General features: G+C 49.0%; 24 protein-coding genes across 24 annotated transcripts; 14 read left to right on the top strand and 10 right to left on the bottom strand.

Annotated features, from left to right (window-relative positions):
* Positions 1 to 2,822: 2,822 nt before the first annotated feature.
* Positions 2,823 to 5,292, bottom strand: COCCADRAFT_28788 (uncharacterized protein; the record flags this gene model as incomplete). Its single annotated transcript, XM_007717199.1, has 5 exons — positions 2,823 to 3,620; positions 3,673 to 3,930; positions 3,985 to 4,851; positions 5,008 to 5,036; positions 5,193 to 5,292. The coding sequence occupies 5 exons, from the start codon at positions 5,290 to 5,292 to the stop codon at positions 2,823 to 2,825; spliced, it is 2,052 nt and encodes a 683-aa protein (XP_007715389.1).
* Positions 5,293 to 6,975: 1,683 nt separating this feature from the next.
* Positions 6,976 to 8,879, top strand: COCCADRAFT_7640 (uncharacterized protein; the record flags this gene model as incomplete). The annotated part of the gene is made up of 2 exons (XM_007717196.1): positions 6,976 to 7,265; positions 7,325 to 8,879. 2 exons carry the CDS (start codon positions 6,976 to 6,978, stop codon positions 8,877 to 8,879), a joined length of 1,845 nt encoding a protein of 614 aa, XP_007715386.1.
* A 337-nt stretch (positions 8,880 to 9,216) lies between these two features.
* On the bottom strand, positions 9,217 to 10,364 carry COCCADRAFT_7639 (carbohydrate esterase family 5 protein; the record flags this gene model as incomplete). Its single annotated transcript, XM_007717195.1, has 2 exons — positions 9,217 to 9,776; positions 9,851 to 10,364. The coding sequence occupies 2 exons, from the start codon at positions 10,362 to 10,364 to the stop codon at positions 9,217 to 9,219; spliced, it is 1,074 nt and encodes a 357-aa protein (XP_007715385.1).
* A 2,965-nt stretch (positions 10,365 to 13,329) lies between these two features.
* Positions 13,330 to 13,512, bottom strand: COCCADRAFT_104259 (uncharacterized protein; the record flags this gene model as incomplete). The annotated part of the gene is made up of 1 exon (XM_007717215.1): positions 13,330 to 13,512. A coding segment is annotated over one exon (183 nt), but the record flags the coding sequence as incomplete, so codon positions are not given.
* A 41-nt stretch (positions 13,513 to 13,553) lies between these two features.
* On the bottom strand, positions 13,554 to 13,784 carry COCCADRAFT_104240 (uncharacterized protein; the record flags this gene model as incomplete). Its single annotated transcript, XM_007717214.1, has 1 exon — positions 13,554 to 13,784. A coding segment is annotated over one exon (231 nt), but the record flags the coding sequence as incomplete, so codon positions are not given.
* Positions 13,785 to 14,604: 820 nt separating this feature from the next.
* On the top strand, positions 14,605 to 16,684 carry COCCADRAFT_7638 (uncharacterized protein; the record flags this gene model as incomplete). The annotated part of the gene is made up of 2 exons (XM_007717194.1): positions 14,605 to 14,703; positions 14,756 to 16,684. 2 exons carry the CDS (start codon positions 14,605 to 14,607, stop codon positions 16,682 to 16,684), a joined length of 2,028 nt encoding a protein of 675 aa, XP_007715384.1.
* Positions 16,685 to 17,563: 879 nt separating this feature from the next.
* COCCADRAFT_104268 (uncharacterized protein) lies at positions 17,564 to 17,722 on the top strand (the record flags this gene model as incomplete). Its single annotated transcript, XM_007717213.1, has 1 exon — positions 17,564 to 17,722. One exon carries the CDS (start codon positions 17,564 to 17,566, stop codon positions 17,720 to 17,722), a length of 159 nt encoding a protein of 52 aa, XP_007715403.1.
* Positions 17,723 to 17,905: 183 nt separating this feature from the next.
* Positions 17,906 to 18,567, bottom strand: COCCADRAFT_39456 (uncharacterized protein; the record flags this gene model as incomplete). The annotated part of the gene is made up of 2 exons (XM_007717212.1): positions 17,906 to 18,427; positions 18,514 to 18,567. 2 exons carry the CDS (start codon positions 18,565 to 18,567, stop codon positions 17,906 to 17,908), a joined length of 576 nt encoding a protein of 191 aa, XP_007715402.1.
* Positions 18,568 to 19,092: 525 nt separating this feature from the next.
* On the top strand, positions 19,093 to 21,126 carry COCCADRAFT_104288 (uncharacterized protein; the record flags this gene model as incomplete). The annotated part of the gene is made up of 1 exon (XM_007717211.1): positions 19,093 to 21,126. One exon carries the CDS (start codon positions 19,093 to 19,095, stop codon positions 21,124 to 21,126), a length of 2,034 nt encoding a protein of 677 aa, XP_007715401.1.
* A 450-nt stretch (positions 21,127 to 21,576) lies between these two features.
* On the top strand, positions 21,577 to 23,178 carry COCCADRAFT_39454 (uncharacterized protein; the record flags this gene model as incomplete). Its single annotated transcript, XM_007717210.1, has 5 exons — positions 21,577 to 21,735; positions 21,790 to 21,900; positions 21,947 to 22,564; positions 22,615 to 22,931; positions 22,992 to 23,178. The coding sequence occupies 5 exons, from the start codon at positions 21,577 to 21,579 to the stop codon at positions 23,176 to 23,178; spliced, it is 1,392 nt and encodes a 463-aa protein (XP_007715400.1).
* An 854-nt stretch (positions 23,179 to 24,032) lies between these two features.
* COCCADRAFT_104248 (uncharacterized protein) lies at positions 24,033 to 24,385 on the top strand (the record flags this gene model as incomplete). The annotated part of the gene is made up of 2 exons (XM_007717209.1): positions 24,033 to 24,098; positions 24,161 to 24,385. 2 exons carry the CDS (start codon positions 24,033 to 24,035, stop codon positions 24,383 to 24,385), a joined length of 291 nt encoding a protein of 96 aa, XP_007715399.1.
* Positions 24,386 to 25,083: 698 nt separating this feature from the next.
* Positions 25,084 to 29,747, bottom strand: COCCADRAFT_104267 (carbohydrate-binding module family 35 protein; the record flags this gene model as incomplete). Its single annotated transcript, XM_007717208.1, has 5 exons — positions 25,084 to 27,680; positions 27,746 to 27,848; positions 28,038 to 28,902; positions 28,948 to 29,256; positions 29,308 to 29,747. 5 exons carry the CDS (start codon positions 29,745 to 29,747, stop codon positions 25,084 to 25,086), a joined length of 4,314 nt encoding a protein of 1,437 aa, XP_007715398.1.
* A 703-nt stretch (positions 29,748 to 30,450) lies between these two features.
* COCCADRAFT_104262 (glycoside hydrolase family 3 protein) lies at positions 30,451 to 32,790 on the bottom strand (the record flags this gene model as incomplete). Its single annotated transcript, XM_007717207.1, has 2 exons — positions 30,451 to 32,548; positions 32,597 to 32,790. 2 exons carry the CDS (start codon positions 32,788 to 32,790, stop codon positions 30,451 to 30,453), a joined length of 2,292 nt encoding a protein of 763 aa, XP_007715397.1.
* A 3,206-nt stretch (positions 32,791 to 35,996) lies between these two features.
* Positions 35,997 to 37,186, bottom strand: COCCADRAFT_65833 (uncharacterized protein; the record flags this gene model as incomplete). The annotated part of the gene is made up of 3 exons (XM_007717206.1): positions 35,997 to 36,596; positions 36,653 to 36,982; positions 37,034 to 37,186. Coding segments are annotated over 3 exons (1,083 nt in total), but the record flags the coding sequence as incomplete, so codon positions are not given.
* A 1,918-nt stretch (positions 37,187 to 39,104) lies between these two features.
* Positions 39,105 to 39,263, top strand: COCCADRAFT_104253 (uncharacterized protein; the record flags this gene model as incomplete). The annotated part of the gene is made up of 1 exon (XM_007717205.1): positions 39,105 to 39,263. The coding sequence occupies one exon, from the start codon at positions 39,105 to 39,107 to the stop codon at positions 39,261 to 39,263; it is 159 nt and encodes a 52-aa protein (XP_007715395.1).
* A 1,832-nt stretch (positions 39,264 to 41,095) lies between these two features.
* On the top strand, positions 41,096 to 42,178 carry COCCADRAFT_28778 (uncharacterized protein; the record flags this gene model as incomplete). Its single annotated transcript, XM_007717198.1, has 1 exon — positions 41,096 to 42,178. The coding sequence occupies one exon, from the start codon at positions 41,096 to 41,098 to the stop codon at positions 42,176 to 42,178; it is 1,083 nt and encodes a 360-aa protein (XP_007715388.1).
* Positions 42,179 to 44,698: 2,520 nt separating this feature from the next.
* Positions 44,699 to 44,989, top strand: COCCADRAFT_104254 (uncharacterized protein; the record flags this gene model as incomplete). The annotated part of the gene is made up of 1 exon (XM_007717204.1): positions 44,699 to 44,989. A coding segment is annotated over one exon (291 nt), but the record flags the coding sequence as incomplete, so codon positions are not given.
* A 1,457-nt stretch (positions 44,990 to 46,446) lies between these two features.
* COCCADRAFT_7628 (uncharacterized protein) lies at positions 46,447 to 48,938 on the top strand (the record flags this gene model as incomplete). Its single annotated transcript, XM_007717193.1, has 5 exons — positions 46,447 to 46,868; positions 46,918 to 47,156; positions 48,171 to 48,299; positions 48,352 to 48,596; positions 48,645 to 48,938. 5 exons carry the CDS (start codon positions 46,447 to 46,449, stop codon positions 48,936 to 48,938), a joined length of 1,329 nt encoding a protein of 442 aa, XP_007715383.1.
* Positions 48,939 to 49,317: 379 nt separating this feature from the next.
* Positions 49,318 to 51,934, top strand: COCCADRAFT_104275 (glycoside hydrolase family 92 protein; the record flags this gene model as incomplete). The annotated part of the gene is made up of 4 exons (XM_007717203.1): positions 49,318 to 49,447; positions 49,502 to 49,761; positions 49,810 to 51,217; positions 51,270 to 51,934. The coding sequence occupies 4 exons, from the start codon at positions 49,318 to 49,320 to the stop codon at positions 51,932 to 51,934; spliced, it is 2,463 nt and encodes an 820-aa protein (XP_007715393.1).
* Positions 51,935 to 52,443: 509 nt separating this feature from the next.
* On the top strand, positions 52,444 to 53,555 carry COCCADRAFT_7626 (carbohydrate esterase family 1 protein; the record flags this gene model as incomplete). Its single annotated transcript, XM_007717192.1, has 3 exons — positions 52,444 to 52,883; positions 53,000 to 53,373; positions 53,446 to 53,555. The coding sequence occupies 3 exons, from the start codon at positions 52,444 to 52,446 to the stop codon at positions 53,553 to 53,555; spliced, it is 924 nt and encodes a 307-aa protein (XP_007715382.1).
* An 828-nt stretch (positions 53,556 to 54,383) lies between these two features.
* COCCADRAFT_28774 (uncharacterized protein) lies at positions 54,384 to 54,764 on the top strand (the record flags this gene model as incomplete). Its single annotated transcript, XM_007717197.1, has 2 exons — positions 54,384 to 54,414; positions 54,469 to 54,764. The coding sequence occupies 2 exons, from the start codon at positions 54,384 to 54,386 to the stop codon at positions 54,762 to 54,764; spliced, it is 327 nt and encodes a 108-aa protein (XP_007715387.1).
* Positions 54,765 to 54,887: 123 nt separating this feature from the next.
* COCCADRAFT_104264 (uncharacterized protein) lies at positions 54,888 to 55,685 on the bottom strand (the record flags this gene model as incomplete). Its single annotated transcript, XM_007717202.1, has 1 exon — positions 54,888 to 55,685. The coding sequence occupies one exon, from the start codon at positions 55,683 to 55,685 to the stop codon at positions 54,888 to 54,890; it is 798 nt and encodes a 265-aa protein (XP_007715392.1).
* A 1,276-nt stretch (positions 55,686 to 56,961) lies between these two features.
* On the top strand, positions 56,962 to 57,489 carry COCCADRAFT_39443 (uncharacterized protein; the record flags this gene model as incomplete). Its single annotated transcript, XM_007717201.1, has 1 exon — positions 56,962 to 57,489. The coding sequence occupies one exon, from the start codon at positions 56,962 to 56,964 to the stop codon at positions 57,487 to 57,489; it is 528 nt and encodes a 175-aa protein (XP_007715391.1).
* Positions 57,486 to 57,734, bottom strand: COCCADRAFT_104261 (uncharacterized protein; the record flags this gene model as incomplete). The annotated part of the gene is made up of 1 exon (XM_007717200.1): positions 57,486 to 57,734. The coding sequence occupies one exon, from the start codon at positions 57,732 to 57,734 to the stop codon at positions 57,486 to 57,488; it is 249 nt and encodes an 82-aa protein (XP_007715390.1).
* Positions 57,735 to 58,131: the final 397 nt, after the last annotated feature.

The following is a 58,131-nucleotide window of genomic DNA, read 5'->3' as shown; positions in this document are numbered from 1 at the left end:
AGGAGAGAGAGAGTGTGTGTGCGGTATGCATTGTAATGCCGGTTTCCGGGTATATATGTGAATATATGTGAATATATGTGAATATAGATTTTGGGGGCGGCGGCGGCTTAGACATGGGTTGTTGTGGATAAAATGGGTGTTGCATGTATGTGTGGTTGATGTACTATCGATTTTGTCTGGCGGAAAACTTCCTTTCTCTTCTCTTGGTATGAGGCGATACGGGAGAAAGGGAAAATGTGTTTATTTGTTACTCTTTTTGCGTGTTTCTTTCTTTTACCACGTACTGGGGTTCCCCGTAGGGAAGAATGGATGGATGGATGGGGGGGAGGCGGGGGGATAATTTTACACATGTACCGTAGAGCGAATGGGATGCGTATATTGTACACACGTGGAAACGATCGTACATTATGTACTGTATATCCAAATACCCATTAATCCTAGAGGCCCAACGACGCTTTTCCTCAACACACGTGTAAAAGAAAAAAGAAGACAGCATCTTGATCCTTCTCTCGTGTCTGACTCTTGTCTTTGTTCTGACTTCCACCCACCCACCCACCCACCTCCTCACCTTCCTTGAAAGGAAAACAGGTGCGCGCGTGGGGGTACAATTCTCATCGCGCATCGCTCATCTCGCCCATTTTTACACTGCTGACATCAGACGGGCGCGCCTCGCGCCCATCCGTCCGCTCCCTTTTCTTCGCGCGGCGGAAAGATAAAGTGTTCAAGGTCTGGTAAACGGTAAAGGGGCCTTTGCCCGCTGTGGGTACGTAGCTTAGCCTGCATGCGCACGTGTGCGTGTAATGCGTTGCTGGAAGGAAGGAGGAAAAATGATGCATGTAAGTATACACAAGTCTAGTATACTAACCACGTGACAACGCTTATGCGTATGCTTATGCTTCGTTGTGAATGGATAGATGCACACGTGAAGAACGCTTCTCCCGCATCTCCCTCCCTCTCTCTCCATTCCATTTTTTCCTAGTCGCTTTGGGAAGGGAACGCGATCGTGCTTGCTTATCAACCCGTGAAATGCACTATTTACGTTATACGCACCGTATCGTCTATTCTCCGATGCGGGTGATCGAGTATCACATACCGCGTATAATCCCTCTCGTATCCAATCCAACCAGCATATCTTAGCAAAACGTGGACGGATACGTACGGCATGTGGGGTGCAGCGCTGTCTGAAATGTGAATGTCACATGCACCCTCTTCATCCATATACCTTGCAAGAAAAAAAAAGATAAAAAAAAGGCCTGCGAGGATGGGGGTGTTGAGGTTTGTCAAGGAACGCGCTCCAGACTTGTCACCCCATAAAACGCCTATCTTTCGGGTTCCGAAGGGGGGTCTTGGGGTGGTGGAGCTAGGGGGGTTGGCGGTGGTTCATCCTGTAGTTCGGTACTTCTTTTGTGTCTGGGGGAGCATAGGACAGGGTAGGGTAAGAGGGTGTGGGGAGGGATGGGATACACGTGCGCGTGCGACGGGACGGGGATGGGATAGTATGTCACCTTGTTGATTTGTTAACTTGCCGGGAGTATCTTTTCTACCGAGGGCGTGTTTGTGATCTACCGGGGTGCGTGTTTTAGAAGCGGGAAGGGGGAAGGGAGGGTATACAACGTGTTTGGCAAGGATGAATGGGATGGATGGGTGGAAATGGTCACACGCGGAGTATTTTTTTCTCCGCCGTGAACATGTTCGATTCTGCGGTTTCTCACGATTTGCACGATCGATGGAGTTTGTTGGTGATGTGTAACCTGTTTTTGTCCTCGACGATTTTTGGTTTGCTTTTTTTGAGGAGCAGCTGATGCGGGATGTGTGTTTCTGGTTGATCGTGGATGGAGATGGAGAAGACGTCATTGTTTGGGGCGTTGACGAGAGCGGCGGGTCATGTGGTGTGGAGAGAGATGGGATCGAGATGGATGCGTTGTCTTGGTTCCGGGTACCAGGAAGAGTTGAGAACGTGTTTGGGTTGATGTGGTGGGGTAGAGTGGTTTGCGATGACGGAAGTGGGTTTTGGTTCCTTGTTGGCGCGATGGATTAGAAACAGGGAATGCGAAGAACTTCCTGTCAGCGACTGCAACAAAACTTTGTGACTAAGTTCGTTTATCATCACGCTCTATCATGTTCACACCATATCTGCCCTTTACCACATTTCACAAGGTCTATTCCAAGTTTCACTCAACCCACCATCCCATCTTCCCCCCTACCATCCTCGTGCACAAAGCTGTATCTCGAACTATACTCTCCACGCTCTTATCTAATGTCTTCTGACACAGAATCTGAGAGCGTCTTCTTACCTATCTCCCACTTTCAAAAAAACAAATTCATGTTAATTCCTTCGTGACAGTGAGTCTAGATTCAAAAATGAAGTCAGCTCATCCATCATCCTTTTCTCTTTCTTTTTTCTCTAGTCCAAGGGAAACCGGTGGTATTTAGAGTGAAGATTTGTGGATCCATACACCTTCTTGTAATGGTGAACTTTCCTTTTGTTCGGGAAGAGAGGATCTACATTCGAGGTATCAAAGACTATTCTGATGAGCCAAGATAGGTAAACAATCATCTTTACGACAACGCTTCGAAAATCTCACTCCAGCCACTGATAGAATCTCCAATCTTGTTATTACCGTTCTTCATTTCTAAAAAACACTTAGCCCACATAGCCAAGTGTTTGGGTATCTATACAAACAACGTGATACAAAATCCTCAAACCCCAGACACCAAAAACACCTCACTTTCAAAAGAAAGGACGCCCTTTTTTCTTGTCCACTCCCAGAAACACAATTTTTTACTCAACTCAACAACACCCCAGAAGTCTGGCCAATCTATCAAAGCCACAAAATACCATGACCGGCTTCACTTCCATTAGACGTGTGACCATTGCCAGCCGCAAAGTTCTTCCCACTACCAGTAGACTGCCCAAAAGATGGAGCAACCTGCGATGAGCGGATCCGAGGGCACGATGCTTTGTATGGGATCAAATCAGAAATGTTTGTAGGAACATCTTTACCCTCGATGACTCCTTCAATCACCGGCAGAATAGATTCGAAGTCGGTCAAGACACGCTTTGCATATGGCTGACTGTATGCGAGGTCATTGAGTAGAGCCACTACGTGCCGAAAAGAGTCGATATCAGTCTGGTTTCTCGGAGAACCATTGCGTCCCAGAAGCGAGCACAGAACCAAGAGAGCGTTGGACAACGATGTGATCATGGAGTGGCGAAGACTAAAGGGACTTCGTGCGTCTTGTGCAAAAGCAGTCATTCGACTAACAGTGCTTCCTGCCAAATGGGAAAAGTGAGCTGCATGATTCTCGTTGTATTGCAGGGATGTGATGACTGGACGGAAGCCCCAGAGGACCAAGTCTGTCTTCTTCTGGACCAGAAATGCTTTGATTGGCGACTCGACACCAGATCCTGTTTGCATGTAAGAAACGCGCAATTCGGGAAGGTCATGGTCGAGGAACTGGGTGATTTGCGCATCAATGGCTTCTTGAGCTTGACCATCGGAGCTGCGTCCCTCCATGGAACAGCCAACGTAACGGGCCCAGAGTATCATGTAATGCAGGTACTGATTCATGAATATTCGTGGGTCCTGTTCGAGATCGAGTTGCATGGTAAGCATTGCCTGAAGGAGGTTAGAATTCTGGGCCAGATTGATATGTAGTATTTGAACTCACTCGATTGAACAGCTCCATAGGTAGCTCGACCTGAATATCAGCTTCATGGATGCTGTATGGTCTTCCACATGCCAATGAAATGAAGCGGTCTGCAATGAAGACGTTCCAGAACACACATATGCGCTCATACGCTTGTTGCGTCGTGATATCGGCCCATGTAGACTGCTGGTGGAGAGAGTGTTGAAAGACGAGCCGGCCGGCGATTCCAATGCTGCTATAAGCAGGACCAGGCATGTCGATAAACGTATAGTACAAAGCCTGTTTAGGTTAGTTGACTTTTAGCATGGTGATTGAGAGGAATATCGGGCTTACTTGAAAAAGCACACACTGGATCAGCGTCAGGTCTCCATTACCGCTAACCAATGACTTCTTATCGAGGAGATCGTCAGCTATTTCTGACCACCGCCAGCCGGCAGGTTTACTAGCATCAAGCGGCGAAACATTCAGCAGTGCATCGCAGCAGGCAAAGACGATATAGTTGAGGGCAAGGAAGTGACGCTCTTCGGGTTGAATGGCAGCGTTGGCCAACATCTGTTCGCCGCGACTACGAAAGTCCGTCTCATCTATGCAGGGATGAGACAGATGTATATCTGTGAAAAAGGACATCAAATACTGTTGATATTCGGCCGGGCTGGGGAACGACATGGACCGTCCGCCCAGGTGGACGAGGTGAGGAGTTTCGACGATAAAGGAGGACTCGGGGCCAGATATGGTCGACGATGTCGGGTTCGAGGGCTCTTGGGAGAAGAGGGCTGACTGGCCCATGAAAGCGAGAGCTGGATTGATGGGATCCAGTGGCGGTATAGGAAATGCAGCAGCATCACCCCCTCGAAAGCCGTCGCTGGCACCATCATCTCGCTCAACGCTGCCCATGGGCGTCATGGTCAAGCCACGGTCGCGCATCAAAGCCTCCATCATGGCCTCGACGCGAGCCATGCGCGCCTCCATGGTCATACCACGGGCGCTGGCATCGCTCGTCCGCCGCGCTGTTTCATCATGCGGCAGTAGACTACGGCGTGAGTTACTGCTGCCATTGCCGCTGGTGGTCGACGACTGGGCCTGGAGGGAGGGAGTTGGGCGACTGAGATGCTGCAGGGCCTCGGCTGCTGTCTGGTCTTCGGAAAAGAAACACCGCTTGCCGTTATCGACACATCGCTGGCAAGGGTTTTCGCCGGAGCACTGGAGAAGAGTCAGATCATGTGTGGAGGAGCTGCTGCGGTAAAACCATCAGTCGCGGAAGAGGCCGTCTCGCGCCAGCCAAGCTTGTGAAGCATTCGGAAATGGAGCCGAAGATGCACAACCATAACAGAGACACGAGCAACAGCCAAGACGTACCTTGAGCTTCGACCGTCTGCACAATACACCTACACGTGACTGTTAGCTAACAATTCTCAACTCCCACCCGTGGTGTTGCTGCCATGCGCGTGCTGTGTCGAGCGGCTACGGAACCATCGGAATGCAGCATGTGAAGCTCCAAGGATGCCGGGAGAGGTCTGATAGAGGCTAAAGGCGCGACGTACAAGCTTTGGGCGCGTATTTTTGGCGGACCTTCTTGCGCTTGGGTGACGACGACCTCCGTTCCATGTCCATATGTTGTATTGGTGAAGGATGGCTGTTCATGGCGCGATGACGAGGTTGGAAGAAGGAATGCGCTCCCCGAAGCTATTTCGGAACGCAACCGGGATTGGCCTCGCTAGCGTCATTCTGCTTGTCTCGGATGCAGCCACTTCAGCTCAGCAGGAACGCCTCATCAAAGGCATTGTTGGTATCGGATGCAGTCGTAAATGGAAGACATGCTGGATGGCTTAGGGATGTGAAATTAAAATCCCCCATGTATGCAGAAGACGTCACCAAGCCGTCTACCGAACCAGAACCCTCGTCTGGACAGCACAGGCACATGATGTGGACAGGGTGCATATAAATACAGCTATTGTAGTTTACTCTACAATGCTCACTGGGCTTGCTTTGCCCAAATAATCCGAGTCGAACTCATCGGAATAGGTCTGGTTGCTGTTTGGTTTTGTTACTTCTGCTCGCCCTCACCCAAGTTATGGCGAACATACCAACAATCTATCCATATCTAAATAACACAACAGTACAGAGAGAAGGTTGAGAACACGAAGCCAGCTCCTGTATCTGGGAACGTCAAACTGCACTGTTGTCATACGGTCGTCAATGTCATGCGCTGCAAAGTATGGAGGTACAGTATGTATCCTCACATCAGACCGCCCGGCTTTTGACGTCAATCGTCGCTTAACCCCACACACTAATGAACATGCATGTATTCTGAATTTGTGCTGTATTACAGTGGTGGTGAACCGGGTGCATGCTACGAGGATCGGCTATCGAAGCCGCGTCATATAGCAGATGATTTAGCAACAAGCAGTTAAAGCCCCGACTTTGTTCATACACTATGTACGTAAGCTCAACCCTTGTATCGGGTCACAGTCTCGCAGCTGTTCCATCACTGGTAATAAACAAGAATGCAATGGTTCAACACGAAGTCTCCTGGTATTGGGTCGGAAGGATCGAGTCCAAGCTGCCGTTACTTACCCAACGCCTGCATGGACCCGCATGTCGAATGCGCCATATTCCTATCGCATGCAATCAGCCCACTCGCTCTACCATGTCGAGTCCGCCACCACAATACGAGGTGAATTGGGGGCAGATTTACTACATTGGTGTACAACCGTCGTGAAAAGCTGTACCGTGAGTGGAGTACCTAGTAACGAGAATTAACTTTGGCATCGGCAGCTCCGTGGCTGGTGAGTGCACACCACAGGCTACTCTATAACACCATGCTCTTCCCAGTCTTCATCTCCGCCACATTGACTGCCCCACATGGCAACCGGGTGAATGTCGCGGGTTTTCATCAGATAATGATTAGATGGAAAATTTTCATCTGATAACCCGCGCGTCCCCATGCGCGCCTCTCATTGGCTAGCCGCTCCGGTCGGTGCCGGGGGAGTGATCAAGATAAGATTTTGCTCACTGGCTGGGCCGGGCTTCGGTGAGCTTAAACCCGGACATTCACCTCCCAAGGGCAAGGTTAAGCTTCACTTGCGTGCCACTAACTGCTTGAATCCATGCTCACCCTCACACCAATTGCTCTTCCCGTGCGTGGCCTGAGGCTACACGTCCATGACCCGCCAATGTTACCCACCCAGAGGCAAGGTTCTTCAGTGGACCCCGTGGAGCGCTGCTGGCTATATGAGCATGCAGCTCAGGCGAATGCTTGTTTGACCAATCTCTCCTTCTCCTCAACTTTGCTCTAGGTGTGCATGTGCACCATCCATTGTCAAGATGGGATTCAATTTCAAGGGACTGACCAGCAGTGCTATCCTCTCTGCAAACACCTCCTCCAACACTGACAACAGGGATATCGCTGATGTCCCAGCTTCCGTTCAAGGCCATACCAGCATGGAGGCTACTCGTCCTGATGAGAAGCTGGGAACTCCAAGGGGATCTTCTCTCAGCCAGAATTCTGACGAGGAATTGAACAAGGTCGATACCACTGCTGAACAGGGTGTGCAGGCAGTTCAGGCTGCCACCCTCATTTGGAAGAGGAGGGACTTGATCCTCGCATACGTCTTGTACGTCTACATTGCTGATACCATGGCTATCAAGACCAGACCCCACTAACGTCCCTTAGCATGTGGTTCATCCAGTTCTTCACTGCCTATGTATCAAGCACCTCGAGCACCCTTTCGCCCTACGTCACTAGCAGCTTCAACCAACACTCGCTGACAGCCTTGACCACTGTCATTTCCTCCATTGTCAGCGGTATCTGGAAGCTCCCTTACGCCAAGATCCTCAACATCTGGGGCCGACCATTTGGTTTATCCCTTGGTGTCTTCATATACGTAATCGGTCTTATCCTCATGGCAAGCTGCAACAATGTAAAAGCCTACTGCGCTGCTCAGACCTTCTTCTACGTCGGCTCCAACAGTATCAACTTCTTCATCACCGTCTTCATCGCCGACACCTCCAAGCTGAAGAACCGAGGTCTCTTCATTGCCTATGCTTCCTCTCCATGGCTCATCACCACTTGGGTCTACGGATACGGTATCAACGGCATCACAGCTAAGGGTGGTATTGGATGGCGCTGGGCCTTTGGCATCTTTGCCATCCTCTCCCCTATCGTCGTGTCCCCTCTCATCGTCCTCTTCGTCGTCTACGAGGGAAAAGCACGTCGCCAAGGCCTCATCACTCCTCGCCCAAGCCGCGGAAACTTTATCCAAACTGTACACTACTACCTCCGCGAATTCGATGCCATCGGTCTCTTGATCCTAGCTGCTGGACTCTCACTCTTCCTCCTGGCCTTCAACATCTACTCATACCAGGCTGAAGGCTGGAAGTCGCCTTTGATCATCTGCTTCATCATCTTCGGAGCGCTGCTTGTCATTGCCTTTGGCATGTGGGAAAAGTACGGCGCTACAGTTACGTTTATCCCGTGGCCGCTGCTCAAGAACCGCACTGTCATCTTCACATACACAATGGCTGCCTCCCTGTACATCGGCTGGTACTGCTGGGACTCGTACTTTTACTCGCTACTCGTCGTTCTCTTCAACCAGACGGAAGTCCACGCCACCTGGATTGCGAACATCTACACAATGGGCAGCTGCTTTATCTGTATTCTGTACGGTGTGGCGCTGAGGTACTACGGCAAACTCAAGATTTACTCCATGTTCTTTGGTGTGCCCCTGACTATGTTGGGCGTCGGTCTGATGATCAAGTTCCGCCAACCTGACGAGAACATTGGGTACATTGTCATGTGCATGATTTTTATCGCCTTCGGTGGCGGTGTGTTGGTTATCTCGGAGCAGACGACGCTCATGGCTGTCTCCAAGCAACAGGATTTCCCGGCTCTCCTTGCCGTCGAGGCAATGATCATCGCTATTGGAAGCGCCATTGGATCTACCATCGCCGGCGCAATCTGGACCGGTGTCTTCCCTGTTCGTCTTCAGCACAATCTACCGGCAGATGCCATGAAGGACTTCAAGAACATCTACGGCGACATGAAAGTTCAGGCCAGTTACCCGGTTGGTAGCCCTGCTCGCGATGCTATCAACCTCAGCTACGGCCAGACACAACGGTACATGCTTATTGCTGCGGTGTGCGTCTACTGCATAACTTTGTTCAGCACTGCACTATGGGAGAATGTCGATGTGAGGAAGATGAAGCAGCGAACTGTTGGTCTGTTGTAAACAGTGTTCACTTTCAGTCTTGTATACATCTGGATGAAAACTGCATATTCTAGGTTCTAAAAGTATAAGAAATTAGAAATAATCGTACAGATCATATTTACAAAAATAATTTAATAAGTTTTCCAAGTCCTTCGAAGTAAAAAAAAAGTTCCGCAGTAGATAGTCAGAAAAATGCCGTTGCTTCGATACAGTTCTTTTCTCCCTCTTTCCTTGGATAAATGAGAAGGGAGGGGGGGAATGCAAGATGCGTATGTATATGCAGGGTATAAATGCAAAGGCAGAGAGACGTTGGCCAGGCTCCGTGTAAGAGAGAACGTGCAGTATAAGTGCAAGTTGATCAAACCAACACGACAGCCACAGCCCCCAACACGGTCAAATACCCCAGCACAACCCTCACCGTACCCGCCGCAGCATTCGCGACACCAGTCTGTTCAGCCGCAGCGGCTCCGTCAGTAATACTCGACAAAACCGCAGGCGCAAGCTCGACCGTCGATGTCGTCGTCGGCGCCCCCGTCTGAATCGGTTTCGCGGGGACAAGACTCTGCGTCGACGACTGTGCTGTCGACGAGGGCGCCGCCTGTACAACAACGGGCTTGCTGGGTCGAACACTCACATCACCGGTACTCGCCTTGGCCATGCCGGCAACCCACTTTGTCACTTCGGCGTTGTGCTTGACAAAGTAGTTGAGGTGCTCGGTTACGTCTTGCGGCTCGGAGCCTACCGCGCAGATGGGGTCGCCGTAGTGGCAGTAGTCGAGGAGGACATCGGCGTATTGCGTCAAGTTTGCGAGTTGCTCGGGGGTGCGCGCGCGGGTACCGTCAAAGTCCTTTCCGCCGCCCACGGTGAAGTTTTGGTTGCGAGAGCGGGCGACGGCGCCAAAAGTTACTGCTGCGACGACTAAGTTTTTCGTTGCGTTAGCTACATGTTTACATTTACTGTTTTTTTTGGGGGGGGGGAAGGGAGATCATTACCATTTGAACCAGGAGCAACACTAGCATCTAACCCCGGATTATCGCCTTGCTCGCACTCAAACGTCGGTCCGCCGCCTCCCCCCAGCATATCCTGCGCTACGGATCCGCCCTGCGAGAACCCCAGGACGATTAACTTGCTATCCGGGCATTTCTCGCTGTATGCGCGCATCTGCTGTTGTCCGTTCTTCGCGCCTTTGGTGGCGGAATCGCACCATGACGTCTTTGACCATGCGGAGCTCTTTGAGGGGTACTCGACGTCCTCGTATCCGCACTTAGCGGTGCCGCCAATCGCGCTGCAGACTTGCTGCGTTAGGTTACCCAGACGCCCGGGATACGGTTCGTCGGACCCGCGCACGACGAAGATGTGGAAGGGTTTGCAGGCGTCTGAATTGAAGGCGAGGATCGAGGTCGTGTTGCAGTAGACTTCGGGGTATGGTGCATCGCAGCGTTTTTGGGCGAGGACGAGGCTGCTGCCGCTGAGGGCGACGAGGGTCGAGGCAAGACCGAGTCTCATGATTGCCGATGGTTTGTCTGTAGGTATTATGGATTATGATGACAACGGGCTCTTTTTCTTCTTCTCTTTCTTTCTTTTCTTTCTGGTGACAGTAGAAGGGGAAAAACGAGTGACGATGGGCTTGCTTTACTGAGCAAACACACACAACCTTGGACTATAGCACCGTACAGCAAAACAAGGTCGAGATCGGAGATGCAGGGCGTACGAAATACCGAACCAATTCTTCTCTCTTTCAAAAGAATGCAGGGTAAAAGAAAAAGAAAAGAAAGTAGTGTCAAAAGAACGAACGAAGAACTAGTAGAGTCGGTCCTACGAGAGCAAAGGGAATCAAGTCCATGATGTATTCACTCCCCTTTGAAAACAAGGCACAGCACACAAAAAGCCATGCATGTGCTCCACTCCTTGATTCCCCCCGATTGCCTTTCCTCTCTAGCCCTTTGATTTCTATACCCACATGTTGGCATATTCAAGGCGACTGCCCCCAAATTGTTGGTTGGCGGTGTAATTATCTAGCCCGATTGGGTAAAGTGCGATGTCGCCAACACGGCATGACGGCACGCCGCCAAGCATGTACGCGCCACAAAAACAGCCACACTAGGACTTGTTCATGCACCGTGTCTTGTATCGGCTTGCGCGTTCGTCTCCATCTGATCGGCTTTTCTTTTTGGTGGGAGGATTATGGGGGAAAAGAAAAAGGGGGATTTTGTGAGAATGGTGCGGCGGTTGCTCTGTGAGCTGGAGACAATGGGACATGTTGAGTGAAAGTGCGAAAAGGGCGGGTGTGGCTTGGATATGGAGGCTTAACGCCACAGTTCCTTTTTTTCTCTCTTTCTTTGTGATCTTAGAGATTGCGAGAGGACGGTTATGCTGGAGGTGATCGGGAACGTGCAGTTCGTTCCGTACCGCGGATGTGCGAATACGAGAGATTTGCTTTCAACGGCTTTCCGCGTTGCCGCCCATGGGGCTGATGGATAGACGTGTACCTTGCAGATGCTACTACTAGTTTGGGGCCTTGTTTGTTCCAGACCTTTAGGAGACGCTGCATCTCCTTTTGCATCCACCTTTTGTTTGGTCTGCTCGGTATCGGGGTGCCGTCTTGGCGGGTCCTTTTTTAGATTGGAACTTTGATCTTGGAGAGAATCGGGTTGTTTGGTTCCGGGGCAGTGCTCGATGGGGGCCAGATAACCCCTGAGTATCCTGGGCTGAGATGGGTCTTGCTGCGCCTACTTGGGAAGGTCTGTTGATGCTGCCTGGTTAGCTTCACATGCTTCCTCTCGCTCTGCTACTGCCTGTTATCTTATCAATGGAATGCATTTGCACGACATTCTGGTCTTGATTACTCGCATATCTACCCGTTGATAATGCACACCGATTTTAGTTTTGGGAATCTGAGGTCTCTAGAGCCTTTTCTCGTATCGGACAATTGTAAGACTTCTGCTGCCTTAGGTTCTACACGCCCAGTGGTTTCCCTTGCTGTCCCATCTTCGTTACATCGCCAAATTTATGCACCGAATGCCACTTGTATGCTCATCACACCAGACGCGTAATACCAGATTAACATTACCATACATCGTCACCATTTTCAGCTACAGAATTTGGTCTTGGATTTGTCGTTCAGGTTTGATTCGCGTATAAGGCGGAAGCTTCTCATGCATTCAACATTATCTACGCATTGTGCAGTAAACTCACAGTCACTGCACTATGCATTCACCTATCTCCTTGTTGCACGCCAACACCAACAGTCCTAGAGTCGTAACAAAATCTGTTCCAGCGAGCCCCTCGCGTAACAAGAATACGCCATGCCAAAAGTGGGAATCTCTTCATTTAATATCCATCCCGTATTCCAGGGAAAGTCCTACAGCTAGAAAAAAATGAGGCACCTCGATTTCGAGCAAGTATTACCCTTTCCTTAAGGGGGAATTTTCGACAGCCAGCATTGCGCGGGCTACCTGAGTGAGAACCGGGTGGATCTATGGTAGTGTCGGTAGGAAACATGTCAGATAACCTTTGCGATTGATTCAATTCACTGTCTGGCAATTTGATTCAATCAACTGTTAGCAAGTCTACTTTACCAGCATATCGCAATACTTTGATAGTCGGAAGAGCGAAATCGATAGAAAGAAAGGAGAGCAGAATTCTGTTATTACAGATCTATCTCGTGTTCCGCTAAGTAGTTTCACTCTCTGTTTCATTCGTGGTGTGTGTCTACCATCAAGTGATACGAATACAAACACCGTAATCCATGATCATTTGCCCAACCACAACAAAGCCTCCTATTGCTGGCGCACCACACAAGACCAGAAGCCCAAGCCACATACAGAAGTCATTCTCGCGATGCTGGAACGGATGTACGTCTGCTAGATAATATTTGTTGTTAGACATATTCCTTTGCATTGATTCTAGCTTGACGGGCTTTATGAAGTCCCTGATAGACTCCACGAAGCCTTCTCGCATAATGCTTCATATTTTTTTCTAACGCGACCTCGTCCTCCATCTCTTCTATATCCTTGAGTAGGACATTCAAATTTCTAATCATGTCCTGCCGGTCGGAATCGTTTATTTCTAGTTCGTCAGCCCTTTGCACAGGCATTTCTTCAAGCTCTTTTACCAATTCCCTTGCCGGTCTAGGATTTCTTCCCTCTGGAACCTCCATGCGCGTGCAGTTGCTGACGATGATTCCCGAGTCAGCTCTTCGTGTGTTGCATCACCATCAGGCTTGGTGTCGGCGTTACATTTCTGCACTGCTGGCTCAGACCTCTCAATTATTTCTCTGAATAGGTGACACAACAAGGGTGATGTTCTACATCACTGGGGAGAAGCATAGAGAAAAAAGTATTTGTAGTGATTCCTGCTGTAAGAATGTGGTGGCGAGATATAGTAAAATCGACTTAGCTCGTAAGTGTGCGGAGAAGCTGTGCAGCACTGGAACTACTGACGATCCATAACGGGGGCTGATTCGAATTCATCACACGTAGTAACCAGAAGGGGATGTGTTGATTGCTATTGTCCTCTGCGATTGGATGCTGCAGGTAGCTAGATAAAGCAGCGAATAGCATCGCTGACAATTCATGCAAGAACACTTCACACACACATGTATCAGGCTACTCTCGCAAGAATGCTGGAGATCTCCGGCTCTAGTGCAATCGTATAACGAGTCCGTCACAATATGATTAGTGTTGAACGACAGCTCTAGAATACACGATTGGGTCCACAATCGGGAAACAGTCTGAGAGACATCCTGCTTACCAGTGCGACCAGTCGTAGAGTGGTTCTCGTCTGTTGCCGCTCTTCTTTCTTATCACCCTCTCCGTCCCAGAATTCGACGAATGGGAGTGGAGCCGCATCGTACGCTACACAGTATGAATACGACGCAGAAGATCGCGATCTCGAAGTCTCCACGGCGGGGGTTGCGAGGCCGCCATGGTAGTACAGTATCCCCGACAAACACTAGCATGAAGTAAGAAAGTACTACTACTGGCTCACGTATCCAATTTCGCTAAAGCCAGCATTTTTGAGCGTGTCACCGCCTGCCAAAGCGGATAAATCTGGTCACTACTCTTCTTTGGCGATACAGTCTTATGTTCCAACAGAAATGTAAGGCTGGTGCGGTGTTAATGCAGCTAGTAAGTAAGAAACAACCGATAGTATGAAATGTGTGCGTATCTTTCCTATTGCAAAATCGGATCCTAGAGATATTATCTTGAAGAATAATCTGTCTTGGACGATAGATATATGCACTGTGGAACTGAAGGAGTAAAAACCTAAATGCTGAATGACCTCCCACTCTTCGGGATTTTCTGTAGATAGGGGAATCACTGGGTATCAAGGCGACTTCCCGAACTATGATCAGCGATTCAATTGTTCAAACAAACCGCTTGCTTCGACAACACGCCTTCCAATTCACTCTCGATCATTCTAGCGAACTAACGATAACCTTTCATTGTGCTCCAAACAAGTTTCTTGTACACAAAGACGCGCTTTTGACTACTTCGACACTGTAAACCATCACTGCTAACTACTTTTCTATACTTTGTCAGATCTGAAATTACCCCCTTGAACTAATCTACGCCACCTCTATGCGAATAGCAATCTCAAGCAAGGTACTAGACTCAAAAATCACACTATCAACCCAATCTTTCACGTTTCGAAGTTTCATTCTCAAAAAAGCGTATGCATCTTCTTTTCACTCACTGCGTCACCATAGCGAACAAATCAATCATTTCGATCCCGAGCATCGATCATGGAGCAAATTCTGGAAGCCGTCCGTACGAACGCCGATCGCCTGACTGGTATGTTCAAACCCGAGGAGCAGGCAAAGCGTAGAAGCAGCATTATAGAAGTACGCAGTATCCTCCCCTAACGTTTTAGATCTTTGCTAACCACTTCTTTAGGCATTGTTCGCGCGGCATGCAGAAATATTCGCAAAAATGGACTTGGATGAAAATGGTATGCCCAGGCCTGATGCGACTACGCCTCCTGTAGCTAGGCGTGCTGTGCCCATCACTCATGTGACTACTGCTCCTGTTGTTGCTTCTGCTGTACCAACTTATCCTGCGGCTACCTCCGCTACGACCTACCCTACCGTAGCTGCCCCTACTAAGACGTTCCCTACAGTGGCTTTCCCTACTGTGGATTTTCCTTCTATGGCTTTCCCTTCTTTGGCTGTCCCTACTATGGATGTCCCTACTGTAGCCGTCCCTGTTGTAGCTACCGGAAACATCACGAATACGAACCATCCTCGAATAGCAAAACGACGGAATGATGAGGAGATCGTCGTCTCGGAGAGAGAAAGCAAGCTCAAGACAGCAAAGTGTCGAGCTTTACGACAGCAACAACGACACATGTTGGTAACCAAGAATCGTATAGAACATCATCGAGCACAGAGAGCTCAGGGGTTTCGCGTTCATGGACCAGAGGATGAGACCGAATCTTTGGATCCCCAATCAGCGGATTCGTTGGATGCCGATACGAAACCCTCTCAAGACATGTCCTTTTATGAAAACCAAACATATAAAGAGAGTCATGCCTATGTTAAGGAACGGCTTACGAATATCCTCGGTGCAGAGCGAATGAATTTCCAGCTGCTCCCTTCAGGCCACAATCCCATTGACCCTATCATCGCCGAATACAACCAGCGAACAATCACAAATAGTATACTTGACCAGTGGGAAGCCCACAAGGTTGAGATGCGTCGTCAGGAGGAGGAGCAAAAGCGCCAAGCCCATGAAGAAGAGGTTAGGAGATTCAAGATACAGACTCTCCTCGATCACTACCGCCAACTATACATTAATCGGTTGGAACAGCTAGCTATCTATGGTCGTGATCTTGAAATGGGTATTGGATACATCGAAGCTGCTCTAATGGCCGGTGGCCTTTGTGAGGCGGCCAACGTTATGCAAGACATGACGCATCAGGTCCTTCTTCCCATCCATACCCTGCTCCAGAAATGCGACAAAGAGATACCACTGGAAGAAGCTGGTGCTGGAAAGTTGAAAAGCATGTGGCCAATGGATGGTCTTATGGCAGTGTTCGAGTACCTGCAGGGCGAGCCTTACCTTCCGCCCCAAGCTATTGATATGATGCAGGGGATTCAGGTCATTTGCACAGCGCTCAACAATCCGACGCCTTTCCAGAACCCACTTGATCCCAGGCCGGTTTTAAACAATGCCCCCAAACCATCTTTCAACAATAACTCGAATTTTCAACATACTTCACACCAAATTATTCCTGCAGCAAAGCCTTCTCCTTCTAAAGGGCTTTCAGTCATCGGCGCTGCATCAGCACCTGCTGGCAGCGGATTCTCCAAGCTTCTTGCGGCGACTGCTCAGAGTGTCAAGCAGGAACAAAATAGAGAGCCAGGCTCTACAAGTAGTGGCTTCGCGAAACTCCTTGCTGCCACCGCCGAGAAGGCGAACAGCACCCAAGAAGCGAGTTCTGGCACTGCTCCGAACGTCTCTCAGAATACCACCCTCGAGACCGACCTATCACCAGCTCACGCAGCCCGAACGGCAGTACTACAGTACATCGCCACCGAAAATCTCTACTTCGCAAGCGAAGTCCAAGACCTCATTAGGAATAACACTGTCGTGGGCATCCACCGCCGCCAGGCCTCCGAATGCCTCAAGGAGCTTATTGGGCTAGCCAACGGCGAAGAAGGTTTCCTCGGAGAGATGGATGCCGGCAGCTATAGGATGCAAATCGAGAGGTGTGTTACCAAGATCAATACTCTACCGACCAACCCGCGACTCAACAGGGATACGCAGGCGCTCAAGAAGTTGTGCGGAATCGCTTTGAAGCTTTGGAGTGTGCATGCGAAGTAAAAGTGGGAGCGGGGTTTCTTGGTCTTCCAGTTAGGTACGTTTGCGAAGACGGATGAGGGAGTTCGAGCCGTTTTTGAGTAGTCAGGGTATGTCTAGGCGTTGGCTGGGTCTATCACTTTGCTTGGCGATCTTGATGACTCTTTTACCTTTTGGCTGGATCGTATTGGTATGTTGCCACTAGTTGGAAATGAATGAATCGTCACATATTGTTTTACATCATTCCTCAGTGATGTGTTAGTATCTCATGTTAGTGGATAAGTAATGTAGAGGATCGTTCTCGCATACTCTTGCGATGCTGCATCTTGTGTTGGCATATTGACACAAAAAGTTGTTCACCCCAATATTCACAGTGCCTTTGCATTGCAACCATGTCTTCCGGCCGGAGATGCCGGTATAGATTAAACTACCGCCAGAGGCTAGGCACCGGACCGGTCCCTTCACAACCACACTCGGTTTTCCTGAATCATGTTCTGAAGATAGATGAAAATGTAAGACCTAGTGCAATGTAAATGTGTCAGTGCAATATGGTAGTCTATCTCATCCTCGCCACAAAATACAAAGCAGGCCCTTTTTCAAACACTGGACGCGATTCATATCATGCTCACAGTATACACAACACGAGTCGAGCTCAACCATTTTTAGCCAACGTTACATTTTACTGACGACCCAGAAGCAAGTCATTGTGTAATGGCCAATCGGAAATCGCATAAATGATTCTAACAATGTCACATCGACCACTCCCTCGGACTACAGATGACCGAGAAGGAGGGCTACGTATCTTGGCTCCGTCGCCACAATGTGCGCAAAAGAGGTGAATTGACCGGTCCCAACAACGCCACTGTGGAGTTTATTTGACCCACGTGCCCCGCCCCCAGGGACATGGGAAACGCTAAGGGATCCGCCAAGCGAGCACATTTTGGGGAGGAGGGTAAAGTTCTAGTCCGGCCCTGTTCCCGGTCGTGCGTATATGCTTCGTACTTGGCACACTTTAGTGGACAGAAAAAGCCTAAAGCAACGTGGTTGGCAGGCCCATTTTGAGGTTTTTACACTTACGGTGAGCCAAAGTTCATCATGGGACATGTCTTGGGGCATGAATTCCAAGTTCTTGGGCCTGCGTGGTGCCAAAATTGTAAACTAGTTCATTTGCTATCCATCGCTATCATCAAAAAAGGGTATCTCTATCAATCACTCCACGGTCCACACTGCCCGGACCCCACATTTCTACGCACAGCAGCCCGTGGGTCCAGCCGCACTAATTGACGCATGCCTCTCCTCCTTCTGTTCTGGCGTGTTGTACGGTATCCTGACCACAAGCCAATCGCACAAGAACTTGCCCAATCCAGCGCCCAAAACAATCGAGATGAAAATGTAGCCATTGAAGTGCATAACCAACAACATGACAATGTAGGCCAGACCGAGCGTGACGCCGTGAATTATAGAACGAACGAGTTGTTGCAATGCGGTGGCACGGAAGGTCGCGTGTTGAAGTCCAAGAGTGGACGTGGGGCCGTCGCAGCAGTTGGCGGGCATGGCGGCCGCTAGCGCTGCCTGCTGGGCGTGGAGTTGTCGCTGGAATTGGCGCAGAAGAAAGGCATCGTATTCGTGGCTAACGCGGCGCAGGAATTCGAGACAGACGACGAGAAGAACGGCGCCCACGCAGCTGGCGGCCATCATGCCATTGTTCGTGATGTGCCATGAGGAGGAGAGAAAGCATGCGTCCTCGACGCGCCAGTTCCACAGCATCTTTGGCATGTTAGCATTTTGCACTTTTCTATCATCATCTTTTTTTTCTTCTCGAATTTGCGATTTTGAAGATGCATTTTACATACCTCAGTGACGCAAGTTTTGTTGCCGGCCATGCCGGACATTCCGTGGGACATCATGATAGGCGATGCGCAATGGATGTAGAATCTCGCACGGCGAAAGTTGAGATTGAAAAAACGTAAATTCACAAAGAAACTGTGCGAGGGAATCCCAAGGATTGAATAGAGGCTTTAGCAATTGGCCTTCGACGCTAATCCGCAGAGCCAGACCCAGCGGGTGATGCGATATTCATAGGGTCCTTGATCCAGCCATGTTCGATCCACAGGGTCGTCGTCTGGTCCCGTCTTGGGTCCAACCTTTGCAGATAGTCTCCCGAAACTGTGGGGTTATTTGCTCAAATGCTCTCGCACTAGCGACATACCCATGCCTTTAAGACGGCTCTAAACATCTTGTCTTCATCTAGAAGCTTGGCTTCGTGCTCGAATTACCGATGAAACATGCTCACTATCTACCGCCTCCGGTTCGCCACATTTATATAGATATAACGACTCCACCGATTCTCCGGAAGCCGCAAAGAGCCTCACACAATCTTTGCATCCGCTGTTTGTCTGTCGCCTTTCCTCGTCCCCAGCGCGCCAGCAAACATGGACGTCAACATGCTGGCTCCGCGCCATATCCAGAATATGAGCACAGCATCGTCCATAGAACACCATTGGGGGTATGCTGACCGCGCGGTTCCCTGCACTAACGTACCAGACGACTGTACCTATCTCGACCTCGTCTACCACGCCCACGACCTCTCCATGCTCTACAGCGGTATCATGTGGTCCGTCATTGGCGGTATCCTGGTGATCTGGGGTGTCGGACGACACTTTGCGCGTTCGCAACCCTCGGGTGTACAGCTCCCGGCCGAAGTGGGTGAAGGAGTACCACAAAAACGCAGCGCTCTCGAACGATTCCAAAAAGCAATTGCATCATACTCGCGACAATACCTCCTCCCAGATGCCGCCAGGCCGATATTTGGCCGAGTCACTCGCACTCAGGTCTTGACCCTTACTGTCCTGACCGGTTACCTCATCGTCTTCTCTTTCGTCGGCATGATCTACAACCACTGGAACACTCCTGCGAAAAAGTTTCCCGGCGTTACCAATCCTCCTGGTCTTACCCAAACTCGTAGTACTCTCGGCCCCTGGTCTGATCGCATTGGCGTTTTGGCGTATGCTCTCACGCCTTTGTCGGTTATGCTCGCGAGCCGCGAATCTATTTTGTCGCTTGTCACCGGCCTGCCATACCAAAGCTTCAACTTCCTCCATCGCTGGCTCGGATACATTATCTTCCTCCAGTCATCCCTTCACACCATCGCCTGGTGCATTGTCGAGATTCGTCTTTACCAGCCGCAGCCATATGTTGCCAAGACCTGGATTGTGCAGGAATACATGATTTGGGGTTTGGTTGCGATGATCATCTTGACACTGCTAGTCCTGCTCTCCACACCCTGGGGAATCAAACTCACTGGCTACGAATTCTTCCGCAAGGCCCACTATGTTCTGGCTATGATTTACATCGGAGCATGCTGGGGCCACTGGCAGCAGCTTAAGGTCTTCCTTTTGCCTGGATTGATTGTCTGGTTCATCGATCGTGGTATCAGACTTGTCAGGTCGGCTCTGTTACACTACAATTTCCTACCTTCCGGTCACATGGGTTTCCGCTCAGCTTCCTCGACTGTATCTCTCTTCAAGGACGAGGTCAATGGCGATATTGTGCGCTTGGACTTTGACCACCCTCAAGATGCTTGGTCTGTCGGTCAGCACTTCTACCTTACCTTCCCTGATAGCAGCATCTGGCAAAGTCATCCATTCACCCCAGTCAGTCTCCCGGTCTTTGGTGCCGATAGTCAGAGGCACTCGTACATTTTCCGCGCAAGGAAGGGTGAAACCAAGAAGATTGCCCAGCTAGCCATGAAGCGCATCGCTCACGTCAAAGACCACGAGGAGTCACACGAAGGACTGATGGCCGATGCCCGCATTTCGGTCGTCATGACTGGCCCATATGGCGAGCGTACGATGAGCAGCCTCGCCCCCAACTCCAACATTCTCTGCATCGCTGGTGGAACTGGCATCGCATACGTTATCCCGGTTCTTCTCGATCTCGCCTCCCAACAGCAACACCCCGATCGTCACATGTCCCTTGTATGGGCCATCCGCCGCAGAAGCGATATCGACTGGGTCGCACCCGAACTCGCCATCTTGAAGCGCAAGTGTCGCAACCTGCGCACCAGCATCCACATCTATGTTACGCGTGCCTCCGAGGAAGTAGACATCCCACCACCCGCCACATCAGAAAAGGTCGGCGAAACCGACTGCAGTAAGGAAATCAACCCCGCCTCGAGCTCAGATGGTTCTACCCAGGATGCTTCTTCCGCTCTTTCTGTCCACGGTGTGTCGAAATCGGATCTCGGCCTGAACCACGTCCAGGCACGACCCAACCTTGACGCAATCGTGCGCGAATTCGTCGCTGGAACAGTACGAGGAGGAACTGATGTCTTTGCTTCTGGTCCAGGAGGTATGATCAGTGACCTCAGGCGCATCATCGCTAGCACCAACAAAGGTGGCGATGTGTGGAAGGGAGATGACAGATATGATGTACGGCTGACATGCGATGACCGGTTGGAATGGTAATGTTTTTTGTATATTTAGATACCCCTAGTACAATCTTAGCGTTTTTCAGTTTGCATGATACTTGCGATTTGTATGCTCGTGATGAGGCCGTGTATGATGAATTCGATGAATTCGACGCGCTAGTGAAACCTGCTGATTAATTGTTATGCGAGTGGCCTTACTCACTCACACTGGCCACAACCTTACCATACACGAAAGTGCAGTTTTTTCTTATGTGACGCAGAAACATCGAATCCTTCCATTCAAATCAAATGCGCTTGACGCATGTCGTTGGCATACTCGTCGTTTCTGCGAAGGCGCCTACGTGCTATTTTTCCCCCGGCAATAACTCCGCTAACTCCGAATCCCACATCGTCACCATTCGTACATCCCGACCATCGATTTAGCTGACGATCCCCGTCGTTCTTACGCTCGGTTGTTACTCAAAGCCCTGGCACAATATCCGCAAAGATGAGAAAATTACTTGACTTGTGCTACGATGTTCTCCTCCAGATCCTTGAAGAAATCAATCCTGAAGATGTGGCGGCTTGTGCGCAGACGTCCAAGGCCTTCAATAGCTTCATCAGAGAAAATGGGCGGATATATAAGACTCTCTACCTCAAACATTTTGTATGAAGAAAACAGCGAGATTTCAGTGATTGTATGATGCTGACTATATGTTAGGATGATCCTCGCCGGAGAAGACCGACAGATCCAGAGCCTGCGTGGGTTGAAGAACTGCAACGGCTAGTCAGATGCCAGAAGATGCTATTATCAGCCGATAATGACCTCAAGGTAGGGTTCGCGCCTTTTCCATCACTTCGTCATTTAACGCTCGCAGCGGGAAGAGTTTACTTTCGTTGCATCGACAGTGGAAAGTCTTATCGCCACCATGTCATGCGACAACCTCGGCATTAGTCACAATAGGGCCTTGCTCAAAGACCTTTTCGAAAACATCTCCCAAAACCACGATGCTTTCATGTGTCGCTCATCGCATTTCAGTCGGGCTGGAACATCAACACAGAAACCAGCTGAGGATGAAGAAGGCCGTCAGCTGAGCGCAAAATTGCATAGCCTATTCGGCTTCCCCAATTCCAAGGGCTTCCCCCAATCTAAGGCTGGAGGGAAAAATGTACTTTTCACTCAACCGTATGCCCGATCACGCGTATACGATTTAAGAAACTACACCGATAAGAACAAATGGGGCCCTTTCCGCAAAGATGGAAGCATGCGCGTAGATTGGGAAATGATTGAAAGCATTATGATCGTACTTGGATACAACTCGTTCTTTTCCCTTCAAACGCTGAGCAACCGACTCCAGCTGCCATGGCTAGACTCCTTAGAAGGTATCATTCCGGATATGGGCATCGATCAATCAAATTACATAGCGCTGCTACAGGAACCGGAACTCCCGCTCGATATGAAAGACCCGTACAGAGTTCAAGGAATTTGGTCCCGAGTATGGCATCTACAAACTGATAGCATTGACAACTTACTGATAACTTTCAGGTTGTTTGCTTCCTGGATTACACTGATCTATACCACTACAACTTCGAAACGGATGCGAGAAGAGTTCCTGCTGATCAACCAAGAGCACCACTTCACGTAGACGAAGCCATTCGTCACATACTCATGTATTTGCGAATTAATGATGTTACCGCACCAGGCCCATCAGACAACCCCGCACTACCAGTGGTACATTTCAAAGGAAAGTCAAGATCTATAGACGTTCAATCGGATCCTAATGGGACCTCTGGCATCCGTGGCACTGTGAGCTTGACACCTGAGGGCGAAGTGAGGTGGCAGACGATTTCAATTTTCGAAGGGTAAGTTTGCGTTACTCTTGGTGCGCCGCTGAGCCGAGTATTTCTGACGTGTGAAAGCAGTGAGGAGAGATGGCGTAGCGATGGTATCCAAGTAGGCGGATTGCGCTGTCCACGAGGCGTTGTCGGATCATGGTTTGACAAAGATTTCGACGTGCACGGACCGGCTGGGCCGACTGCGTTCTGGAAGATCAGCGACAAGGTTCTGGATTCCGACGATGAAGAAGAGGGCTTTGGAGACGATATCTGAGATGTGTAGTTTTCAGGACGGTGCTAGATGGGTAAGTAAGTATGCTCAATACATAAAGTATGGGAGACTAATTAAGTCGAGATGTCACTGTGTTACATGTATATGCATAAAATGCAAATGTAGAAAGCTATTTGATTAAAGTTTTCTTGCTAGTTAATGTTATTCCATCGTGGTCGGTAAGTGAGCACTGAACACGACTGTAGCATAATACTATGGCCATAGCTCGCCAGAGGTGGCTCCTTGCAACACCGCCGGCTTAGTTACCTAAGGCTAGAGTCTTGAATTCACCACTATATTATGATATCCGAATCCGTCACTAATGGTCTCTCTGAAAGGTTCTGTAAGCACTAGCGAAGCTAGGCCTATTTATGAATTTGGGGCGGTGAAATGCCATTGCCGATCGCCTCCTTAGCGCCAGAGTAAGTAGGGAGAAGGACCGAGGTCGGAGATGAGAAGGAGAGAGTCCAAGGGCTCCAGGCTATAACAGACACCGTTCTTACAAACCGTACACCATGCCTACAAACGTATTGTGCCCTACTGATGATGAAAATGTAGTGAAAGAGCTCTATGCCAATCAAAACGCGTTCATAGCGTTGGTAAAGCCTTTTTTGGGTCAGTTTAGGCGGAAATCTTCAGAGATGTAGAAAGAGCCTGTGACCTTCTCGGCCATCCGTATTCTCGAGATTTATGGGTCTAGACAATACTAACTGGCCGGGCAAAATACGATTGCAGACATGCTGTATTTGCCTAATCTTTATCTAGACTAGTGCCCCTGATTGCACAAATTATATATATAGAACTCTTCCTTGCCGTCCAATTTCTTTGCTAAACCAATCTTATATTTCTCAGTCAATATGCGTTTTACTATCCTCGCTGCAATCGTTCCCTTGCTGTCTTTGACGGTTGCGCAAGGCAATTGGGTACTTCACAACAACCTATCTTTCCCTCCCTCCGTAACTGCGACTAACTAGTTACTTATTAGAACTGCAAGAACTCAGATGATCCTGATTACATGAAAATGGATCTACAACACCGTCAGGCTGCTCCTGATGGACTCTGCGTAAACGATGGTGGCCTCGGGCTGTTAGCCCACCGATGCACTGCTGTAAGGCGAAGCCTCGTTTCACATGTCTTAATGCTAATATTGGTTTTAGGGAAAGCCTTGCAAGCAAAACAACAATGGTATATAATCTTTCCTAAATCTTGAGTTAGTATCACTAATGATTTGACAGGCTGTATTCCAATCAATGATTTTGAAGCGAACTGTTCTAGTTGAGCTCCTCCCTAACTGGCTGAATTTCCTTTGATACGGCTCGTCGATGGGGATCTCGGTGCGCGACTACAAAATCTGAGTATAGGTCTCAGCATCCGGATTCTGCTTATCTGAACTGCACTCAGAGGCCACGCTCAGACTATTTGGGATTATCTTTTTGAGCGATGCTTAGACTGAAGTAAAAGTATTTCTTCGACCCATATGCAGGTATGAACGCTCTGGCAGATATTATATGTTCCGAATAAAATCATGTTACACCTGGCACTACATTTGATATGACACTCCTTAAGCCAACACCCTTACAATTGTCCGCTTGTTAGATATATATGATACAGGGTTAGGTTACAATCCTCCATTTTAATTCTGGATTAGGATAGAATAGACAGATGCAGCGGTTTATTATTTATAGGATAGATAGGTACATTTTCTGCGCCAGTGCACAAGGTTGCGAACAACCTTGGTCGAGAACAATAGTATGTACCATCAAGTTGAAGGTATATATACTAAGAGAATGAAAGCCGAGAAACAATTGTGTTATACTCAGCTGGACTTGAGAATACTTCAAATAGTGTATAAGTCTAGTGTAGAAAGTATTATATTGTACTATATGTTCAAGTATGCTTAGGACGATGTTACATATCAACATAACTCCATTCCAACTCATTAGCCGCGATACCATCTACTTGCACTTCGTGCGTCTCTCCTGGGATGACATCAAAGCCATTGTCGCTTAATTGTACGCCCTCTTTCTCGCTAAATACAAAGCCTTTTACTGGCTTTGAAGATGATACAAAAGCCACAGTCAAGTCTCCAGAATACTCCACCTTGATCCCCCGATCTTCAAAAGAGAGATATTTGATCGGCTCCGGCCAAGATACGTCCGTTGCAACACACTGGCCCTTTATGTGTAGCGTCGCCTCAATAACGAAAGGGTCGGTTGTCGTAAAGTCAAAATCATCCGGGTGCTTTGAGATGTCCACACTCATTATATGAGTCTTGATAACCTCGGTAGTCCCGTTGACCGCAATGCGAACATCTCGCTTCAATTCCTGGCCCTGTTTCGTCCCCGTCTTGATTGAGACATACCTAATCCTCACACTCCCCTCCACCTCTTTGACCGTGCTATTAGCAACCCAAACTTCATACTCGACCTCCTGCCGCAACTTGCGCATGTCAACATGTCCTGTATCTCGCTGCCACAGCTCATCCGCCGGCTGCATAGTCCAGCTCGTAACCTTGCGTTGAACACCAATAGCAACAGGCTTCATGGCACGCTTGATAGCATAATACGCCGGTTTAGGCACACGCTCGTAGTCGACAACAGCCCACGACATGGTCGGCCAGCAATCATTAAGTTGCCAAACCAGCACACCCCCACACTTGCGACTGCCATGCGATCCCCAATCACGACGCCAGGACTTGTACGCCCACGCCATAGCATCGGCCTGCATGACCTGCGTTAGATGCGCGAATCCCTTCAGATCATATCTGACGCGAAAGTTCTCAGCCACATAGCTCATCAAGCGTCGCTCATGTGCGATCGCTTTGTTGCGGAAGTCCATGGCCATGGAGCCCGGGTAGCGGTCTTCTGGCCGCGTAACCCATTTCTCGATCGTAGATATGTGCGGATAGGCTTCCATGCCGAATTCGGAGACGAAGCGGCCGCCTAGCTCGGGGAGGCGTTGGTATGGTTCCATTGTGCCGTTCCATACGTTCCATTGGTGGATGTCGCCGATTGTGGGATCGACTTTTAAGACGGTGGAGCGGCCGTTGCCGAAGGGAGAACTGGGGTGGTAAGGTGTGTTTGGCGATTCCTGGGATACTATCTTTGGGAGGAGATGCTCGTAGATGTAGCGTGCCGGGAAATTTGTTTTGAGCCAGGACTCGGGGTCTTTGTTGTCGGGGTCGTAGTCGAGTCCGTAGCGCTCTACAATTTGGTAGTCTTCGTTATTTCCTCCCCAGAGGATGATGCTCGGATGCCTCCGTACTTGTTGGACGTTTTGTCTGGCTTCAGTTTCCACACTCTCCAGATATTTTGTGTGACCTGGGTAGTTTGCACAGGCAAACATGAAGTCTTGCCATATTAACACACCCAGCTCGTCAGCTGCATCGTACAATGCATGGGCTTCATAGATGCCACCACCCCATATGCGAATCATTGTTTGGTTTCCATCGGCTGCGAGCTTTACCCACGCGTGATAGTCAGAAGGCGTGAGACGCGTCAAAAAGGAGTCTGCGGGTATCCAGCACGATCCACCACAGAAGATGTCAATGTTGTTGACGCGGAAGTAGAAAGATTGGCCGTCCTTATCCGGCTCTTGAATTAGTTCGGCACGACGAAAGCCAAAGTCTTTTGAGACAGAGTGAAGTCTCTGAGATTCGGACGTCTCAGACTGTACGTAAGCTTCCGCTTGGACGGTGTACATATTCTGATGGCCGTAGCCTCGCGGCCACCAGAGCTCGACATCTTCCATGATACCAGATGCACTTGCAGTTCCGCAGCGATCTCCAGACCGAAGATCTGTGGTATTGCTCCATTCGACAACACTGCTCCCTTTCTTCGTAACAGTAAAAGTCAACGAATCAATAAGGCCTTCCCATTCGACCCCAGCTACAATCGAAGCAGAATCCAAGTCATGTGAAAGATCGTAGTGGATGTCCAGATTTGATAACCGACTCATCCACGTCTTTAGCGATATCGGTTTCCAAATCCCACACGTCATTAGTATGGGGCCCCAATCCCACCCCCAATGATACTGCGCTTTACGAACCGGGCCACGCGAAATCTCGGTCTGGTGTACAATGTGCCGATGGCCTTTATGTTCCTCGACAAGTTCCAGACCCCTCTTTCGCGCAGAATGAAAGACGATTTCTAGTGCATTGTCTCGGTCTTTCAGCTTCCCTGTAACGTCAACCCAATGCGCCTCAAACATGTTATCTGATTGGAGGATCAAGACACCATTCAGATAGACGGAAGCAAATGTATCCAATCCTTCGAATTGAAGTTCGGAAGTCGCACCAGCTTTGCCATAATGTTCAGGTGCAGCGAAGGTGGTACAATATGTCCATGTCTCGTCTCCGACCCAGCGTACTGACAGCTCGTTGAAGTCAATGAAGGGATCCTTGATTTTTCCATTCTTAAGGAGGTCACGATGTATCTCGGTTGGAGCATCGTGCGCAGGTAGAAAGGGACTAGTGGAGGAGCGATCGCCTTGCTTTACCGCCCAACCTGTTGTGAGCGGCGTAGATATATGCGGTACTAGCTGCATACTTGATCTTGTCGTGCACGCGTACAAAGCGAAGGATGTACTTTTGTGCTCATGACAGATGGCAGATGTTCGGTGGCTTTTGACCCGCAGTGGCACCACCAGTTTCCCGGATGCGGGGTTCTCCACAGCTCTTTCAAGATGGGATCGGCGCTCACCGTTGTGCAGGGTATGATAAGAAAAATCCTGGTTCAAACTAGGGTAAATAGATATGTGATTAGGCTTAGAAATATTCCAGTTCAACAGAAAGCCTCAAGCTACGGTCTGAATTCCACCAGTCAACGAAGGCCGTTGAGCTACTCGAGGACCTTGAAGCCAACCAAGTCCGGTGCAAACCTGTCTCCGTAGCCTCTGAACTCTACGGTGTTTGCACTACCCTCAGTAAACCCATCAACTTCAATGTTCAGTCCAAAACTCTCTTGCCAGTTCCCACCGGAGAGTGGGAAAGCCCACCTCTTCGCCTTTTTACCGTTCACAGCTACTGTCATGTTTCGCGCATTGTCACCCCAATCCCATGCGGTAGTGAATGCGTATTCGTAGTTGACGAAGTCGACACTCAAGAGTTTCTTGCCGGCGGAAGCAGCACTGACATTGGAGAAAGTTACACCAGCGCTGCGATCGATGTATCCAACCTTTGATCCTGTTGGCAAGCAGGCGCCCTCTGCACAGGATATTACTTGTGCTGGCCCAGAGAGAGATGCGTCAGCAGCTGAATGGTATGCGCCAGAACCTAGCGGAGCAGCTGCCTCCACATCGGATAGCACCCATAGGCGTAATTCGTGACCGGCAAGATCGAGAGTCTGGGAACCAGAAACAGCACCCAGGTCCTTCGCAGCCCAGACGTCGCGTGCATTGGCTGATGCAATGCCAAGCGAGGCCAAGTTCAATTCGACATTCTGAGAGTTATTTCTCCAATTTGCAACACCCAGAACTTGTTTTGAGCCTGAAAGCTCACCTAGCCATACATCCCATTCGCTTTCGGTGTTACGCTGGATCAATTTTGCTGGCTTAGCAAGCGGATCCTGGTTAATAGCAATCACCTCTTTGTTTGTCATGATGTCTATTGAGGATTGACTGAGGCGCTTCGGGTCAAGAGCTGCGCCCATGATCAGAGGCGACTTGTTGATCGCCCACATGCCGAAGTGGAAGCGCTCTTCTTCTTCGGAAAGTGCCTTCAGGCCAACGCTGTTTAAGTTAGCCTATTTCTCGAGATCTGAACAAGATGCATACATCAACATGTCCATGTCGGCAAAGGCACCCGTAGTGGTATGTCTAAAGTACGGTACAATCTGGTTCGTAATTCGCCAGATGCTACGCCAGGCGTTGTAGATGTCGTTGCTCATTCTCCAGGTAGCTCCAATTTCGGCAGCCCAGTCACCAACGTTAGTTCCAATTCCCCATTGGCAAACGTAGTATTGAATGTTGCGGTTGACAGCATCCAGCTCAGCCGCCATGTGTTGGAAACGAGCGGGTGATTGGGCTTCAGCAGAGCTTGAATCGACCATAGTTGTATTCGATGTAGAATAGCAGTTATCGTACCTGATTCAGATCAGCTATTGTTTTAGAGTAAATTTGATAATGTTATTTTACTTCAGGCTGTCTCCACCCCATTCTGCAAAGCTTTCTGCATCTAATTGTTCGAAGCCCAGACTTGCAGGCAATGCTTCAGATCCGCACTGCAGGTAACCAGCTCCAGAGTAGAGCCCGAAGTCAAGTCCAAGGTCATGGAGAAAGTCACCAAGAGCCTTGCCACCAGATGGAAAGAGTGTCTCATTCCATTGGAGCTTGCCATCAGAGTCTCGATCTTTTGCATTCCAGCCACAATCGACCGTCACAAAGTTGTAGCCAACACTTTGAAACCCAAGATCTACGAGTCCTCGAGCACTCTCATGAATCTTTCCTTCATCTGGAAGACAATTCCAGGTATTGTACGAGTTCCATCCCATAGGAGGTGTTGGAGAACGCACAAGTTTTGCAGTAACCCGATGCGTGAGCAGCGATGCTGCGAACAAAAGTGAAGCGGCTGTCATGATGGTCTTCTGTCGTTGAAGATGCAATTGATGCACGTCTACAAGCAGCCGCTTCATAGACTTTATTTAAATACCCGGTGGACATGACGATGCATGCTGCATGGCCCAGAACGAAGCAGCATCATGGCGTCGGGCCACGGAGAAATTGATCGCGATGCGCACAGTCTCAGTCTTGGGTTGCATCGCCTGGCATAACCACAACAGCTTCAAGTAGCGATCATCAAAATGACAAGAGTTTATTGCAAGGGTTCAGTTCCGTTTCGGGTACATGTGAGGAGAGACTTCGACTTTTATCCGGGTAAAGGATGAAAATAGGAAGTGTAGTATGGTACCCCGCGCACGCTAACGTGAAGTCGCGACGTCATGTTAACAGTAACTAAAAGGGGATGTCCCGATGGTTTTGGAAGATTTGCAGCATACGGTAGAGTTTATTGCAGCTTTGAGAGGTGCATCTTTGGAGACAAAAATGGTCATTGGTGCTGTGGAGGAGTGAAGGAACATGAATTCGAAAATGGCTTTTTCTCGATAGTAGCATTCAGTCTACTTCCAGTCGTGGTATAACTGCAAGGGGGTTTTCGCATCAACATCTACAAGATATCTCCATTCACATGTGAGTAGATCAAGGAATCAATGTCACGGCCTGGTCTATTGTTCGTGCGCACATTATTTACAACCAAACTGCCTACATTTCACCACAAAGGGCTCAAAACACAGTCCGATTGCCTCCGTTTGGCGGCTGGGGCCACTTGTCGAGAATCGTCTCTTCACCCGTAATAGTCAACTTCAACTCAGCCTGGGTAGGCTCATCGAGGAGCAGGGTGTATTCGCCAGGGTAGATCACGGTGTTGCCTGATTGATCGACTCTAGCCAACTCTCCAAGTGTAAGCGTAAGCGACGCTGACTTTTTCGCGCCCCCATGGATATCTCTGAGCCTTCCGTATGTAATCAGGGTCTTTAGTGGGTACGGCTTCGGTCCAACTTCACCCTTGATGAAAGCGAGAGCGACGAAGTCCGATGTTCGGTTGCCCTTGTTTGCCACGGTGATCTCCAGCGGTGCAACCTCACACAAATCCCTGTACTGCTGTATGCAGTCATCCAAGATTTCCTGGATGTCGTAGGTGAGACCTTCTTCGCTAGCGAAACTGGCTTCAAAAGTGGTGTAGTGTAGACCGAAACCGAATGGCTGGATGGACTCATTGAACCAGCGATAAGTACGACCGGGACTTTCGGCATGTGGCCGCAAGTTCATGTCAAGCATAGAGAGCTTGACATAATCTGCCGGGTATTGCGTTATTGGCAAACGACCTGCAGGTGCATGCGCACCAGAAATGACGTTTAGTATCGCTGGACCACCATCTTGGCCAGGCCAATTCGCCCAGATGATTGAGTTGATGCCTTCCATGGACAAGAGAGGGGAGTGATCAGTCATGTCACCAAGCGTGACGACAATGAGCGGCTTGCCAATTTTAGCTAGTCTGGCAAGAAGGTCAATTTGCACTTGAGGGAAACTGATTGTAGTGCGATCGTAGCCTTCTTGCGCCACTGTCCAGTCTTGGCCACCAAAATAGAGGATATAGTCGGATTTCTCAGCCGCATCGAGCGCGTTGGTAGTCCAGTTGTCGGGCACACTTGAGTTCTGGATCATCGGGCCCCAGGCTATCGCCATATCCAATCCCATTTGTTCACCAGCGAATACTGGGGAGTGTCGGTAAGGAGGTGGACCACTGTAGATGCCCTGGAGTTTGGAAGAGTCGTTGGCCCAGAAACCTATCATAGCCACTTTTGATCCCTTCGTGAGAGGTAATGGAAGTGTATGATCGTTCTTTAGCATGACCAAACCTTCAGAGGTAACTTGTAGGGATAGTTGTCGTGCTTCGGGCGTGTTAATGTCTTTGTAACTCAAGTTTGCGTAAGTTGCCTTCGCGCCATCAAAGTAGCCGGCATGGACTAGACCTTCATATTGTCGAGTCAGTGCTTTGTCGATAACAGAAATATTCAGAAGACCTTGCGACCAAGCTCCTGGGATATCTGACGATCCACTGTATTCGCAGCTAATATCCATACCCTTGGCAAACGCAAGTGCGGTGCCTTGCGCAAGGGTTTCGACGTATTTGTGGTTCTCGGAGATATCTGCAACAGCTTCACAATCACTAGTAATGTAGTTGTTGCTATCTGTCCAGTTCCAGTGGTCCCTCAGGATTGTTTGAAGAACATAGGTGTCAGCGCATGTTGGAACGCCGTTGACTGCATTGTAGCTGCACATGAATGATCCGACCTTCGAATCACGCGCACATTGCTGAAATGGCGGCATGTAGTACTCTGCAAGGTCCTGCATGGTAATTTTTGCGCTGAAGTTGTGTCGATCGTATCCTCCCCAAGCTTCCATGTCGTAACCGACATAGTGTTTGCACGTTGCAATAATCTTCCTCTGAGCTTGGTCACCCTCGAGGCCAGCAAGGAGAGCCTTGGTGTACCCTTTTATTCGTCGAATATCCTCTCCGGGTGATTCACTAGCTCGGCCCCATCGTATATCGCGGACGGGATTGATGTCAGGGGTCCAATAATCCACAGGAGCGACTCCGCCGTTTCCGAACGCTCGAGCCTCGTTCCCGATAATGTTGGCAATCTTGAAAATAAGATCATCATCGAAAGCTGCCGACATGAGGATTGGCATAGGAAACGAAGTGGCGTTTTTATAGGGTTCGACAAATTTGATTCCTGGAGCTCCGGCTACACCGTGTAGAGCTTCGCCCCACCAATTATACGCTGGAAGACCTAACCTTGACACACCCTTGGATTTACTAAATCTGTTAGAAGAACTCTTTGTATGACTTGAGGAACTTGCACACCTGACGAGGTTATCCAGCTTTTCTTGAGGCTCCATAGCTGCGACTAGAGCCGCTGCCCTCTCGTGAGGAGGCGCATTGACATCGCAAATCGCATTGGTACTCAAGGGACCGTTGGTACAATCAGGACCAATTGCTGCATGTGACTTTGATACCAACGAGGCACCAAGTACCATGACAGTAGAAAGGAGTTGCATCGTGGCTGACCTCTGGACACGATTACAGCGTGAAGCAACGCATACACCGCCGGAGGTAGTCGACCTTTTATGGTTTGTCAACCATGCAGCTCCAAGTACCAATAGATCGGTAAAATTCATACGCGGATTGGCTCATGTCATATCTGATCAAAATTTACTCCGCCTTTTGCCGTAGACAGAAAAGTACTTTGTTACCCCGCGCACAGGGCCCCTGGATCTGCGCAACAGTGTTCTGCGATCATCCCGACCAAATAAACGGCATTCAGCCACCGGCTTCAATGTAAGATGATGCGCGCATCACATCACTCTGCATACAAGCTCATCAATTCGAGTTCTTTGGGGAGGTTTACGCCGAAAATAGGGCTTAGGTGTAGTCCACTGTAGTAGTGGGTAAAAGTTCGTATGTAGACACACTGAGAATAATAATCAGGCGCTTCTTCGGATGGCTCTACTATCCCCAATTTATTCGAGAGAATTGCTAGGTTGCTTTTAACAATTTCAGCGGACACTACACCATATATGGCATAGCTCTCACTGTCTACCCCAGCCTATGTCACACTCTTATTAGCGGCCCACATACTATATATAATCTTGGCCTAGCACGACAACAGTACAGCTCATCTGGATCGGCGGGAGAATCTGACATCCTTACCCCAATATGCATGCTGGACAGTAGCAATTGTAAAGTACCGTCAAGAAACCAGCCCAGGAAAGCCAAGACGACCGGCAACTTGTGGAAATATCTCAATGCGCTCAATGCCGGTCTCGACTGCATCAGAAATGGGGTTGGAATATATAGCATCAACGAAGGGTATTGCGAAGATAAGATCAGAGGGATTTAAAAAGGAGGAGAAAACACCAAAAGTATTATTACTAGGAAATATAAAATCGGCGAGGGTCCTGTGCCGAAATCGAACGCTAAGGCAAGTTACTCGTACTAACTATACCAAGGGCCGGTATACTTTGATTTGAAAATTTCAAAGCCTGTCAGTATGCGGTAAGCTATCATACATTACCCCTTCAATCACGGAATACCAACGTGGTCTGATGGGTTGCATATCGATGACGTGGATGTGTCTCTTCACGCTGCCCTGAAGCGTAGTTTATCTGATGATTGCTGTGGAATACTACACGCGATGAAAATGGAAAGATGGGGCTCGATACTCATCATGAACGGCTAGTACAGCTTTGTGAAAAGTGGTATGAGATGAATAATGCTATTAAGTTAAGAGAACACTTTTATCGCGTCTGAAACACATTGTAACCAATTACGAGACCTATAGTTACTGTGAGATTCACAGCAAGTACTCTAGAACGCTTCTCGACAAATACTCATCATCTATGCGCGCAAGTTTCTGCGCGACGGTGAGGTGTGCTACGCCTTCCTCAATGCGTCATCGATTTCCCGCGAAGATTAAAAATAACTCATTGAATAGGGTTTCGGAGGCTGATCAGTTGTAAAACCTTTTACACTAGTTCTGCGGATAGATGTGTGATGAGATTTCGAAATGTAATCACGAATGAACGGACAGCTAACAATGTTGGAAGATTCATTGTTACCAGCCTTGAGAGTCTAACTTTGAAAATTCACAGATAACCACTATGCACCGGTGACGTATCGTCATCTTTCACTATTCTTGACCGAATGAGAAGTGACACTTAGAGCCCTGTGTGTGCCATCTTCGAGAAATATACTGCTTCAAAGAGATTCTGGACCCCGTTGAAGTGACGATAGAGCTCGGTTTCTTTCGTATTTCAGGCCAATCATGTGTGGCGGGAGTCTTTTGCTAACACGATGCGTTGCCGTAGCATTAGTAGCAAATGCTATCGCCCGCGTGTATGCTTTCGAGTTCTAAGCGCGATTCCAAGAAGCTCTACAAGAATAATATCGCTTGATTATGGGAGGTTATTTGCGCATAGAGATGCTTCTATAGGAAAAGGAATGATGGGAAGGTTTTTCGGGAAATTAAATACCTTGGCGATGATTTCATCGAGGGAAGAATGCCGGACGACATATTTGCTTGTATCATTATATCCCTTGACCTTGCTACAACACTAATGTTGGATTTTGTCGCCCAAATCAGCAAGAACGGGCCCTAGACCTCTCACAAATACTGACAATTCAATCAATTGTTGGAGGTCTTGAATAACCATGTCTCACAGGAGAACACCAGTTTATAAAAGAGGCAAAACAATGGGTTGTTGGCTTTGATCTCGCCAAACACAAAATAAAAAGATACATATTGTACATATATATGCTGAGAAAGCATTCTGAGAAACCCCGCATAAACCATGCATGATGCACCACCAACCAAAATACTGCGCCCACACCAAATGGAAGAAAAAACGCCTAAACAATGAAACGAAAACGCCGACATGCAAGCTGAACAGGTGTACAATTACATAACATCGCGTACGACGACGCGCGGACTGCTTCTCACATCGCGAATTGGAGGCATGCGTCCAGTCTCCAGAGCGAGAGATGTATGATAAAAACTGTGCGACGAGGAGGGCTCATTGAGGAAAACATTCGACCTAGCGGGAGAGCGCGTATGGCTGAAAAGCGGATATTTCGGCATGTAAGGCGACTCTATAGGCGAGAAGCCATGCTCGCTCGATGAGTCTCGTGCACGTGAAGGAGACAATGGTGAGAACTGATGGAGGCGTTCGGAATCTGGACTGTTGAACCAGCCGTTAATAGCTGTGCCCATAGGAGAAACCAGGTCCTCGATGGATCTTGGTCGGGCGTTGCTTTGATTCGGTGTTGAGAACGCAGGGGTTTGTAGGCGTGGGCTCGAACTGAATTTGGGTAGTTGGATGCGTTGGGAAGGTTGACCATAGAGTAGCCTCTTAGGCGAGGCAGTGCTGTGTCCTGTCACGGAATGTTTGTCACCGGATACTGAAGTTCCTGGTGATAGATACGGCGACGCCTGGGGGGTTGTAAATATGGTTCTTGATTGTTCATGTCTGGAGACCAAAGATAGTTCGTTACGCGATGCAGTGGAAGGCGGAGTATCGGAGTCGTCTGAATAAAAGGAGGTTGGTGTAAGGGGGCCCAGGCGAGGTGTTTTTGGAGGTGGAATAGGCGCTTTTCTTGAAGGCACGAAAGAATGCGTGAGCAGTGCTTGTGGTGATGTGCTCCATGGAGACAACATCCCTGAGCTTTGCGTCCGTGAGCTTACTAGCTCATGGCTTCGCCTCCCTAGAGAACTACGATGAGGGATGTGTATATTGAGACCCTTTACAGTCGATTTTTGTTTTGGTGACATCTGTAATGCTCCGCTCGCCATAGGGCTTGTCGATCTTGCAAAGGGAATACCAGGTGAGACTCTTGGTATAAGTTCATAGTGAGTAGCACCTTCAGGATCCGAATTTCGCATAACAGCATCACTGTTTCTCAAATGTCTCCGAAACCAGATTGATGTCGGATGGCCAACCGTTTTGTCCTGTAGATGCATTGAAGATCTTATGGAGGTAGATCCTTGCAATCTATGACTAAGTTCCCTACAGTAAGGTACCATGAATGGAATGCTCGCAGTGATGATGCTCATACATAGGTGAACCTGCATTGCCACCAGTGGTTCCCAGATTCGATGGTGGTCATGTCGCTGTGGTATGGTAGGATAGACCCAGATGGTTCGAACAATCGTTCCTGCAATGACAAGGAGGCGAGGAGAAAAACACGAGATAACCGCCATTTTGCGGCAGAGGGGCATTTGGAGAGCCGCGACTATGCTCATGGGAATTGCAATCAGAGCGATTTCAGTCAATACGTCGAATGTACAATAGATAACCCAGAAAATGCGCTATATGAATCAGTATCTATGTTATATACGCACGATTGCTTGAATGATCCACTTACAAAATTGAGACAATGCGGACTGGTTGTTTTCCATGGACGTGGAAGTTCGCATTGAAATGCGATGGTTATCAAAGACACTAAAGTCCAGGTGGAGATGAAGATGCCAAGAGCGAGTACTACGCGGCGAAGAAATTGTCGACTTGCAGCGATATTGAAGAAAAGAACGAGAATAGAGAGCTTAGGGAAGCAAACACCAGATATGTAGAACAGTTCCGATATGTAGTATCCCTTGGAAAGAATGTCTGCCTGTGAAAAGGTCAAGGAGAAGGACATAGCGCGACCGTTGGCTGTAAGGATGAGCACAGTAGCCGATAAGCTGATGGCGAATATCTGGCTTTGTTAGCCCTATGGTGAATTTCATTAGTTCCTAGGCTCACTTACAGATGCTATGAGAATAAAACTATCGTCCAAGCCAACCTTTCGGAAAACAATCGTCTTTGCAATCTGCCGCACAATGAGAACGACCACCACAGCGATTGCAAGAGTCCATGAGACCAGCTTAATGGCGTCCATATGACCTTGTATGGACGTCATCGTAGCTTCTAAAGGAAATAAAATTCGTTGTTTGACGGAAAGCAAAAAAGAAAACACCAAGGAATGATGAAGATATCTGCGAAGATGAAGCAGTAAGGAAAGGATGATGAGACTTCCAGGAAAATGACAACCCGTCATATCATTATGAAACCAAGTGGATCAGAGATTTGGCAGGGCCACTCGCCCTGATAACTTGAAAAGACATTGGAGATATCTTTATGATATGGACAACGCCTGTCTAAGGCGACCAAGTATCCAGCGCTTCACCTGCAACAGGTCCAGGGACCAAAAACAGTGCAATCAAAATAGGTTAGTGATCCGAGAATATACAACTGGTGCCTGTTCGGCAGTGTTTTCTGCCCCATGAGACGCGTGTTGGAGAACACCCACAAGATGCACTCGATCGCAATACCCGCGAACCAAACCACTTCACCAGATGGTTCGTTCTGTAGTGTAACGATAAGTGCATTAGTGGGTAGAAAATACTTCGCCACGCAGCTAATCTTGGCCATTAGGCGCTCGCTGTGCTTTGCCTATGCCGTTAAAGGTTGGGGCGGCTGACATACCGACCGGGTTCGCGCATGAGGGCACGGCGCCTTTCTGCCTCACCCGCTTCGGGCAGCGCACTGACAGACGGGAACGGTATACACGCATAATGCCGAGTTGTATGAACCTCGACGTATCCTGCCTGTTGGGTGAACATGAGGCCCAGACACCCGCATGTCACACGAATTCCCATCGTGCCAAGTCAAAGAGTTCCACGGCTCGTTGCTGACTACAGCAGTTGGTTGCGATGTCATCACCATAACGCGACTTTCCGGATAAAAAGGTGGACGCGAGATGGGACCAAGTTCAGTTCGTGCATTTATGATGGTGTGTGTGTGGTTGACCGGGAACAAAGGAACTTGCAAGGGATCTTTTCTTAGATCTTACTGCAGACCATCCCGCTCCGGCAATTTCGAATTTCTTGGCCACGGAGCGGAAGGATCAACGTCCCGGCCTCTCCTGATAGGCGCGGTCGTGATGTAAGTGAACAAGGTACCTATTCTTGTATTTACCCAGTTGCGACGCTGACAGCTGCTGCTGTCTCTGAAGCGATTAATGTAAAAGTTTGATGAGTACAAGAGACCCAGCATGTGTGTCCATTAAGACGTGGCGAGGTGGAAGGAAAGACCGCATGGATGGTCGTATGAAGGACTGCAATGAGAATTCGGTACGATGTATGCACATTCGGAAACCGATAGGATTCTGGGATTGGTAGTGGTGACATTTGAACCATGTAGCCACCTCGCTGCCGCAACTTTGTCGAGCTCCGATGAAACTGCCCTGGGAGATCTATTCCGTTTGGGCTTTGATCACTTTGACGAACGTACTTCGCTCGTTAAATAACAACCAGATTGCCGAATTGTAATTGCAGGGAGGACATGTAGCCAAGCGCAGCGGCAGACGTGTCATACCTTGGAGTCCTCCATCTGTTTCACCTACTCAATAAAGTTATCGCTTATCTCAGACTTCCCTAAGGCACCAAGTATATTGACCTCTCAAACATAACACCAAGACATGATTGACAATGTCTAACAAAGTCAGCAGTTTGGCGCATGTTTCGTCTCCCAGATATCTCAGGACTAATGGTGACATCCATCGATGGCGAGCTATAGCACCGAAAGGCATATTTACGGCCTGGCATGTGCGGGCCATTTTTACCCATGGTAAGGCGTTGAGGTATGGTTGGGCTGCTGCCTTGGCCATCAAGAAACCAGCGCATGTATATCCTGAGCACTTCAAGTGAACTGCACACTGAGAAAATAACGGGGAGCAACCCCATTAATCGGATTATACTGTATGCTTGACAAAATACTGCCAAAATTCTTCACGAAGAAGGGTATTGAATATTGCGATACATTGGATCACATGTGAAATGGTATCCCTGAAGTCACAGAGTCATGTACGTCGTAAGTCTGACCCCACGACTCTTGTAGGTGAGCAAGTGCCCATTCGCACGTCCGGCACACCTGTATATTTCATAGATAGAATACCCAAGCTTATCACGGATATCTGTCAAGGACCGAAGTGGTGACGAGGTTCGGGTGCGACTGCTGGCCTTGCGTAAGGCGTCAATACGACCCACGCACAAAGTACTTAACACAATATCTGAAAATGTGAGCTGAGCCGCGCCCTATCCCTTGCCCATATTTGGGCGAAAGATGTGTTCAAGAACCCAAGCTACGACTTTGCCCGTGTCCATGGGGAGAGCGCGAGTTCGTACTTGCGGCAGCCTTTTGTATTCTGATCGCCTAGGTCTTTTAGCTTTGCGTGACTCAGGTACCCGATCAACGACCATGCTCAGCCTTGAGGATCAATAAATATCACACAGAGTACTATAGACCGTCGTCAGAGGGCGGAGAGCATCAGGGCAGTGCGGATGAGCCGAACAAGCATTTCCACTTCTTTTTCGCTCCGGATATACAGGTTCGCGGAAAGGGGAGCGGGCCCGGAACTCGACATGGAGCTCGGCTCAATGCCTTGATCAATTGGGCCGAACGTGAGATTCCGCCCAAGATCTTGTCAGCGGAGCGGGATTGGGCCACTATGCCAAAGGCTGTAGCCGTACTCTCAACTGTTGGGACGGAAAGCTGACGAGAGATCTTCGCTTTTGGCCTGCAACGTAAGTATATGCATATGGATGAAAATCCAGAGTATATTTTGAGTGGGATATGCACCAACAGTGCGAACCACTTCGAGCAAAGATCAAACACACATGATCCATGATTGCGCAATGCTCGGTAGCTTGATTGACTGCTGGAAACGTTGGACACCTCGAACTAGAGGGTGTACGTACTACGTGTTTACATAGCAGATCACACTACGTCCGACCATCATGATCGACAACCCCTTTCTCGTACGTTCTACGCGTATCGCACGATAAGTTCGGTGTGATTATTGATCGACGATGAGCTTAGCTGTTCTTTTCCCGTTTCAGGTACACACTTATCAACAACGTCCATAACATTAGTTGCAGTGTTGCCCTATACGCCTCATCATGATTGGGTTTCATCATTATCAATTCACTGCCTGTGCACCCATTGTAAGATTGTCGGGCCGCAAGCATCGCCAGGACTTCCTTGGCTGTGAACTTGGCGCCCGGACAGACGTAGGACAAACCCATACGTAAGACCGATGAGCTGAATGATCCAGTGGACGCGCATTCACATGAAATATGTGATACGAGAAGAAAAAGCATATGTGGCTGAGCCAACCAACTGTTGGTTTTGCATGCCTCTTGAGCCGCATCCAGTAGCGCGCTAACGCTTCAGGCTCGTTTCGTGGACCCAGTTCGGACGGCGGCTCCCATCCATTCCTGGCTCTTTAGATGCACCGCCACCCAGTTGTCGCCAATTTGGGACGCGCACACCCTGTTCAAATGCTGAAACGCTAGGATCCCCGTCGATCACAGCCGGCGCCTTACCTTGGGCGGAAATGGTGAGATCCGGGACCACGCTGCGCTAATCAGGATCCACTCAAGGCGAATAACAAACGAAACATAATGCTTGCAAAAAGCTTGTGGAAGCGCTAACTCCTTCTGGTTCGTCAGGAGCATGACGAAGCTCGTGGGTCCGACACGTCTGTGGTCTTGGGCGTCTGCAATCCAAGACCTTGGCAAAGTAAATACAATTACCTGACAGCGTTGAGTCCGTGTGACGGACGTGTGAGTGTTCCGGTTTAAAGCCGTGCTGATGCCTCAGCCCAGCCGGAGTGAAGGGAGGGTCATAACACTCGCTTTTTTCCGCTGCTCGCAGCTATAGTCACTCATTTGGGCCCGCGTTTCCCTTTCCCCCATTCCCCACTTCACTTCCTCGGTGTATTGTTATAACCTTTTTTATCTTTGCACAAAACTGTGGGTCACATACAATGAACGCCTCTGCAACTGTACGGGCGTCATACATCCGCCAGGCGCGGGTGAGCATCATCGGTCATCCGGTTATAGCACTGCGACCACGCTCTGCTCACGAAGATAAACTCAGAGATTTCGTTCATGTTGATCATGTCGAGCACCGTCAAAAGTGTGAATCGGAACGAGTTGCTGCACCCGCTGTCTTTGATCTGGAGAAAGATGCGGATATGAAGGAGATATACATCGAGGAAAAGTTCTCCGACTCGACCGACAACCTCTCCGTTATGGAATGGGAAGAGTCCAGCTCCATCAGAGTACGACTAAAGAAAATGGTTACTGTCTTTCCCTACCGCGACCCCATCTACCTCGTCGCCATCATCTTCCTCCTTGGCTCCATCGATCTCGTCATCAATGCCTTCTTCGACCTACTACCCCGTCTCTACCCTACCTCTGCCTTTGCCGAATCAGAGCAGGATATAGTCGCAGTCCCACTCACAATTCTCATCGGCTCGATCCTCTTTTTCATCGCCGGTGTCTTCGACACTTTTGGCGCCCTCAATGCCGACAGTGGCCAGATTGGAGCCACCAAGTCCAACCCCAACAAAGTCATATACCGACCTGCTCTCGTTGGAACACCACAGTTCCGCTGGATCCCTTCCCGGACCAAGCTGTTGGACCTCACAATAAACAGCTTGGCATTCCAAGCAGGTCTTATCGTCCTCTTTGGCGGTGTCATCTTCATGTTTGGTGGCATCGTGGATTTCCCCGGTGTGGTGGATGAAGAAAGTCCATACTTCTCCTCCATTGTTTTTGGACCTCAGGTCGTCCATGGAATGTTGTTTTTCGTGGGCAATGCCATGCTGGCGTTTTCAGAGCAGGAGCGCTGGTACAAACCCAAGATCACAGACCCAGACTGGGTAAGCGCTTTCTTGAACACAATCGGAGGTTTCGCGTTCATGATGGCGGGCATCTTTTTGTTTCAGAAGGAGACATCTGTCGAAGAGGGTGAGATCCGGGCTGCGATTGCAGCTATGGTCGGAAGTTGGGCGTTTTTGGTCGGAAGCGTCATTCGCTGGTATGTTGTTTTGGAGGTTTCGTAGTCGCTTTTTCTTTGTTATATTCCGGCCGTGTTTCTTTCTTTCTTTTTTGCAAGGTGTTGTTGGCTTTTCTTTTCGGGCAGGGTTCGGCTGGACTTGGGCGGACTTCCAGGTTGCTAGGGTAATGATTTCCTTTCACACGGCGTACGAGAATGTATTCATTATTGCGGGGACATGATACCAAAAAGTTTTGCTTTATAAAGGGATACACTTCTGTAGAAGTGGAGCGCATGTAGCTTCGTCGAAAATTGACGCGCAAGACCAAGGTTTGAGGTCGTTGCTTGATTGAAGAGACCGGGTGGTATTTGTTCCGAAGTAGGCCTTTTCCAGTGCATAATTTGGATCTGAATGCATATTTAAGTGCTTCATAACTAGCCACAGTGTGTCAATAACAAGGGTTTTATCACTTCATCGTCTCCCTTGTTTCTCCGAGGATCAACCATTGGCCGAGAAGACAACTGGCTGACTCCATTAATCATCGGTTTACGTATTCAGAATCTATGTACAACAGATTACCGATGAATAATGGAATGGCTTCATGTTGTTGTAACAAAATCGCTGTGAATTGTTGTTTCGAGCGTAGGGTGGGTAACTTGATCGGTTTGGTCGAGTCGCAAAATCTTGCCAATAGGTCTATACTACATCACTTCACCCACAAAGACAGATAAATATTGAAAATTCTTGAAAGTCGCCTATTACAGATCAGCGTTTGAGTGTAGATTGAGCAAGCGACATCAGCATACGTTTGCAGCATTCGTTGCATATTGTGATCAGTCGACGAGGGGGCGGGGGGTTGTGCAGGAAGAAACCCGATTTGATCTGCTCTAAGAATCTTTACCACGTACTCTCCCTGGCCGCAGCTAGACTAGTGGGTAGGAATAGTAAGAGAAAGATAAGTTGTACCACTCTTCCGTACCGCCTACGGGCTGTGATCATGATGTTAATCCTCCGCACTCGAGCCACGGCCGCCGCCCACAATCTAGTCATTTTCCTAACCTACTTGACATAGTCACAGTACCTATATTTCTCTTTCTCTAGGCCATCCAAACTACCATGAGCATTCTTGTTTTGCAATTGTGTATCCACAACGCCAAGAGTGGCGCCCGTACCATCATTTTCAACTATCTATCAGGAGTCAAATAGACCATTGTCAACAAGGGCACACAATGTTTGATTTCATGGCTGATATTTGTACTCGATATTCGGGCTAAGCTGAGGAATAACATCATAGAAATTGAAAGCAAGGATTCGCAGAAAGTCACTCTGACACTTGGGGTGTTGCATCGGCTGGCTGCAAAAGGCGATCATGTTCGATATGCGGAATGAGCCGAGCAATGTCAGTATGATGACAGAAAGCAAGGACTCTCAGAAAGTCGCTCTGATGCTGAGGTTCTACAGCGGCCGGAGGTCAAGTGACTGCCTAAAATGACGACATTTTTGATTTTCCTTTCATCTGCCTTGCCGATTAGGGGGGGCAGGGTGCCAAGAAAAGTTACACGTGAACATCTCATTCACTTTCACCCACCAGGCAACTGGCATATTATTGCTTTTCCAAGCCCGAGAAGCTGACGGAGCATTGTGTTTTCACGCCCCAGGCAACTGGCAGAGGATTGCCGGGCGTCATATGCAGGAGGTTACTGCAGCTTTCACTCTCACCCAAATTGCAACCAGTGAACATCTACTGGCAACCTGCCCTTAGTACCCTTTCCACACACTATTAATATAGCTGCAATTTCCTCAGTTGCAAATTCTCTTCCAACACACTTCTCAACCATCAGTCTATTCTTGACATTCTCAACCATCAATTGATTCTTTATACACCCAACCATTTCTCCACATATTCAACCATCCATCATGTCACCTATCGCAGTACTGGTTCTTGCGGTGTTGAGGGCAACTAGAATGATATCAGACCCCCTACTCCGCCCCCAGAACTCGAATATCACGAACGTCGAGTTCATGAGTGGCTGTGGAACTAGCCAACAATGTTCCAACGTATATGGTGTCTCAGGACACACCCTCAACAACATGATCGGCTTCGCTGAACTGGATGTCATACCAGTCATCAGCCCAACCCCCACAGCCGATGTCGCTCCCGGGGAGCAACTTATCCCAGACCGGACTGTATACGATCCAACGATCGAACCCGGGACTGGGATTGTCTTCGAAACCATCCAGGATATCCCTGGATACTTCAACTCTCTCGCCTCGGACCTCGTCATGGGACTGGTCCATACTCTACTGCTCATGGTGTACTACACCACCTTCAAACCTGTTTGGTTTGCTGCGAGCTTTTGCATGGAGATGCCTCAGATTGATGGGTACGTATATATTGTATGCAAGATCTCACCACGTTCATCAACTAACTCGATCAGAGAATTCATGTTCGAAAAAGCCGTTTCTCGACACCCGTATGCGATTTACCTCTGGCTATCACTGGCCATGCTCACCCTCCTGGAACCATTCCTGACATTCGGTTGGGATTGTCTTCACCAAGAGTTCCGCGATTTCCATGAAGCAGTTATGAAGAGGCTGCGGAGGTGCGAAGCCAAGGCTTGGGGACAAACCATATTGATCAAGGCCCTTGGGGAAGCCAAGGATCGCTACAATCTCGCTTTGGAGGTTCTTACCGCATCACACGAACACGCAAAGACTCGGATCTCGAGGATTGAGGAGCAGTTCGTTGATATTTTTCAAGCCGTCACTCAGCAAGATGAGGACGTGAAGAAGATGGCACAGACCGTTGGGAATATGGTGCGCGACCAGCACTCACTTCAAGAACACGTCGGCGATGTTTCCTCGAATCTCTACAGGGAATACGCCGAACTGGGAACTTGCTTGGATCGCTTTGTCCAAGCCCACGGTGGGAACGGCATAACTCTCGGCCACAGTCTCGACTGCCTGGAACTCAAGGTCTATGCTCTGGAGCGCGAGAAAGCCGCCCAGGCCGCTGAGATCGAAACCCTCAAGAGCGCTCTGAGCAAGGCGGATGAGGAAAAGGCGGCCATGATCAACTTCTACCGGACACAAAGGTTCAACAACTTGGCCACCAACGAGTACTACCAAAGGGCCATTGCCGAAGCCCCTGAGGATCAGCTAGCACCGGCGTTCATGGCTTATATGACAGCCATGCATTCACAGATGAATGCAACGCTCCAAGGCGTATATCGCTCGGCTGGTGGTCACCCATATACACCCCAGCCAAATATGCCGCAGGCTAGATCACAGAACAACGGCTACGGCAGATCTCCCAATGGCTCCCCTGGACTTGGCTCTTCTCGGTACGGTCCCGCCGGCGGCCTTCCTTTCAATCAGAGGAAGTAAGAGATTGCTTTTTTGCCTTTTTTCTTTACCACTTTGTTTGTGTTTACTCAACATGTATTGGGATTCGATATTGATCTGGGGCGTTCAATGGCTTTGTACTTCTGGGTCTTAGGATTTTGGTCTGGGATGACAAGACATTTGTATGACTGGCGTGGCGTATGCGTTTGTTATCTGCTCTTCTTGATTTTAGTACTTGCTCTTTCCGCTGCGACTTGCTCTTTTATTGCCTCGATTTGGAGGATCGCTACCCACGCCAGTCATGTAGTTTTCGAACATCATTTGTTCAATGGGTAACTCTGGAAGCCCAGCTGGCGGTACTGAACGGGGGTGCAACTTGAGCATGGTATTATATACACTGCTCAAAATGTACCGCTCTTTCAGCACCGGTAGCTGGACTTCCAGTTACTCGTTTTATAAATGATATTGTTGAAGCTTTAGATACATATTACGGTCAGTCACAGAGGGGGTTTCGTGGACAAAGAAATGCAATCTCATTATCTCCGAGAAGCTCTGCGCTAAGTACGTAGCTGTGCAAAGATGTTTGGAATCCCTCGACTCAGGTAGCGCCTTGTTACGTGACGAACACCAGAATCACTGCGGGCTCAAAAATCAGCCCCAAAACGAGGCAAAATACAAAAAAGACTTATGTTTCATGTCGACGCTGTGAGGCCGGCTGATGTGCGAAGGGGCTAAGCCTTGTTCGTGGCTTGCACTGCCCCACGGCAGCGGAGCTTCATAACTCAACGTTACTCTATCAACTACTCTGACGATTATCCAGTACTATCATATTCCGTTACCCGTCATAACTAGCTGCAAGCAGTTGTTGATTGTTCCAACCTACCCCGAAACTTACTGCCAACACTGTGGATTGAAGTAGGGAGCCTTGGGTGTTCGCCCCGCCCTTCCCCACACCAGTACCGGTGGTTTCGAAAGTGCAGTGGTCCACGATGTCTTTTGGATTTGGTGTCGGTGACTTCCTCGCAGTGCTGGGACTTTTTGAGCGAATCGCGATCGAACTTAAGAATTACCGCGATGCTCCAGCACAGTTCCAAAATCTTTCTGTCGAACTCGACTTGCTACAACGTACTCTCATGCACGTGGTCCAAGCCCAAAAAGACGATCAGGAAGACAAGCAGATTCTCGAGCAGATACGAGCCATAGTCAGCCATTGTCACCAGCCTTTGCAAGCCTTCATTGACAAGCTACTATCAAAAGAACGTTCCTTGGGCCACTATCGGACTGCACGACTCAACGATGTAGGGATCCGTATGAAATGGTCTATCGTCACGCAGAAAGATGTCGAAGAATTACGAAAAGTCATACTGTCGGAAATGGCTGCGATTAATATGCTTCTGAGCGTGCAGCAGCTGTCAGTATAGTCATGCTGAGAGCTGCGCGAGTACTTACACCATTGCCAGGACCAATCTCAGAAGATTATCTGCTCGCTCAATAGACTCTCGTCAAAGCTCCGACGCCATTTTGGATAGGACCTCCATGATCTTGGACCTGGTCCATAATCTGCCTGATTCAATCGCCAATATACATCTGGAAATCGCTCGGAACGGAGAACAACAGATCACACGGGACACAAAGATGACACAAATAGTTGCAGGGCTAACATCTCAGGTAACGGAAATATTTGTTCAGGGGAAAGATAGTATGGGGATAATGCGCATTGGTAAAGCTCGGATTTTGCGAGAAATAGCGCGATTGCATTCCGTCTTGAATGACTTGAGGAAGCTTCTTTACTTGTGGGTTCTTGACAGGATTGCCGATGTACCGTATGGGCTAAATCTTTAGGTTCTCGAATTATTCGAAAGAGATGCTGGAAGCCATTAGCCAGAACACGTTAGTTGTCTTCCCCCATCTAAGTGGCTAAAGATTTCGAACACTGAAACCGCCTAGCCGCATGCTTCTTGATATAGCAGGCCATATGAAAAGACTTGCTCGAGCCATCGAATCCATTCCCCTACATCTCTCGGTCGACATAATCCGCCTTGACGATGCGCTTGGAGAAAGCTGGGGGTTGCCTTTCCAAGCGTGTCAAACATGGAATGTAAGATGATTTGGTCGATGCAATGCCCTTTGTGCATTCAGCTGACTAGCTGTGTCTGAAAAGTCGTTCACAGACATACTAAAGGTAGTTGTCTACGGAAACCAGCGACCGGGATTGGACTACATAACACGAGGCCAATTTCAACTCACTCTTGCGAAGACGGGGCGTTCGATCGGCCAAAAACATCGGTGGGACTCGACTATTAGACCAGGTGCCCACATAAAGCAAGCAATGGTTGTCCCTGAGCTTCCTATTTCAAAGGATACTTGCCCTTATCCCTCTTGTGCTGGGACGTTATTGAGCCAAGTCGATGAAGTTGACAACATATGGTGGGCAGCCCTGTGAGGCTAAAGATTCGAGTACTAATATGTTGCAGCTCAAAATGTGGTCGTTTGTCAAGTTCCACGCTTCTTCATACTCTACTGCTGAAGTTATATGCTAGAGTCCCATCTTCGTACACACCGTTTGACCCTACCACAGGTCAGGTTGGCGTGTATGCGCGTGGACAGAAAACTAGCAGCTCGGCGATTGGTCCTGTTCAGCTTTGTGAAAACTCCATTAGCTTGTTTCGAAGGATACAGGTATATGAGCGGCCGCCTCTTCTAACTTCAGCAGAGGAAGCGTACGAGAAGCTTCAGGATGATGCATCTGACTTCCAAGCGAATCTATACCTTGGATGGCAAGCGCTCAGTGAAGGGCGAATTGATGAAGCTACCCATCGCCTGAGACGGGCGATAGCGACAGGTTCGTCTATTGACTCATTATATAAGTATATAGGAACTGACGTGTAGAGTAGAACCTAAAGATTGGATCCCTCACTATCTTTTGGGGAGAGCCTTTATAGCAAAAGGTCGTTTTGAGGAATCATATGATGCGCTACAACTTTGCGTTACATATAACGGCATGATTTCTGATGTTTGGATTACGATTGGGGCACTTTACTTTAAGATTAATCAATATCGAGACAGTCTTGATGCTCTAGCAAGAAGCATCCGATTGAATCCGGATACGTGGGAATCATGGTATAATCTCGGGGTTCTTGTAAGCACATGATCCAAACCCGATTCAGTGACTAACACTTCCCACCAGTACGACAATTGTAATAACCAAAGTGACGATGCACTAGACGCCATGCAGAGAGCTTTAGATCTGAATCCAGCTCTCTCCAACGCGCATATCCGAATGGAAAAGTTAAAAGCAGGGGTCCATGGTACTATGCTTACGGAAATGGTGGAATGTGGCTTGCTCCAGGCTTCAGACCCTATACCTACATACGTCGAAGATATGGGAATCCAAATCAATCCTCTCATTTCTATTGAGCATGACGAAGAATGGGATTCCGAAAGTATCGAAGAGGAGGATGTGGATGATAGAAGCTATTAGGAGTTCTAAAAAAATTAAGTTTATGTAACTATGACATTTGTAGTACAGTGAAGTCTTTACATCTTACTATGATACAAAGGAAATGCAAAACAGTTTGAAAGCATGTCACGCCTGCTCCCAAAGCCAACTCCGCATCTTGGCAAGTACCAGCCGGGGAAGGCGGGGCACCAACAGCTACGTCATGCTATACTACATCCCCAGTTCCATTGAAGGAACACCCAACAATGTAACCTCGATGCTTGGTAAAAGCTAACGGCTGCGACTATGGAAGTGATGTGCATAAGCGGGGTACCTTCAGAGTGGTGCGCAAAGGTGGGGGAACGCGCATTGTGAAAAGAGGTGATGTACCTTCTTTTCCACTACATCAACTCTTTTCACAATGTTAAGTACAAAGATACTTGCGATACTTGCAATTGTACAGCGACAATATGCAGATGCACAGGAACTCGATTATTCACAATTCGTGAACCCGTTTATAGGGACCGAGGGCGCTATACCCGGCTATGCATGTAAGTCACCTGATCTTCGGCCTCTATCGCGATTCCATCGCTAATACTGTAAAGATGGAGGCGGCGATGTCTTTGTTGGTGGTGCAGTTCCTTTTGGTATGGTGAAACTAGGCATAGACAGCTATGAAGAGCCTATCAATCAAAGCGCGCTGAATGGCGGTTATACCCCCCAAGGTCATGTTACGGGTATCAGCCTGTTACATCAATCCGGAACAGGAGGAGGACCAAAATATGGGTATCCTTCTCAAATGCCGCTTACAAAAATTGACGGCGATGTCAACTTGCTGGATAATCGCACATATTGGCAAGATCGCGTATGTTGAGTAACAACATTCACCCTGCATGTGCTGACAAAATTTCAGGTTGGTGAAGATGTAGCTTCAGTGGGCTATTTTCGCACAGAGTTTGAATCTGGTGTACAAGTCGAGTTGGCAGCTTCACGACACGCAGGGCTGTATCACTACACCTACCCATCAAATTCAGAAAGACACGTACTGGTGGATCTATCGCATTATCTCCCACATCCAACACGATCTTGGGATTGTCAGTTTTACACAGGCGGCGAAATCGAGATTCAGCCTAATTCCAGCATCTACACTGGCTATACCTCCATTGCTGGGGGATGGAACATTGGCGCACCAGTTACCGTTTACGTATGCGGAGAGTTTGACAGCGTACCCGATGAGGCGAAGGCGTTCAAAGGCCAAAACACATTTCCTGTGAGTCGTCATTTTCGGACGTTCAACAACGGTACAACGCCGCAACCCACATTTACTGGTAACACTGCTCGCTCAGGGCCTATGAACGACCGTATTGGTGCGCTCTTCACTTGGAGCAACGCCACTAAGATTAAGTCCCGAATTGGAATATCCTTTATGTCTGTGGATAAAGCTTGCGCATACAAGAATGTTGAGCTGTCAACTTGGTCCATCGAAGACACCGCTCAGGCAGCGCGCGACGAATGGAACCGCGATGTGTTTTCCAAAATCCGGGTTGACACATCTGAGCGCGCAAATAAAACGCGGCTTGCGCTGCTGTATTCAAGCTTGTACTTCATGCACCTCATTCCAAGCGAACGGGTAGGTGAGAATCCATTATGGGAGTCCGATGAGCCGTCTTGGGATGACTTTTACACAATGTGGGACCTTTTCCGAAACCAAGTTTCACTATGGCATCTCATTCAACCGAGTTACTACGAATCGATGATCAGATCCTTGATCGACATATTCAAGAATGAAGGGTATCTGCCAGATGGGCGATCTGGAAACTACAATGGGCTGGTACAAGGCGGATCAAATGCCGACAATGTTCTTGCTGACGCTTACGTCAAAGGATTGAGGGGTATGATCAACTGGACCGAGGGCTACACAGCAGTCAAGAAAGATGCCGACGTTGTGCCTTTCTTTGACCAAAATCCCGTTGATCCACAAGGGTCTCTCAAAGAGGGTCGGTCAGCGCTCGATGATTGGATACCGCTTGGTTACGTTTCGGCAGACCGGAATACGCGCGCAGTATCGAAAACGGTAGAATATTCACTCAACGACTTTGCTATAAGTCAGATTGCAGCAGGGGAAGCGCCCGGCGACCAGGACCTCTACTTGCGCAGGTCGGCAGGCTGGCAATTGAGCTGGGATTCCGAAGCATCGAGTCGCAACTTCACTGGCTTCGTTATGCCACGATATTCGAACGGTACTTTTCATAAAACTTATAATATTACAAATTGCGGCGAATGTAATTGGCAGGATGAAAGCTATGAGGGAACTGCGTTCGGTGGGCCAATTCGACCGCGTGTTTATCGTTTGCAATGTACTGATTTGGACAGAATACTCATTCGTCATCCCTCATGACGTATCACGCATGATTACCCTCATGGGCGGCCCTTCCCACTTTGAAGAGCGACTCGACTACGTCTTTCAACCAAACACATCTGGTGTCGATCTAGGTGTTAATGGACTCGGAATCACGACGATTAACAATGTGGCCAATGAACCTGACTTTCAAACACCGTACCTTTACAATTATCTCAACAAGCAATGGAAGAGCGTTGAAAGGTCCCGTCAGCTCGCCAACGATTTCTATTTCAACACCACAAACGGTATACCTGGAAATAGTGATGCTGGCGCATTAAATTGTTGGCTAGTTTGGCAAATGCTGGGCTTGTATCCAGTCGTTACAACACCAGTGTATCTCCTCGAGAGTCCTTGGTTTTCAGATATCAACATCACGGTAAACCATGACAAGACTCTTAGGATCCGAGCTGAAGGATTGGATGATGGGGATGGGAAGCAAGGATACTATGTGCAGAACGTAAGTATCAACGGTCAAAAGTGGGACAAGAATTGGTTCGAGCATGAGGATGCCGGTGGAATTATGATAGAGGGCGGAGAAATTGTGTTTAAACTGGGTCATAAACAGACAGTATGGGAAACAGGCGATGTACCCCCGAGCCCGGGTCATCAGGAAGTTGATGTCGGGAGTAGCATATGATTCGGATCCAATCAATAATGGAAACTGCAACTGTAGTCGGACGTCTTGGCGAGTGTGACTGTTAGGTGCATAAGAGAACGGCAACTAGCATATACTACCCGGCAATGCATGCCTGCCTCGACGGGAAATCAACGTTAGTCTATGAAAGCTTGCAAAATTCCATAATATTTCACAGCTACCAAAAGCGCTTGAAATGTGGTCGCCGGCAATCCTCTCCACACGTCGGAAACGCAAGGCAGGATCTTGTGGAGTGTTCTTGCAACCATTCAATCGGTCCGCCGAGCACGGCTCACCACTATACTCACTGTCCAATACCATGATATCGCGAACCCGCTTACATCCAGTCCCCTGTATACATGACGTCGAGTGATGTAGTAAGAAAAGGCCTCTAAACCTTATCAACTAGCGTCCAAAACCCCATATATCTCTGCAGCCAAGAACCTACCTACCAGCCCATTCAGCTCTGACATCCTGCGCAATTACCACAAAAAGCATCAAGACAAACCACCATGCCACTATCTAAACTCACCTTCGTAATCTCCGCCTTCCTCACCGCCACCCTCGCTTCCACCCAAAAATCACGAGGCTGCGGCATCTCATACAACGACCTCAGCCTCGGAGCCCAATACGTCGATTCCAGCGGCCAGAATCGCAGCTACTACGTTCACCTCCCGTCCACGTACAAGAGTGACACAGCGTACCCGCTCGTCCTCGGTTTCCATGGCAGCTCGAGCAGCGCAATGACGGTCCCGCTAGACACGAATCTCAACAACGAGACGTATTCCGGCGATAAGATTATGGTGTATCCGGAGGGTGTGGGGGGAAGTTGGGCGGGGCCGTCGTATCATAATGGGACGAGTGTGGAGGAGGATGTGCAGTTTGTAGCTGATGTTATTGGGGATGTGGAGAAGAAGTTTTGTGTTGATGAAGCAAGGGTATTTGCATTTGGGTAAGTTTTGCTCTTTTTTTTTCCCTTTTCTCACTGAGTACAATTCACGACTTTTTGTCGATTTCGACATGTGGATGTCGGTATCTCTGGGCGGTGTTGACGTGGGAACGTGTTAGTATGTCTAATGGCGGCGGCTTCGTTGGAACACTGGCGTGCGATGAGAAGGGAAGTTCGCTTTTTGCGGGTCTGGCGGCGCATTCGGGCGCTTTCTACACGGATATCAATGGGCCTGATAATGGGTGCGCGCCGTCGAAGGAGGTACCCTTGCTGGAAATCCATGGTGGAGCTGACAAGGACGTTCCGTATGCGGGCGGCAAGGGTGAAGGCGGCGAATTGCCTTCAATCTTCAACTGGCTGAACTGGTGGGCGCTGCGCTACAAGTGTGAGAGCAGCAGTGTGAATATTACATTTGGGAGCGAGGTGCGACATTGGTCCTGGGGTTGCGGTGGGAAATCTGGTCTAATACAGCATTACGAAGTTATGCATTTGGGTAAGTCTATCCTCTTTTTTCCCTCTGGACTTGAAGTATCTTCTGTTTGATTGTGGCTAACCAGCGATCAAGGCCATGCTTGGGCTGATACCGAACCCAATTTCTCGCAATCGTATGCGCAACAAGGACCTACGGTCATTCAAGCGAGCAGAATCATCATGGATTTCTTCGGCTCGGTTTGAATATGATGGAATGATTTGAGAGAGAAGACCTGCTTGAAAGAAGGGGATTAACGCGCCATAATGTAATGGAACAACAAGTGCGTGGCGTCCCTGATGGCTCTAACGATGTGTACACACAAAACAGCGGTGGCAATCGTAATGTGGAGGAACGACTTAATGTGCAAAAAAAGTCCGGCTTGGACGCATCTATAATACTATGACTATTCATGATCCTTTCGTTCTAATGCGGTTAATATGTCAAACCCATCTGACACATTTGACACGCGCGTCACGTCCGAATGAATGCCTGAAACGCATGCCGAGACAACGTGCTACGGAGCTCAGCCCCATCGCCGCGTCAATTACGATTGGCCTGGGAAACGCGATAATGGACACCGGCATCATGCTTGCTACTCGATCATTTATGTGGCACAGAAGCGAGGCTATATGCGACGATGCGTATGGAGATGCTTTGACGGTGAAGCGGAAGAGTGGCACTGCGAGCGTTCTCCAACTGCTAGTCGGACGTTGCACAATAGGAGATCACGCATCAACAGCCTCAGGATCCCGCTCATGCCGTCACGCGCTCGCGGTGATGGCGAGGAGAAAAGGGGACTATGCACTCAGGAGCCTTAAGGGAATATAAATGTAGTATACCTACGAGCCAACTTGACAATCAGCTTCACTTCCAACTTCAAGATCTCACCGTCTAATACTCTCTTCTCGATTCGCCGTCTGTGACAGCGGATTCTTTGACCTGGTGTCTTTAACTCACGTATATATCTCTTTCTCTCATCAAGCATATACCCAACTCTTCACATAACCAACCATCCATTAAATCAATCCAAAATGCGTTTCACCATCGCCACCCTCTTCACTCGTAAGTCGATGGCAGCCCATATATCAATAACACTTTGGAGCTAACACTTTCAAGTTGCCGCCATGTCCATGGCTCAGGTTACACCAAACAACGCGGGTGCTAAGAATGTTGGCCAAGGCAACGGCGCGCAGTTCATCACAGGTGGATGTGTGTCAGATGCCGACTGCAGCTCAGCGTGCTGCGCCCAGGTTGCCTCGACTGGCAACGGTGTGTGCAGTGCTGAAGTAGCGAGTCAACAGAACGGAAAGACGGGTTGCGGTTTCAACGACCCCAATGCCGCCGCCGTGATTGCGGCCGCGAAAGCTCAGGTTGAGCGCCAGGGATTCAAGAGGGTTGTCCGAAAGGAATAGACGGCAGAAGCCTTAGCCCGAGGAAGTGCTGGAATAACGACCCCAAATACCGAATCAATGATCAAACAAATTGTAACGTCCCTTCATGCGTGTCACTTTCCGCGAATATTGTGCATCGCAGTTTCATGTCATAAAGCTGCTTCCCGCACCAAAGGCTGCCCACAGCCTTGTGACCCATAGTGCGAGAATCAGCTCCCTACACGTCTGGTCGAGATCACTCCTCAACTCGATTGTTGGCATCTTTCCTCCATAGCCCATCTTCATCACTTCAGTGGCAACGACATGGCCTTCTGAATCTTTCCACTGACTAGGCTCCATTTCGTTCTTGCGCTGTTTAATGGCTTTGGTGAAACCTCCAGGCTTCCCACATGTCATTATCTCAACAGGCCGGCTGCCCTGTGTCGGCACGTGTGCAACATGCCAGCGGCGTAGCCCAAACCGCATCTGCAAAAAGCCTGGAAGCGCACGAGCAGACTTTCCCTGAACGTAGTATTCATTTATGAGGAAAGGCGGATCGTGGGCTTCGTAGAGGAGGCCACTGCTGGTGAATGGGATATTTGGTGCGCCAGCTTGGAGCATCGTGACTTCTTCTGCGCGTAATCTGCGCATTCCTAGCCTGTTGATGGACGTATCGAGGAGGGAGGAGAGTTGGTAGGCGGGGGCATTGGGGGTGTGAATGAAGGTACCATAGATGGTGAAGGTAGTGGCTTTCTCATCAACGACGGCGTAGGCAGGCGGTAGTTCTGGTGGGGGCAATGCAGGAGCGATCGCAGGTGCCACCTCAGACTCTGGGGGATCCCGTTCCGCCGGTGTGGGTTCAGACGGTGGTGGTAGCGGAGTTGTCGGTACACTTGTACGCGGGGATGCGACGACGGCTTCTTCGTATGAAGGAATCGGCGGGTCAGTATGCGATGGAGCCATGGTGTAGAGAAGTAAGGAGGAGCAAAGGAGCAGAGATTTGGTCAGTCTGGCTGACTGCGTGTAAGAAAGTTCATTATACAAAGCCTGAGGGGCTGTGTTCTGCCAAGCATTTTGTTGTGAGGCGGAGGAACGTACTGGCGGGATCCCCAGATGACGCGGCGGGTGGCGGTCCCGTGCTCTCCGAACTTCCATGACGCACTATTCACTTCTCCAATATCACAGACAGTATGTATGTACCTATATGTACATATATGTGCGCTATCTCTATGTCTTGAAACAATGACTCTTTGTCACTTCCTCACCAATTCCGAGCCTGGTGTCTCTTGTGCTGTACGCCGAGGTACAGCAATGGCCTCGGGTAGTACAGTTGAACGGCGAGCACAATGGACATGACATGTTAAGCAGACGTGAGGACTGATTTGCCTTTGTCATTGAGCCTCGACAAAGCCTTCCAGATGGTTTCCTACTACATCTCGTCACGTGAGAGAAAGAGCTCTACAGCGCGACATTCACGTCAACCTACATGACGGGCTTGGCAGATAGACAGCCGCGAATCCTCCTCAGCCTCAACGCATGCGTTTCCTCCGCTGATCTGTTACAAACCAGCTTGCCTGAGGATGGCGGCTCATAAAATCGGACGACAAACAAGCAAAAAAATACGCAAACGGCTATGGCATCGCTGGGCCAAGACGCGAGGCGCCCCTTCATGCCGAATTGGATGCACAAGTAACACGTCCAAGAAAGGCTTCTACCAGCCTCAGCTACCGTGCACATCCGCCCCCATGTATTGCGCCTGTGAGAGCATGTGCTATTGGCGGTGATTGTTTACAACAACTGTTTGGTCCAACTGGCTCTCCAGGTGTTGGGTGGGCCAAGATGTGCGAAACTTGTAATGTGTCGCAGAGTTGCCTCAAATGTCGGGATTCGTGCATCCAGGCCAACACCAAGCCTTGGTACTAAGGCATTCACGTACGATTTTCCAAAACTTCCTGCAGCGCGCATATATATAAAGGCCACAACGTGCTGATGGGAGAACTCGGTAGGAGTAATTCACTGTTGATCAGTCTCTTCACACATTCTTTGTTCTCTTCTCTTTCGCTTCTTTAAGTCTGTACGCTCGTTTCATACGACTTTCTTCGACACCTTTTGGCTTGTTTTCATCAGATCAACAATACTCATAATGTATACCGCAACCCTCATTACTATCGCGAGCTTGGTTCTCAGCGCAGTGGCCGCGCCAATTACCGCATCACCCATGGACCTCGGCAACGGCCACATGCAACTATCATTCTCCATCGACATCAGCAACAAGGAAGCAGAAGTAAATGCACTCGATGCCAACGAACTCTTCGCATTCACTTCCATGCACGCTGTCCACGCCGTTCCCGAGGAAGTCGTCAACGGCACCGAGCCTACGGGTGGCATCGCTGGCGCTTCCGGAACATTCAACTTCGGAATCAACAGCGCAGCCAACATGATCTGCTACAACATCACCCTGCACAACTTCCAGGGCGAGTTCGACTCCCCAGCCACAACTGCAACCCACATCCACGAGGCTGCGCGCGGCGCAAGCGGACCACCCAGAATCGCATTCCCCAACCCGGAACCGGTCAATGGAGACGTGGCAGTGCGAAACAGCGCAGGATGCTTGAAGGGACCCTTTACTACCGGCGTCATGGTCGAGGGCAAGGATTCAGGCGAGGGCTTCCACGTCAACATGATTGAGGCAAACCCTGCTGCATTCATGGCAGACACTCACTCCAGTTTGGCGCTGCCTGGTGCGGTTCGTGGCCAACTAGCTTAATGTTGCGCGAATGAAGGGGCGGCTAGGAAGAAGGGCGTTTGGAACTGAAATTGTTCAGACTTGATAGTAGCATTATACCATTTATTCTTAATATATACATTTTTCTGGCATATGGTGTTTGGTGTTGAAATTGGTGATGTTGCGTATGCCTTGGAAATGAGGAAGGGAAAGTGAAACACTATGCTCTTGAAGGATTTGACTACCCAAGAACAACAATGATCAATTCGGGGGGCAAGAAAACACATGGAGAGAAGCGCAGTGACCCGGTAGTATACCTAGTGGAGAATATCAATAAACGGTCATAGCGATCGGTGAAAAGTGTATGGAGCCCGAGATTCGTTTCCACTTGTTTCGAGGTATGTGATGCAGAGTTCGACAGCCTAATTCGAGATGCGTTCTAGAAAGGCCCCAAAGCCCATAATGACCGAAAATCCCGAGCGGTATCCTCTTTTCGCTTCAGACCACGTCAAAAACTGCATTTAATTCTTCCTACAATGACGCCATTGTCAAGATTTTGGCCTGACTAAAAAGGTTCGTATTCCTCTTGCTTACGGGAGTACTAGCCCGACTCGTCTAGCGGTGCAGAAATCCTATGCAGGTGGACACCCAGAGGCAAATGTAACCCAAACTTCCCCCCCCCCC

Source organism: Bipolaris zeicola (genome assembly GCF_000523435.1).
Source record: "Bipolaris zeicola 26-R-13 unplaced genomic scaffold scaffold_169, whole genome shotgun sequence".
Taxonomy (NCBI): Eukaryota; Fungi; Ascomycota; class Dothideomycetes; order Pleosporales; family Pleosporaceae; genus Bipolaris; species Bipolaris zeicola.
The sequence above is the reverse complement of the archived record's forward strand: the minus strand, read 5'-3'. Positions and strand labels throughout refer to the sequence as shown.